General features: G+C 41.9%; 1 protein-coding gene across 1 annotated transcript; it reads right to left on the minus strand.

Moving 5' to 3' along the window:
- Window positions 1-3,494: 3,494 nt before the first annotated feature.
- Window positions 3,495-57,661, minus strand: AGPAT5 (1-acylglycerol-3-phosphate O-acyltransferase 5). The gene is made up of 8 exons (XM_045086168.1): window positions 57,335-57,661; window positions 43,416-43,485; window positions 37,872-37,987; window positions 35,600-35,689; window positions 24,371-24,461; window positions 15,136-15,297; window positions 8,280-8,403; window positions 3,495-6,066 (listed from the first exon to the last, which is right to left on the minus strand). Exons 1-8 carry the CDS (start codon window positions 57,551-57,553, stop codon window positions 5,841-5,843), a joined length of 1,098 nt encoding a protein of 365 aa, XP_044942103.1. The 5' UTR covers window positions 57,554-57,661; the 3' UTR covers window positions 3,495-5,840.
- Window positions 57,662-72,089: the final 14,428 nt, after the last annotated feature.

Consider the following 72,089-nt stretch of genomic DNA (forward strand, 5'->3'; position numbering starts at 1 on the left):
ACAGCACGGGAGCAGCCGCGGACAGGGACGGCATCGCAGCCCGACGTTCTCAGAAGGGACCAGAGCGGTGCTGCCCGCGACTCTGCCTGGCCTCCTACGAAAGGGTCAGCCTTCAGCGGCCACCATTCCGAGTAAAACCCAGGCAGCCGGGGCAGCACCGCCCCACCGGGCGTCTCACAGACGGACTCACTGCCATGGCGCCCTCACAGCCGGGGACCAGATTCTCCTTCACCTACCGCGCTCTTCCTTCTACACTAGGTTTTCTTCATCCCCTTTGCCGTTAGACAAGAAATCATCTTCCAGGGCGGTCCCTGCCATGTCCCATTCGGCCAGTGACAAAACAGTGGCACGAGGGGTCGAGGGGAGGAACAAATCCCCTCTGCCATCTTTCCGTCTGTCCACAAGACGGGGCACAAGACAGGACAGACAGAAGGCGCCCAGGAACGAGCGAGACGTGGGGCACCGTCCAGGGATCACTCAGCGGACCTGGGACCCAGAGCCACAGTAACTCGGGACGCGAGGACAGGACGCGGCACGGCGGGGGACACGCTCAGTAATAACACTGCTAACCGTCGTGCGCCCGAACTCCAGAATGCGGCCGAGAATAACGGATGATTAATTATCCACACGTCATAGGCGGGAAGTAGAGCCGAGATGGTCTAGGAAGAACTATGATAATCTCTCACATTTCTGTCCAACTTTATTTAAACATGGATTTTACAACTATTATCTCCTTTGACTCTAGGCTCTAGGAGGCAAATAAGCGGTTCCCTTACGTTATTGCTAAAGGAGGGCTCCAACAGGGGACGTCGTGTGCTGAACGTTACACGTCTGTGGAGTGAGAAGGCACAGACCATCTGATAATGGGGCGTTTCCCACGGGAAGCGACCCTCAGAAGGACCATTTCGAATATTACTGTGCTCTGTGCCTCTGCAAGGAAAGACCTTCGACTCTGCCAGTCCACATCTCCCTTTGCCAACGTGAGGGCCCCGTGCTACCAACACAAGGGACAGGCACCCCTCAGCCCTCAAGCCCACCACGGAGTCCGTTTGGACACCACGACGTCTCCTCATCAAAGATGGAGAATCTTTCCTTTTGTAATTTCTGTGTTTGGCTTAGATTTTAAACGAAGCCTCTTTAAGTGACTATGATTAGTTAAGACCATCTACTTGTAAAGGCACCGAGGTAGTAGGAAATACTGCAGTACATCTTTGTTAAGCAGAAAAGCATGGGCACACGTTTTTCTGCTAGAAGTATTTGTGGGACTTCGGGGTATTTTATTCACACTCTCAGAGTCTCCGTTTCCTCATCTGTAAAACTGGGAGCAAGAGAAGTTGAAGGACAAGATTCACTGAGCAGCGGCTACCTTCCATGGGCTACGACCAGGGCTCGGATAACTCGGGATAACTCACTGAGTCACCAGCCACCCTTTGAGATAAATGCGACGATCATCAGTAATTTGCAGGGGAGAGCATTTAAACAGAAACATCAGGTAGAAACAGAAACTTTAAAGAACTCGTCCAAGGTGGAACACCAAGTGGGAGGACCAGGACTCACTAGCTGGCGGTTGGCCCACGGCTGTTCGCCTCCGGGGTGAGCGACCCTGCTGCCCAGGGTCACGTGTGAGATGAGACAACTCGCTAGGATGTGAGCACGCGGCCCGGCACGCAGTAAGCACTCAACAAACCTTGGCAAGTATCAGAAAAAAGCAAAATTATAACGTATCCTATAGCTGTTACCTGGCAATAAAACATACACGTACATAAAACATATACATTATTATAAATATGTGAAATAACCATCACCCAACAGATATTTTATCATCCTATATCACCAAGCAGATTTTGAGATATATATATATATATCTCAAAATATAATATATATATATATTATATTTTATATATATATATATTATTTTTTTCTGGATTAATGAAGCACCAATAAACTCAAGATAAATCAGAATTTATTCTGAACATACCATAAGGAGACAAGACTGTTAGGCAAATACCCTTTGCTCCTGAACATACAGAGAATATCGGTGGCATCTTTTTATTTTTTTCTTTAAGGCGCAATGATTTATAAAAATAAAATTAGCAGAATAGGTCTTTCTTACATATTCACACATAAAGTCATGAACCACTACTAATTTAGATGGCATAAGTGACCATGGATAAATAGGTATTGAGGGTTTGCTCTCCAGATCATATTTTAATACAGAAGTAACTGCGCTTCCTATTTGGAGTGGCTTTCCGAACAATCACTTTTCCCCCGGCTCGGGGTAGGGTATTTGTCCCTCTGACCTCATGCATGACTACTCTGAGAATAACTCCCCAGCTGGTAAAAGTAACAGATTTACTTTCTTGTCCACAAACTGGAAAAGGTGTCAAATGATGAAATCTTGGGGATAATGTTGAGTCATAACTACTCTAAACTAAGTCAGTAATTGTATATCTAGCAGTTCAAAATACCTGAGCAAAGTTGTATATTCAATTACAAGGAGCTTACCCATATAATATCAAATATCTGAATGTTTCCAAATTGTCAGTTTGACTAAGTACCAATTTTCATTCTAATGTTTGACTATTAGGTTAAATTAGTCTGTGTATAATGCCAAAATACTACATGGTAACACATTCCAAGTAAGCCAATCTTTAAAATTATGTGTAACCCATAATAAAAACCATTCTAACCCCACCCTCTCCCCCCAGAAATCCTACTTAACAAAGATACGTAACTCACTACAAGGTGGTATCTGGAATATCTGCCAGGACAGCCTTTTCTTCAATCTAATACATCAAGAACAATACTATTATGGTTAAAATCTATTAGTACATCTGCAATTGTACACATGAATTATCATTATGATTAACATTTCTCTTTCTAAAGGTGTGTCCAATAGGTATCTGGCAGTTACTTCGTGTCTCCACCTGTTGGGCAAATTTTATATATACCATATTTTTATAATGGTCCATCTATTTAAAAGATCACTTTCTTGACACGGATCTGCTCAGTGAATGTAATAATAAACCATGTAACATTGCAAAGGAAAAATAAAGCTTTATATGTAAATAACAGAAAATTGGGACCATGGTACAGGAAACAAAATCACATGGGAATGGAAGACATGAAAGAAACCATTAGTATGTACAGGGCAGGGATCAGTCAGATTGGTTCTTCACTTACCAACCTGGCTAAGTTGAGGCCCCGGACAAGCCTCAGTGAGGTACCCTAATGATTACGGAACTGTCAAACAACTAACACTTGCGATATACATTGTGTAAGAGGCATAGACGAGTTTGTATAATGAAACTAAAATATTGCTTCACAATTTTGAGTATTGTAATGTATTTTTTTAAAAGTTTGCTCAATATTTATGAAAAAATATTGTAATTTTATACGTTCAGAATGTAGGGCCAGTCACAAAGCTTAGGATGTAACTGAAGAGTGTTGGGGAATTTCTGGGTCGCAAAATGTTAAATAGCACAGACAGGAGAGACAGTGAAAGATTTTATTTTTTCTTTTACTTCCATCCAAACACACCCTTTTCTGGAAAACATAAAAGCATGCACATTGATGGCATTCTTATAAAGAAAACAAGTAATAACTAAGCTGCAAATCAATAATGAGAATAACATAAACATAGGCTTAAATGATATGTGAAGAGATTTACAGGTAGATCCAGGGCTCTTAATTTTAGAAAATAATAATTCAAGTCATATCAGCACATGTTAAAAAGAAGCTTCTAATTTTCCAAATATTTTGATACAAAATTTTTAAACTAACAAATATATTTTATAGAACTTCTATGAGAATCTAAGTATGTTCATAAGAAATAAGACGTTCAAAGTGATCTTATGCAGTTCACTGTGACTTCTTAAAATCAGTTATAATCAACATAATTCCAATGTACTACTACTTAAAATTGTAATTTAGAGCATATCCATGATATTCAAAGTAAGTTGCCCAACTTACATATACTTTGATCTAATTAGAAACAGGTTCTAACTTTAGGATTGTTAAAAAAAAAATATTAACAAAGACATGGGATGGATTTAAATTTCACTTTACAAGTAAGAGAAAATGACAATTTGGCATGAGAACAATTTTCAGAAGTGTGACCCACACTGCCGTGCATAATTAGGCCGCTGTGTCCTGTGGGGATGTGTGTACACACACTCACACTATTGTACACGGACAACTCACACTACCCAGCGGTGCAAGGTGCTGTCTGACATGGCCTGCTCTCTGGGTCTGGAGAAAAACTTGGACGAAATTTCCTTTCTTTATTATTTTCATTTTGTTCATCATGATTCAGCTGGTGTGTTTCATCTGGGGCACAGACACAATTTTGCAACAAAAATCCATGAAGCAGAAATGTTATCCTAACGGACTGGTAGGCAATCAAGCTGAAGTTGTAACATCAACACTGAGCAGATCCAAAAAAGGTCATCCTCTTGCACATCCATTATTTCGTGAATGAAAACTGAATCGGGTGATCTGTTTCCTGAAACAGCGCTCTTGTTCGGAGGTGATATGGATTAACTGTGTAGCCCCATTAAAAGTACTGAGAACTAAACAAATTCATTCAGGTGATGGATTCAATCTTCCTGGCCCGTGGAAGGTCAATCTCTTGACATGAGACCAGCGCCAACCGCCTGTGGCGCAGCCAGCAGGGCCGCTCATGAGAGCTCCCACGGGCCCGCCCTGTGGCGGGACAGACACTGGCTGGCTCAGAGCCCTCCTGCGCGTGTCCTGTGCCAGGCACGGGGCAGCACGCGGACAGTCGTCCAAAGGAAGAGAATCCAAACACAGTGGAAACTGACTGTGATGACGTGAAAAAAAAAAAAACGACTTCCGAACTAAATGTTGTGCTAAACTCAAGAGTAACAAGCAAAGGCACGTGCTAGTAAATCTAGTCAGACGTCTGGAGGCTCCCATCACCTCAAATATCTGTGGACTCAGGTCCAACAAAGGTTCACACTGATTATTTTGATATAAAAAATAATAGGAAACCTGAAGGTTTTCAAGTAGTTATGGCACAGATGTTGGGAAGTACTAAGAGCTTAGCTTAACTCTTCAAAAAGCCGGGCAATGTAAAGTTCTGCTACAGTGAATCAGGGTCACGATTCTAACTTAAACTTAATTCTCATATTTTATACATTATTCTTTTGTAGACAATACAGGGTGTGCAAATTTAGCTGTTTCAATAAATATTAGAAATGTTAATTACTCTGCAAATATAAAGTAAAATCAGCTAATAATGCAGTACAACAAAAGCATGCGCTAACCAGAGCTTCCTCCCCATGGACAATTTCTTGCCCTTTTCCTTGGTATCTCTCTTGATACTTACATACAATTTCTTTCACTCACTTGGAGAAATTAAGCAGAAAGCAAAATATTACATAGCTCCAAGATACTAAATACTTTAGTGATAAATGCTGGACTAGTCAAAGTTGTAAAAAACTAAAAGTAACAAATACAGTGAAATATACCCAAATTAATGTTCATGAATGCAGCTATCTGAATTACAAAACAATAACAAATTATACAATCCTAATAGTCTTCTGAAGATGACATTAGTTCATAGGAAATGCCAAGTATAGCATAAACTGTTTAGCTTTCCCCTTTCCAGCAGCTTCTGTTCTAAAGTTGTAAAACCATGTATGCTTGCCCAAGACCATCTGCATGCCGGCTTTAATCAGAAATTCTATTTTACCCAATGTTCAATCAACAAGGCTTTATTTACACTTCTTATTAAAATCAGGAAACAATTTGACGGAAGGTGTGGCTGCCAACACTGAACCACGGAGCACATCCCACTGCCTGCAGACAGCTACTGCTCAAGCTTTTATACTAACCCACAAGCAGCCAATTAAGGTTCCATAAATCCACGTTCTTACATAGAGTTTCCTTCCAGCCTCGGTCATAAGCATACCAGCAGTCAAACCACTTAAGATCAATAATGATGGTAAAGTCTTCTTGAGACTTAATTTAGAATTAACACTTTCTCCAGGAAATTTGTTTCTTCTTTCTGGATCCACTGAATCATAAAATTCTATAAGCAACCTATGGCCAGAATGGGAAAAAAAAAAAAAAATTAAAGTTTCAGGTTTGGTCATTTAATATTCTAATTTAACAAATAGCTCTGTTTGCCTATTACATGCTGGAGAAGCTAAAGGTCCTTGGGATAAGGAAATACCTAGAGACTTGATTTAATTGGGCTTTCTAGACTTTGAAAATAGCTTTATATGTTCATGATTAGTGATGAATTGTATTATATGCCATTTTTTAAAAAAGATAGTTTTAAGTAATTTTGTGGGGATGATTTTTTTAAACTTCAGATTTTTAATAATTTTGCAAGCACCAGACTCACTCACACATGGGTAATAACCAACCCCACTTCGTCTCCACCTTCCCCCCGTCTCCACTCCTCCCTCCTGTGGCTCCCAATCCATCAGAAGTCAAAGAGAAGATCAGCAGTTCTTATAACGTATAATGGAGTTTCCCTCAAAAAGCCCTTATTTGCATGGGATTATAAAAATAGGTATAAGAAGGAAAAAATGGCACAGTTAATTCATTTTCCTATCTTATTTAAAAAATGTAAAGTTATAACAGCAGGAGAGACTCAGCAAAAAACTCTCAAACACAAATACAAAGCAGAAAACCCTTCTACTACCTTAACACACTCCTCAGAGATAACCACTGTTTTAAAAGGTCCAGGCTCATTCTAAGTATGTATTAGCGCCTATAACATGAATACATTGGATGTTAAGCGTATTGTTCGGGGGGTTTTTTCTGAGAACTGATTTTCATGTCAAAACACACATATTTTACTTTTGAAATTTCTTCTGTAACCCATGTGGGTGACAGTGAATGGCTGGTGGTATAAATTCCGTCACGTACAACTGATGGGACACGAAATAAGGGAATGTAGCTACTTGTCCATAAACTTTATAAAGTTTCATTTTCAATGCAGCACACTTTTAATAATTTTCATTTTCTAAAGTTAACTCAAAAGGGTTAACTGAGGAAATAATTTTATTGTAATACAACAAAGAAAGGGGGACCAGAGCAGTCTGCTGAGAAGCGTATCAGGAGAATAAAACACAGGTCAAATTTCTGAGGAGGAATGCTGGCTGTGAGGGCGGTCCGGGAAGTGGGCGGCCAGGAAGGGTGGAGCCCGCCTCACGAAAACACAGGTCAAATTTCTGAACACAAGCCTAATTTTGGAAATCTTACTTCTGAGTCTGTAAAAAGGCCACAGTTGGGGTTTTAGTAAACCATACATACTATAACTAATGGATCTGTTTTTTTCAAAAAGAGGGTAAAAAGTAGAGATGTTTAAAACATATCTTTCAAAAAACAGGATATGCACCAAAGGATAAAACTCCCACTGACACCAAACAAACAACAAAGAATATATCCTAAAGTTTTCATCCAAGAGAATTCAGTTTCTAAGCATCATATCAAAACCTGACATCCACTTTTTATCTTCCTAAAAAGAGAAGAAAATTCTAAAATTTTTTCCTTTAGAAAACTGTATTAAATCCAAGGGGGTCTATCATCCCCTACAGAGGGCCCCTGGCCCTTCCAGATTTGCTCTTGGGTAAGCAGAACTTCACGCTCTCTCCCTCGGTTCGACCTCATTAAGCCGTGCCTCACCCAGGCGGTGTCTAAATACACCCGTAATTCACCGGCAGCCAACGCTCAACAAGGGTCCACACCACTGTCTTGCTCTGAAGTGATGTGAATAGCACAGATGAACACAAGCTCAACCCCAGAAACTGTTTAGGCCCCAAAACACTAACAGCAAAAGACATTCTGGTCAGAATGTCACCTGGTCCTTCTTCCAGCAAGTAAACCCATGTCATTTCTACACGTACCCCGGACACAATGCTCTATCCCACAGCCTCGCTCTCTGGGCACCGCGGGCCTGCCAGCTAGTTCTCAAACACAACACCACTTTGCCTGACCCGGGAATGCAGACGTGGGGCATCTCACAGTGAAAAGCTGTGTGTGTGTGTGTGTGTGTGTGTGTGTGTGTGTGTGTGTTTTCTAATTTTATATCTTACCACAGAGTACCTCTAGAAAATATTGAGAATGAAAACAGGAAGGCCTCCTAAAACAAGTTCTTTCACAGACAACAAAACAGTAAGATTTAAAACATGAACAGACTGGACTTGAGTTTACAAAAAACATACATTAGTTTAAAATTGTTTATTTACTACACTGAAATGTAGCCAAACTCAAGTTTTTGAAGTAGGAGAACTGTTACTCACTTATCTTTAATTTCAAAACGCTCATGAAGCCATCTCCTCATAAATGCTTGTTCTTCTGGGACATCTTTTTTGTCTATACGATCAATGTGAATATGAATTTTTGGACATTCTTTGCAAAGAAATTCTAACAAGAAACAAGAAAATTCATTTTTCGTTATTTTACAACTCATCGTTATATAAAACAACTGAAAATGAGGTAAAATATATTTTTAAAAGATGAAAAAGCAGATTCTTAAGCTTAAAAAAGAAAAAAGTTAATAGAAAAAAGAAATATATACTGATGGTTTTAGGTTTCAAGCTGAAGTAGAAGAGTGCTATAATGTCCTAGTCTACCACAATTACCTGAAGTCATTCAGTTAAATCAAAAGTACCAAATGTTACTCTGCATACACAAGCCTTCCAGTCCGTACGTGGCCCAGGAATAGAAACTTGTCCCCAAATGCCAACCACCCTCAGGCTCACTAATCACCTGCATGAGCACACCATGTTGCTGCGTCCAAGTGTATCACTCGTCACACACTGTCACTGCTGTTCCCACTAGACTGTGAGTCCCCGAAGGGCAGAGGTGAAGTCTGGCAGGTTCACTCTGCCAGAGCACTGGCAGCACGAGGCACTTAACCCCCTGAGTCCCTAGTGCCTTGGCCGGGTATGTCAGCCTGTCCCGGAGGGTCACACACCCAGCACAGACGTGGGAAAGAGAGCTCCACTCCTCCAGGACTTGATGTTGGTTTCTACTCACTGGTACCCCCAGCTCTCCTGCCTTTGCCATATTTTCACATTCATACTCGGTTTAGGAACCAAATTCTTTCTGTGGAATAGCTACGAGCTTTGAAGTGACTACAGTTCCTAAGACACGCTCATTTGAACAAAGCAGGCAGTTCTTTCGCAGCCTGCGCCGCACAAGCCATGAGGCCAGGCTTGATTCCAAGACAAGGACTCGGAGCTGGGAAATTCCTCTTCTCATGGATGCCTTTCGGTGAAGAGCTGAGATCACGAATAGATTAAATTCCCTGGACAATGAGGAGAAGGTCCGAAGAGCTTTCGAAGGAGACGACGATGCAAGGAGACTTAGACCTGTTTTCTCGAGTTGAAATGCGTTCGAAGACAGGGTTCCAAGAAGTGGCGACTCACATGGTCTGCAGCTGAAGGACGTTTCTGCTTCAATAGGAGTCTTGGGACCCCACAGGCATCTATCTCTTTTTCGCTCCGGATTCTCTATGATGGTTCTTAACCACCGGTGTCAAGCCTTAATAGCACGAGGCATCTCCAGCATCAAAACTGTCCTGTTATATACTTTCAGGAGTGAACTGGCTTTGAAGATAAAGGCACAAAAAGCACAGGGGGAAGACCCGACTCTGCAGAGGTGTTGTCCTTGCTTTCTCAGGTTCCGCTCTCATTTATGTAGTCGAAGGATCTCAGCGGCAGAGCCGCACAGAGGCTCAGAGCACGGATAGGGAGCCAGGCAGGCTGGGTCCCGCTCCCTGGTCAGCCCCGGGCAGAGCGGCTCGCAGTCGGTGCCTGTCTCCCAGTCCGCAAGACAGAGATGAGGGAGCAGCGCTGGTCTGATGGGGCCGCCGTGAGGAGTCTGGATGCCGAGCGCTGTGAGCAGCACCAGCACACCGTACGCCCTACAAGTCGGCGATTCCAACTTTCTGGCTGCACATTACTTCTCATCTTGCCCTCTCATTTGTATTTCTGATCCATAAAAATGCAGCGCCTGATACCAAGACCCCAACCTTCACCTAATCATCTACATCCCCCGCTCAGCATCGCCGTCATGCAACGGTAGGCCAACCCGTAGTTAGCCCTGATGCGGCAGGGATACGCATGGCCGCAGGCTGGAGATAAACGTGAGCAGCCTTGGGGGGAGGGGGTTGGGAGAAGAGGGGTGGGGTTATAGACATTGGGGAGGGTATGTGCTATGGTGAGTGCTGTGAAGTGTGTAAACCTGGCGATTCACAGACCTGTACCCCTGGGGATAAAAATATATGTTTATAAAAAATAAATTTAAAAAAAAAGTGAGCAGCCTTGAACTTGTAATTGTGGTGCCTGGGAAGTGTAGCAGTGTCTCTCGCGAGACATCAGCTGAGGATGGAAGATACAGGGATACTGAGAAGGACTCCCAAATTCATATGGGAGTAAAATCTACATGGTACCCTGGTGTTTACAATCCAGTGTCGTCTACACTATTTCATTCGACCTGCAGGAGTCTGTGTAGGCAAGTGCTACTACCCTTGGCGGGCTTGGAGAGGACCAAGACCCAGCACGGACGGCCATGGAACCCCAACAGCCCAGTTCCTGGGGTGGGGACCCAAATGGAAACTAGGAGAGAATCATCAGAAAAACACTGAAAGACTTTCAGGAGACAAGAAAGAAGTGACATAAATGTTTTCTTCCAAATTTAATAAAGCTCGTGTCTCTATACTTGTAAAAACTACATTAGTTGGTGCTTATTTTATTGTATAAGCAAAAATTTTCCCATACTATTCAGAAATATATGGAAAAAGTATTTTAATTAAGGTATAACGTTTTTTAAAGATTTTTTTAGGAGGGAGTGAGAACATGAGGCGGGGCTGGAAGGGGAGTGAGGGAGGGAGAAGCAGGACCCGCCAACCAGGTGCTCCAAGGTATCATTTTTTTCCAATTAGAACTTTCCCAGTGGAGCCCTCATAGAGCCCTAGAGGACATATATGCTAGGGTAATAGGAGTCTTTCAAGTATTCATACCTGTCACAAGGACTAGTCTCTGGAGAAACTAAGTTCCACTTGGTCTGTGCCTGGGGAGCCAGGCAAGGTGGAGACAGGAGAGAAAAGCAGAGCTCCAACAGCAGGAGCAGAGAATGTCCATGTGCCGCATGGGGACAACCTCCACACACCTGGGCCTCACCTGGCTCCCACACTGCTGGCTCGTAACCCGCCCTTTGCCTCTGGGGAAAAATGACATAAATCCAGGAGTAGAAAACTAGGTAGATAAGCCAGTATACCCTCACATCAATGGACATCATGTAGCATTTTTAAGACATTCTAGAAGTGTATCTACTGACAGATAAAGATGTTTATGACTAAAAGCAGGACATAAAGAAAACAATATATACAAATGACCTTATCTAAAAATATCCAAAGGCACATACTCCAATACAGTGACTTTATAAAAAGGAAGATTTTGAGGAAAATATTCAAATTGTTAACTGCATCTGGACAGGTCAGCCTGTGGAGTTTCTTCCTTCTTCTTTTGGACTACCTGTAATTTTCCCCTCCCAGTAAGTTTTATTTTCATATAAGAAAATGTTAATAGGAAGAAGCAGCCTAGCACCATACTAAGTGGTTAAACAGAACATCAAACGTTATCTTTAACTTCACAATTTATTGTGGTATACCTCCTACTATAGAAAAGGATTTTAAGTAAGTCTATAATGAGACTGGCCTGTCTCTCCTCTGCCTAGTGAACACTGTTCAGGGAAGACAAAGACCCTTATAACAAGCCCAGATGAATCACAAAGCACACAGCCAGGTGGGCTGCGATCAGTATTCACCTTATAACAAAGACACCACAAAACGGGAAGCACCAGGGACACTACCTGCTGACTAGCTCTCTAACATGAGGCCTCATTAAGGCCCAAACTGTAAGACTCGTGATCACAACAGTTCATTAACCCTGCAGGTTCTGCCGTCCCTTGCAGCCAATCCACACTAGCAGTCTAGGGTGAGCAGAGGCCTGCGCAGTCAGCAGTCGTCCTAGGTGACTCGGAGGGAACTGCAATACTTTTGGAGTATAATGCAACTCAGTACGCTTTGAGAAAGACTGGCCTGTGGCATATTAAAGCACAATCTAGCAACTATGGAAATAATGTTTTTTTAACTGGGCTATCAAATATGAATACTAAGTGATAGTATGTAGGGAGATACTATTTAATACTTATCACACGGAACCACCAAGTACTTATGATACTCTAACTTATGGAATTTTATACCTAACTCAACGTACATCATCAATTTAAAGTGCATCTTAATCTATTCTAATTAAAAGTTGAGCAGAATAGCAATCAATTTATATAATAATGAGAGTGGGGATTTTCAAGCCACAGGTCCCAAACTCACAATTAAAATCAACATGTGACACGGAAAACCAGATGTTGCCTCTCACGTGCACAGGCACACTGGCAGCAGTGGCGATGTCCATGCATTTGTGGAGCTGGCAGACCCTGCCAGGGCGGCTTCTGCGGAGGCTGCACAGCCCTGCACCCCAAAGAGCAAAGTACAGACGTGACTCTTGTACTTGAGTTTCATCCATGGGCCTGTTACCAAACCCGATACTGGGATTTTTGCCAATCTGATAGTAAAGATGATACCTCGCTAAAAATCTTAATTTGTATTTTTCTTACTATGAATGAGATGGAGCATTTTTTTCTGTAACCTACTACTGAGTTACTGATCACCTTCTTCTCAATTTGTAGAAGCACTTTCTACATCAAGAAAACCAACTTTTTTCCTGTGATCTAAGCTGCAAATATTTTCCCAGTTTGTCTTCAGTCTTTTGATTTTACTCTGGTATATTCTTCCTTGTGGAAATATTCACCCTTAACTGACTGAAATGACAGATTTACTTTTCACATGGCTTCGGGGTGTGATAGTTAGAAAGGCCAACCTTCTCAAAGAGACAATTTGTAAGGAAAACACAAAGCCACTGGCACTAATGTGTATGCAGTAGAGGAAGCAGAGCAGTAGGAGCGGTGCTGGGCTGCAATGTAGACAACGCAGCTCTAACGCGGTTTCCTCCTCAAGGCTGCGCACCCATGGGGGAAGGTAAGCGATTGCCATATGCTGAGCGCCAACCTTGTGGCTTAAGCACTTAGTGCCACAGGACCTCTAAAGCAAGAGAAAGCAAATGAGTGAGGGAAGAGGAATGTTGTGGTAACAGCCAAGTTGGGGGGGGCACCAGAGGAGAGGGGTTTCGTCCTGGCCCTCACACAGCCTTCCATTCCAGAAGGCAGTGGAGTGGAAGAGCGTGGACAGCTAGGATACAGACTCCTCGCAGGGCAGGCTACAGAGGGCGGGACTTGGCCTGTGAGCACTGCCAAAGCCAGGAGTTCCTTATGACGGGACGGCGGCATAATGAAAGCAGTCTGCGAAGGTTCTCGTAAACGGTTAGATCTGCTTCTCCTAAACAATAAAACAATGCTCAATCAATCTTTGTTTTTTTTTAAAGATAAACTAGTGATAATATTGTTGAACTAAATGAATGTGTTTTCAAATGTAAAAATAGGTCAATGACTCCTCTGATGGTAAAAAAAAGAAAAATATTGACTTTTTGACAAGAAGGGAAGAATTTCTAGAGTTAAGAATATAGATTTAATTTTGCACATGTGATACACAAACACTTATGAAAAGTGGTCACCTCTGGGCAGGGGAAGGGAAGGTGGACCCAGGCGAAGGGGGCTGTGCTGGAAAGCCAGCCATTTCACTGTGCATTTTATACAGTTGTGGTTTTTAAACTATCTGATGTAGGATATGTTCCAAAAATTTTCATTTAAAGTGAAACAAATTGGAGCGCCTGGGTGGCTCAGTGGGTTAAAGCCCCTGCCTTCAGCTCAGGTCATGATCCCGGGGTCATGGGATCGAGCCCCGCATCGGGCTCTCTGCTCAGCGGGGAGCCTGCTTCCCCCCGCTCTCTCTGACTGCCTCTGCCTACTTGTGATCTCTGTCAAATAAATAAATAAAATATTTAAAGAAAAAAAAAGTGAAAAAAATCTTCAGCTTCCTACATGACAACTGCTCTGTGTCAAAGGCAATGTGAGAGCGATCAGTCTACTACTTCAGATTTGTACTTCCAGTCACTGTGACCGATTTCACCCCATTCACCTCCAGTTAGTGCTTCATCCTTCGGTACCTCTCTCCCAACTTCCTGCTCTGGGAAGCTACTCTCTATGTCTTCTGGACGTATTTTGGACATCAGTCATCAGGAGGTCCCACTGACACACACACTTGACAGGCCTGCCTGGTATTTCACTCTTCAACACAAGTGTTTGTGTATCACATGTGACATACAAAGTTCGGGTTCGCTCTCTCGATCACAGCTCGAATGGACACTTCGGTAAGGCAACACTTCCCATTTCCTTGTTTGCCTAATCCTGTATTTAAATTTCTCTACCAGTCAAGAGTGTCTTTTTGGTTATATTTAATTAAAATATTCTGCCCACTTAAAATTCTATTTTTTCTTGTTACATCTGACATATATATAGGCAACAGCTAAAAAGTCTTTAAAACCCAACATAGGTTAGAATGTCTGCGTGGCTCTGTCAGTTAACTGTCAAACTCTTGATCTCAACTCAGGTCTCAGTCACAAGTCGTGGGTTCAGGCCCTTTGCTGGGCTCCACGCTGGGTATGGAGCCTACTTAAAAACCAAAACAAACAAAAAAACAAAAACCCCACAACAACCCCAGCACAGGTTTGAAAAAAGAGAGAGTCATATTTAACTGTTTCTTCTTGCCAAAGAGATACTAAATTTCACAAGTCCACACAAAGGTGGCGCTGGCCATCCGCAGACCTCCACACGGCTGGCTTAGCACTCTCCTCCCCATCCCGCTCTCTGATGTCTGCAGTCTCCCGTCCTCACGTGCCAACTCGGGGCAGAAGGAAACTGAGCTGATGATAATGGGGAAGTCCGAAGGACTACTGTGGCAACCAGGAAAGACTTGTAAAATTCAAACTGTTATGGATTAGTAAAAAAATACCTGGAAAACAGATCAAGCATACACTTGGGAAATACATCAAGTAAATATTATGAAGTACATGTACCCGCTGAAGAGACTAATGACACACTCGCCAATATAGGACGTCACTGAAAATATCAACTCACCGGCCATGGACGGGGCTTCTTTCCGCTGTCCTTTATCATCAATAGTCCCTTCAAAAGCCACTGTCACATCATAGACCGCATCTAAATAATTCTTCATAGAGTCAAAAGCAACGTGAGTTGCCTTTATTCTTGGTGTCAGCACATGCTTTAATACTGCAAAGCCTAAAAGAGAGGTTGTGGCCATGAGTTAATTACAAAACATCTCAGCAGAATATAATATCCAGACTGTCTTTAAATTTCTAGGAATAGACCACAATATATTAAATATATTAAAGCTATATCTCATATACATGGACAGGGCTTGAGGTTTAGAAAGCACTCTTAATTAAGACTTGATATATTTAAATCAACATTCATTTATTACATATTTATTAAACATCTCAGGTACGAGACGCTGGGGAAAGCTGTTAGAACACTGGCCCTCAGGAAGCTTATGACCTATCAGAAACCCTTCAATCTGCTAACCCCGGGCACAGGCAGGTACTACCATCCTTATCTCTGGCCACAGAATCAAGGCTGCGGGGCGCCTGGGTGGCTCAGTGGATTAAGCCGCTGCCTTCGGCTCAGGTCATGATCTCAGGGTCCTGGGATCGAGCCCCGCATCGGGCTCTTTGCTCAGCGGGAGCCTGCTTCTCTCTCTCTCTCTCTGCCTGACTCTCCGCCTACTTGTGATCTCTCTCTCTGTCAAATAAATAAATAAATAAAATCTTTAAATAAAAAAAAAAAAAAAAAAAAAAGAATCAAGGCTGCATCATCCTGCCCAGGGTCACTGCAGATTCAGGAGTACGATATGTAATTCGGACTCCTAGTCCACGATTTAATTTTATTTCTATTCAAATAGGGACGCAGGAGGGAGGCAGTACCTGAAAGACCCCAGCCACATCGAGTGCCCAAGGGAAGAGCTGCTGTGGTCTAGTTCATGTGGCACACTGGGCTTGATGCTTAGAACTCTGTTGTTGTTGTTTTAAAATTAAACTGAGATACCATTTACATGCCATAAAATTCATCATTCCAAACTGCGATTCAGTGGTTCTTAGTAGCTTCACAAAGCTGAGCCACCATCACCACCATCAAATTCCAGACCATGTCCGTCCCTCCAGACAGACGCCCCGGCCCTTCTGCAGATACGGAGGGCTCTCCTTGCCTGGGCCTGCCTGTTCTGGACAGTCCGCACAAATGCGGTCCCAGTACTGTGGCCCTTCGTGCCTGGCTTCTTTCACTGAGCACAGTGTTTCTGAGGCTCATCCCTGCTAGGGCAGGGATCAGTGCTTCCTTACTTTCCGTGGCTGAGTAATGCTCCGCTGTATGGCTCGGCTACACTCGGTTTATCTGCTGCTTGGATGATAACCCTGGAGTTGTTGTCAACCTTTGGCTACTATACATAACGCTGCTGTGAACATTCATAGGAACTGTAAGGGCTCAACGAATTTCTGCATGAACACAGGCTCTCTGTTCTCTTGGGTATATCTGAGACACAGACACAGACACACACACACACATTGTATATACTTCTCAAAGTTTCTGTAATTGAGAAAACACTGTACTTTATACAGGATAATCAATCACATCCATTGAGTGTCCCACTACTGTTCATACTCCCCACGGCCTCTCTTTCTCTTGATTAGAATATTTACTGACCGTGTAACAGAACAGAGTAGCTTTCTGAAGTAACATGAAAACAGACTAGACAAAAGTTAATTTGGATCTTCTCCTGCCTCTCTCCAGGGAAAATCAGCTGCACAAGGAAGAACAGCTATAGTATGTTGGGATCCTCCTGCAGAAGAATTTTTAAAATGCAAAGCGGTGTGGGAAAGAAGAAGATTCCCACAACCACATATCTGACTGAAGTCCCCAGGGCAGAAGCAGCTTAATTTATTCAAAAACTTATGACAAAAAGCTGAATAGTATACAAGGCTGGGAAACATTCATTTGTCGATTAAATTAGTTAATACATCCTTCTTTGCTTTTGGAGCTCACCCAATTTTATTAAGTCCAAAGCTCCACAGAATCACTCTGTGGTATTCAGTAAGAACACTTACTAGAATTCATTAAGTTAGTGAGAAGACAGAAAGACAAAGCAGTATTTTAAAAAATTATGCTGAAAGACAGAAAAATCAGTTTTGTGACAGATGAATAAGAAATGCCCATCATTAATATGTAAGAAAAGCTAAGGAAAAAACAACTCTTCTCACTGCAGAATGTGCCAGGAGCAGCTCGAGTGCCCCGACACATTTTCTCGATCCGACCCACATTCTGCAGCTCCCACCTTTTATCTTCCAGCTCTTGAAAGAGAACAGCCAAAGAGGAGGAGAAAAACAAGGAGAATGGGCTGGCACAGAGGCCCTGGGAAGAAAGCATCTCAAGAAGGAACTAGTCAACGAAAGACACGGAAAGATCCAGAACTGAGAAGTGGCCCCCTGGCCAAACAAAGGTCACCTGTTACCTGGAGGAGTACTTTCTGAGGAGGGGTGGGAATGGAAGCTTACAGAAGGGGTGAAGTGAGGTGAGAAAACACCAACAGCCCACTCCGTCCTGCATGTGTTTATTAACGCCCAGTCTGTTGCTCTTCCAAGCTTAGAAAACCACAGGACCCCCTTACCGTCCAACAAACGGATGCCGCTAAGCGAGAGGTCACTGGGAAACTGGAAGGGAACAGACCTCTTCAGAACAGGTGGAGTCAAATAGGAAAATGACAGGGGCCCAAACTTCTCCTTTAGCACAAAAGAGAGGGAGAAGAGTGACACCACACGTGTGCTACACGTGGGTGTGCGAACACGCACGCACACATAGATACACACATACGCGCGCACACACAGTTTGCTTATATGAGAATCAGACCACGGCAAACCGGGGCAAAGCGAGCAGACAAGAGCGTGCTGGTGAGGTGTGCAAAAGGCAGCTCTTAGAGCAGTGACATTAAAATCGTGAACTACAGAAGGATATGCATGACTCAATGATGCAATCTTGTCAGAGAAACAAAACTCCTTCAAGGCAAAGACACCCTGAGATGTGAGGTGAAAAAAGAACAGATAGTTCTGTTCAAAAGGGAAAAGGAAAACAGAACTGCTCGGGTAGGGAGGAGCCAAAGTGGATCAGGCAGGGCTGAGAACGGGCAGGCTCCAGTCACACCGGCAGGGCAGGCGAGAGCTAGGCAAGGCCCAAAGCCGAAGAAACCAAGGAAAGCGAGGTTAGAATCAGGCCGAAAACAGGCTCAAGGCAAGGAAGAGCGAGCAAGAGGAAGAAGGAGACAGAATTTGCAGGACCCACTACAATTTCAAGACTGTGAAACAGAGCACTGGACCGAGCCCAGGATCCTGTGCAAGCAGAGATCTTCCCTAAAAGGCTCCAAAAAGGACCGCAGCCCACCACCCCCACCCCTCCCCAACTCCAGCCCAGGGAGACCCACATCAGACTTCTGGCCTCCCGACCCATGAAAGAACACACGCGTAGCGCTGTAAGACACCAAGGTCTCCGAATGTGCTTCCACAAGGAGCAAACACGCCCCCTCAGCTCCCTGCTAAAGAAGTGTGCCCGCTCCACCAAATGTGGGTCAACCCTGGGCAGTAACTTTCTTTTTTAATGTTTGCCAGGTTGACATTTGTTCGTGTGTGGATCATTCATATCTCTTAATCTTCCCATTCATGAGCTTTTCCCATTTTTCCAGTTTATATTTTTTTCTTAGGTTAGCATGTGCTCTTTTAATATTGAGTTGATTAACACCATATACTGCAAATACTAGTTTAGCCTGCCATTTGCCACCTAAACTTATTAGCATGACATTGCAAGGCGTAATTTTCATTTAGTCTACAGAGGAAAAAAATTCCTTTTTTGTTTTAAAAGGACAATTAAACCTACACAACACTCTGTGCTATTCATAGGATAAAAGCAAATGCTATTAAGCCTAAGGAGTTTTAAAACTACAAGGATCTTTTTTACTTGTTCCAATAATTTGAAAATTCGAGGTATTCAGTTTGCCATTATAGATACGTCCCTAAGTTCATCTTTTTTATTATTACTAGGGTTACTAAGTCTAAATATGTCACCTTGCCAGCTGCTATAGTAAAAAACAAAACAAAACAACATGAAGCTCACTTTAACAGGTTCAGGAGGATTAAGATGCATTAAGATTCCAAATTTCTTAGTAACCTCTGAAAAGCAATATATCTATAATGACTACGGGAACTTAGTCAAAATCAAACATTTCACATAAGAGAAGGGTAGGAGCTATTACAGCAGCAGCAGTGTCTGGATGTTACCAGGACCCACGTGGAGAGCCTCCCTGTACCCACCTCCAAGTCTCCTACAGTGGGTACGTAACTGCCACCAAACTCCCCTGTCTCTTAGTTAGGCCTAAGTATAAAATAAAGGTTCGCTCACCAATAAATATTAGATCCACATGTCCTAGAAAACACAAAAATCTGACTCAAGTAACCTGCTGAGCACATGACTAATCTTATTTAAATGAGTGGTTCTAAAACTTTCGGAGGCACCAGAATCGTGGGGAAGGCAGAACGCTACCCCTGGAATGTCTGATGTAGCAGATGTGGGGTGGATCCCAAGAATCTGGATGTCAAGGCATTTCCAAGACAATGCTGATGTTGCTGGTTCAGACAACACTTCAATAACCACTGACTCAGAACGTGGGCCATGGCCTGAACAGCTGAATTCTTAATCACAAATGAGCCAGTGAAGGAGTGAAAAGGCTAGGGGAATAAGGGATAATATTTATTTTGGTAAAAATTTTAAGTAAATGGTATGGAAGTGGCCTCAAGCAAAACCAAACTTTAAAAAGTCCTGGACATTTGCTCTGTCCAAAGCCCTGCACGAGCATACAGTGGTGACTTGATCCTCTCTACACTACTCCCCTTGGTGCTCCCGGCTATCATCCCCAAGGCTGTGACTTGCCTAGGGGCCAGGCGGAAACATGCTACAGAACCGGGGAGGAAGAGTAGGCCAAAGGATGAGAATGAGATACAGCTGTAATTCAGACAGTGATGGAGAGGTTGATATGCAAAGTGAAACAACCAGTTTCTTGGGAAGCACTATAAATATAAATATAATTTAAAAGCTATCTTACTCCCTTTATTCATCCCTATTCTTTTCCAAAAATGCCTTGCATACAGGAATAAAAAATTCTAGAGGTGCTTGAGGGCCTCAGTTGGTTAGCTTAAGCGTCTGTCTCCGGCTCAGGTCCTGATCCCAGGATCCTGGGATCGAGCCCCACATGGGGCTCCCTGCTCGGTGGGGAACATCCTTCTCCCTCTCCCTCTGCTCCTCTCCTCACTTGTGCTCTCTCTCTCTCTTACTCTCTGTCTCAAACAAATAAATAAATACAAAGAATAAAGAATTCTAGACTGGGAATACAAGTTCTATGTGATTCTTTTCTATTTTTATATCCTGAACCATCTATGATCTTTCATTCAATAGTAACTGAGGCCCATGAGATTTATGTTGTAGCCTTCCTAGGAACAGGCAGAATCCTACACCTCACAAATCACTGCAAAGATTGACAGATACCTGACAACACAAAACTGCATTAATAGTTCAAAAACTGATAAAGAAATGAACTACCATGGGAAGTCAGAAGAGGAAGACGTCATTCCTTGACCAGTTTGTTGGATTTAAATTAAAATGATCTAATTGGGCATGTAACAAAACAAACATTTAATAAACACAATTTTAGAATGATCATTTTTATCTGATACTATTTTATTTATATTCATATAATACTATTATATTTACATACTCTGTTGCAGTTTTTCTTACTAAATGTTTCATCACTGATTTTATTTGTTTGTTTGAGACAGAGAGAGCACAAGCAGGGGGAGCAGCAGGCAGATGGAGAGGGAGAAGCCGACTCCTTGCAAGGTAGGGAGCCCAACATGGGCTCAATCCCAGGACCCCAAGATCATGACCTGAGCCGAAGGTGGCCACTTAACTGAGCCACCCAGGTGCTCCTCACCATTGATTTTTTTAAATGACAAGTTGCATGCTAGCCTTTCTAAAAATAAAATTCCCTTTTCCCTAATTTACTATTGCAAAGTGAAACAGTTTCAATATATACCTTGCTTACCTGACATTTAAGAGTTTCTTGAAGAGTCTACTTATATTTCAGACCTTTTAAAATCTTAATTTTTGTCTTGGAGAGACTGTAACTAAAAACAAAATCTTGACTAATTTGTTTAGAAATATGAGTAAGTCTTCTTTAAAGAAGTAACTAACATTCAGTTTGAAGTGAGAAGGAAATTTAGAAAGCATTACAATGACAACCTCTGAGGGGAACAATTAATATTGTTAAGAATATTAATATTCTTAATAGAATTCATGACATGGTAACACGGATATTCTCTTAAATAACAACCTTAATACCGAATGGCCATAGTCTGTGGCTAATACATTTTTGAAGTAAAACGCTTCTAAGAAATAGTAATAACCAGAACCTTAAAATATTTAGAGTTAAGACAGACACACCCATATCCATCACTCATACTTCTTAAGCCAGCCAGTACCAATGACCATGAAAAACTAAAGAGTAGAAGGTGTAATTATTTAAACACATTAACACATATCACATGTTAAAAATCTAAATTAAACAGGCTGGTTTGGGTTTTTCTATTTATTTTTTAAAGTTAGATTCAAAGGAAGGTATTTTAGGAGCAATATTAATAATGTGACTATCACGGACTAAAAGGTGCTACTAAGTTTCAACTTTCTTGAAGAAAAATTAGTTTAACAGATGGAGAAACAAGTTCTTTCATTTTTATTTTGAAGTAATCTTGATTATAGTTGTGACCTAAGAGGAAAGAAAACAGGAAACACTTTTTCTAGATATATGGTTCACAAATCAATTTCTTTTGTGTATGGTGGAAAACAGTTACCTTATAGTCATGAGAAAATACAGTTTTGATAGAGAGCAATAGTTTCTCCAATTGTAGAATTTAAAGAAAGAACAATCAGTAATTAAAAATTATATCTATAAGACAAATTATTCATTTCCCCCCTTCTGGTAACTTTAAAAAGATCTACAACTCAGAAAAAAAGAACAGATTAATAATGATTAATTATAGGTGAGTGGGTTATTATCCGATTAAAAAGCTAGGGTATATATCATGATTATGCCATTTTAAGAATTACTTAAAAATACTTGATCTAGCATTACAAAATTACTGTGGATTTTTAAATTTAAGTATCTTTTAGGAACTATCTTAAACAGACATCTTAGTGAGATTGGATAATACAAGGTAAATATTCATCTTAAATTATTTTAAAAAGTAATGAATTAAGAAATATTAGTATTAAATACAGTAACATATAGGAAGATAATAGAAGACCCTGTTATGGACTCATGTGTCCCCTCCATCCTCCAACCCCCCAAATTCATTTTGAAACCCTAACCCCTAAGTGACTGCATTTGGAGATGAGGTCCTCAGGAAATAAATAAGATTATGCAAAGTCTTTCTCTGACTTACTTCACCTAGCATTATAACTCTCAAGATCCACCCACATCTTACAAATAGCAAATGTCATTCCTTTTACGGCTGAGTAATATTCCATTGTATATAGAGACCACATCTTTATCTATTCATCAGTTGATGGACATTTGGTTCTTTCCACAATTTGGCTATTGTTGACAATGCTGCTGTAAACACTGGGGTGTATTTGTCCCTTTGAATTAGCATTTTTGTACTCGTTGGGTAAATACCCAGTAGTGCAACTGCTGGATGGCGGGGTAACTCTATTTTTAACTTTCTGAGGAAACTCCATACTGTTTTCCAGAGTGGCTGCACTACTCTGCATTCCCACAAACAGAGCATGCGGATTCCTCTTTCTCTACATCCTCACCAACACCTGTTGTTTCTTGTGTTTTGATTTTAGTCACTCTGACAGGTGTGAGGTAATATCTCATTGTAGTTTTGATTTGTTTATCCTTAATGGTGAGTGATGTCGAGCATCACTGGCCTTTGGGCCAATCAAGTGAAGCTCTCTTCTGGGCAGCTACACCTACAGGTCTAGAGTCAAACAGATGCGGGTGGAAGAAAGCTTTTTTGAGCCATCAGCAATCAAATAAACGGTGGTCAAAGCTATGGATCTGGATGAAGGCCATAAGAAAAAATATGAAAATGAAATGAATGAAGGAGCAAAGTCAGACAATAGAACAACATCTGAAACAGGAGAGAATGAAGCAGACGAGGAGACTAGAAAGGAGACTGCCGGGAATCACCAGAGAGGGAGGAGGAAATGGAGACAAGCCCTACAGAAGTCTAGGGAAAGAATTCCAATAATGGAATTATCAAGAATTTTGTATCAGATCCCAATGAATTAGTTAAAATTAACAAAAATAAAAATTCATTTCCCCTGATGCACTACCACATGTGGGTAGGAGCTGCCATGTTGGTCAGAGCAGATTGAGACACTGCTCTTGCTGCAACAAGTTCTCCTAGACAGCCCCATACACAGCTCAAGGCATGGGCTCAGGAAGTGCTTAGGGATCAATGTACGGAGATCGTACACTAATTCACAGCCCATCATTAAGGGCAACAGGGAGAAGACAGCTCAGCCACTGTTTTCTGTTTATATCCCAAACTGGCGAAACTGAACAGGTTATAGGTATATTAGTTTTCCAACTTTCTAAAACACAGATACTAAGAACATTCCTGTTATTGGGGACATTTGTAACTTCCAAGTACTGTAAACCAAACTTGCATCACATTCTCCAGTAGGAACTTGACATACTTCTAATGTAATTCGTATACATAGGCAATCATAAGTATACCTCTGAGGTACTATGTCCCAAGAGATGAGGAGACAAGCTGAGTCCATGAGGCAACTCGCACCCACATACCTGACGGACGTCAGAGTTGGGACTCTAGCCCAGGTCTGTCAGCCCACAGAACAGAGACTCTTTCCATCATACAACCCACAATGGAGAAAAAGCTCCATAATCTGGTACCCAGCCAGATTTTCACTAAATCCATGGCACTGGAATATGTATTTTAGCAAGGCCTCGAATTTAATCTCATATATATATATATATATATATATATATAAATAACATGCATAAGATTTAACGAAGAAACTTCATTTCCAAAGAGATGACACATATATTCTCTAAAGAAATAAACACATTAACTCATTTCCATTGCTTTAAGACATAAATATCCTCTCCAGGAACAAAAATGAAAAAGATATTTATTTTTAAAAATTATTTTTCAAGTACAGTCAAGTTTTTACTTACCTTCTTGAGCAGCAAATGTTTGACTAGCTGAAATGACTTTTGTTAGTTCTGGATTATACCTTGTTCCTTCTGGAAAAATCACTAGATACATCTGTGAAACATAAAGAAATTTGGTTTGTTTTGTGTGAGCTTTTTTTGTTGTTCTTGTGAACCTACCAGTGCCAACCCTATTAATGCTGAGAGAGTACATTCTATGGTAGGAAAAAAGTATATTCGTTTTACATGTGACCTTCATTTCAAGCAGAGCAAACAAAATGCAAAAATGCAATTAAATCTTAGCATGAATTATATTTAAAACGCAGTCATAACATTCACTGGTAGGTCAATCATTAAGACTCTAACAATGTTTCTAATTACACACCAATATTCATTAATTAAAAATTTGCCCATGAAATTCTGACTCATTTAAAGCCTCAATTAATTAAAGAGCTTTTTCCCCCTAAGATTCTGAAAAATGACATTTTTAAATGATGCAAATTTTAGACATTAGTGTCCCTAACTATTAATAATAAAAGCTTATCCCATCCAAAGCAATATCTAAATTTCCACAATATTAAATGTAGTAAGTATTCACATTTCAAAAGATTCCCACTATTATTTTACACAGCTTCCTTAATGCATTTTAAATAATTCAATTTTTAAGCAGCTTCATAAATTGAAATAAAGCACTTATAAAGGAGAAAGCTGGATGTTTACTAAGTAATCAATTACGTTTTTACTTTTATCTGCTTGGGAAAATAAAGATAGAAACAGTGAAACTATACAATGAGAAACTCCTAACGTTAGAAGTGAGTTACCCAAAGTACACCGACATTGCTACTTGATAGCCAGAACACACAACTGAGGCATTTGTAGCAAATCTTTTCAAATACAAACAGAATACAGGAAACACAGGGATAGGAGGATAGCAGGAAAGAAAATTATGTTCCTTTTATCCAACCTCATCTGATTCCAGGTGATGCTGTCTATCTATATACCTGGTACAGACTCGTTCCCTTATCTAAATGGTCTAGGATTATCAAACTCCTACATAATAAATTTATGAGAGAGTTCACATTTTTTCATTAGATTAACATGATTAATCTCTTCCAAACTTTCACCTGAAAAACTTGTATTAATGGCAGCTCTATAATTCTGCATTTTCAACTTCCCTGAAAATACATACATTTTTTATTCATCCATATAAATTGTCTTTAGAACCCACTATCATTGCCTAACTTAGAAGTTAACAGATTTCTATGTATCCTGATCTTTGATAAGAAAGGTTAACCATAGCTGCCACAAAAATGTAGAAAAATGAGTAAAATTAAAATTAGTTCCCAAACCCACAAATTCATTATCATGCGAACAGATTTTAAATCAGCTTATGGGGCAACTAGCTGGCTCACTCGGCAGAGCATAGGAATCCCCACTGTGAGGTCATAGGTTCCAGCCCCACACTGAATGCAGAGGTTACTTAAAAAAATAATAATAATTTAAAAAATAAAATCTTTAAATAAGTGAACTTTGTAATCAAAGCCATGAAAGCAATTACTGATGATTTTTAGCTTTTGGTTCAAGCACTCAAAAATAAAGTGATTCAAGATTTGAATGGTTAAAAAAAAAAGAAGATTTGAATGGTTATTAATAATTCATGTGGTATTATTTTCCCATTTCTTATACATTTCATTAAAAAGAACACTGATGGTCAACAGGAAAGCAAGAATGAACAGTTTTTTCAGGGCTCATTCAAAACGTATTTCTTATACACCTACTGCGGGCCAGGTCCTAGGGAGGATAATGATACAGATACAGTCTTTGGAGACAAGTGAGAAAAAAGTACATTAAGCAAATTTTATAATTACACTTCTGTGACTGTGAAGAAAAAGAGCAAGATGTTATGAAGGAGAATTACAAGAGGTTAACTGGAGTGAATGATGGGTCTGAGACCTCAAGAATGGGAACAGAATGAGTGCTTTCACCAACACATGGGGAGCAAGGCAAGGACCTACTCTCCCCAGTGCTAGTTAAGGCTGGACTAGAGGTTCTAGCCAGGGCGCAAGGCAGGACAAAGAAACAAAAGGCATCCAGATTAAAAGAAAGAAGTAAAACTGTATTTATACACAAATGGCATGACTGTTCATGTAAGAAGTCTAAGAAATATTACTATTTTTAATGTTGCTAAATAATAGGTCTAGCAAGGTTACAGAACAAAAAAGTCAATAAACTGAATGCTTAGATACTAACAATCATAAACTAAAATAAAAAACAATGTCATCTACAACAGCATCAAAAGACATGAAATTAAGAATTTATTTCAGCAAATGTGGATACCTTTGGCAAAAGATGAGTAAATCTGTAGAGTTAAAAGCCACAAAACACTGCGGAGAGACATTAAAGAGGACCTAAATAACCACTGCATTAAAGAGGACCTAAATAAACACTGTATTTTTGGATCCAAAGATCCAATATTATTATGATAGCAATTCTTCCCAGAATGATCTATAGATTCAATGCAATTCAAATTAAAAAATCCCAGCAAGCTTTTATGCAGAAACTGACAAGCTGATTTTAGAATTTATACAGGAAATGCCAAGGACCTAAAACAGCCACGCAGCTTTGAAAAAGAATAAATATAGTAGATTTAACCACACCAGATTTCAGAACTTATCATAATCAAGCAAGAATAATCACGATAGTGTGGTAGAGGCAGGGGGAGATCCAGATGGATCCGCGGAACAGAATAGATGGCTCAGAAACAGACACATGTGTCTGCAGTCACTTGATTTCAAACAACGGGGAAAAGAATGACCTTCTCAGTACGTGGAGATGGACATCCGTATTCGGACACACAAATCCTCACCTTACACCATATACAAAAGTTAACTTGAAATGGGCCACAGACCTAAATGCAAACTAAAACTAAAACTTCCAAAAGAAAAACAAAGAAGAAAATCTTAGTATCACTGAGTTTGGCAAACCCTTTTACAGTAGGACAGAAAAAGCAGAAATTTTAGGAAAGAACAATAAATCAGACTTCAGCAAAATTTTTTAAACTTTTGTTAAGACTCTGTTATCATATGAAAAGGCATGTCACTGATGCAAAGAAAGACCTGTACAGGGGCACCTGGGTGGCTCAGTGGGTTAAGTCTCTGCCTTTGGCTTAGATCGGGATCTCAGGGTCCTGGGATCAAATCCCAAGTCTGGCTCTCTGCTCAGCAGGGAGCCTGCTTCCCCCTTTCTCTCTGCCTGCCTCTCTGCTTACTTGTGATCTCTCTCTCTGTCAAAAAAAGAAAAAAAAAAATTTTAAGACTCGTACAGGAACATTCTGAGGGTCACATTTTAACAGCCGCAAACTGGCCGCCACTGCACAAAGCAGATGACCTTCTGCAGGGAATCAAACACACAAAGACTGCAACTAGAGAAAGAAGACAGAAGAGTCTGACTACTCGGCTTCAACCTCCAGACTCCACTTTCGGGCCCCGAGAGCCGGGATAAATTCCTTATCCTCTGTGTGCCTGAGGCTTCTTGTCTGCAGGAGGAAGGGATGCCCGTACCTCACCTCCAAGAGCTACGGTAATGACAGCAGGTGATGATTTACGTAGTCTAATTAGCGTGCGCTTGGCACAAACTATACTGCAACTTGCTGTTGTTAAAATGAGGACAGATGTGCTTTCCCAATGTGAGACGAAGCATCGGGACAAAGGGGAGCGACAGGAGCTGCGCAGCGGCCTCGAGCCTTCCCCGGAATCAGCTCCGCATGCTGTGTTCCCAAAAATGGCCTCTGAGGGCCACACGGCCGAAGCAGGACTCCTCAGCCTAAGGAGAGCTGAGCATGCCACAGAGCACACACGCAGAGTCACGATTCTAGAGTAAAACTTTTCTCCTCCTTCAGCTGTTCGCACCTGATAACTTCCTCACCGCCGCTTTCACACGCCGACCAGAAAGACCGAACTCTTCCGCAGTTCCCATGGAGATGCAGAAGGTGGCAACAGAGGAGGGGAAGGACGCAACACGAGGAATCGGGGCAAGAAAAGAACTCCGGGGTGGTGTGACATCTCCGGACTGACTTCTCAATCCAGGAAAACCCCTGCTCGAGGACAGGGAGGCCCCAAGGAAGACAGGAAAGAACTGGCACACAGTCACGACAAGCCGAAGGATGTACAAGGTTATTGCCACTGCTCACAGAATCTTTTATTCTGCTAAATTTTCATTTGGAAGGAACCAGAGATTCTCTTTTCTTTAATGAGGGCTGACTTTGCATCTAAGATCTCTAGTTAAGATGTGGGGCACCATTCTAAGTGTAGATACTTCCGCCTCTAGTGGAAATCAGCAAGCTATTTCATACTAAAATTTCATTCAGAAAGAAAAGAGCCATTTAAGAATTTGAAATATACTCATATTGCAACCAGTTATGGAACTGACGACTTTCTGTTAAAAACAGCCTTTCCTCCGTGCTTTGGATAAGTTAATTTACTTTTAATTGAGCCTCAGTTTCGTTGCCAAAGGAAGACTGAAGATAGCTGTGAGCAGGAAAGGAAGTATGTGAAAATGTCAAGCACTGTGTGGCAGTCTCGTTACATTGTTTCCTTCCCCTCCGGTTTTTAAAAATTCTGTCTAGTTCACTAAAGAGTTTCAAAGCAGGCACATTGATATGGAAATGATATCTCAGAACTTAATATACTTTGATTAGCTAGACATCTCTTAATTACTGCTTTGGCTTTAAATAAAAATCCATTTCATATTTAGACGTACAGAATATAAATAAGATAGTTCATCTCTGCTTTCTTCCCCCCAAATTAATCCAGTCTAGTAAATCACAACTGTTAAAAGAGTTTACAATTACAATCAGAAACATTCAACTCATTATACATTTACAGAGGGAAAAATGCAAAAGAAGTGATGGGATACAAAGTAACAATCTCCTTCCTCGAAGAGATTATTATTTAAGTATGGAAGTGCTACACATATGATCAGAAAACAAGTACAAAGTCACACAAATGCATACATGAACGTAGCAGGCAGAATAATGTCCCCTCCCCCAAATGTCCACATTTGGATCTTTAGAATCTGTGAAAACGTTACAGAACATGGCAAGGGGGTTGAAGACTGCTAGCACTGGACTGAGGGATAATGAGGTCAGCCTAGAATGTCTAGGTGGGGCCAATGTTATCGCAAGGGTTCTAAAGATGAAAGGGGGAGGCAGAAGAGTCAGAACCAGAATGACGGCTGCAAAAAAGACCAGAACAGCCATCGCTGGCTTTGAAGATAGAAAGAAGCCATGACCTAGGGAATGCAGGCAACCTCTAGAATCTAAAAGAGGCAAGAAAATGGATTCTCCCTTAGAGTTTCCAGAAGGGACCTCCACCCCAATGACACCACAATTCTAGTCGGTGGGATCCATTTTGCACTGCTTATCTCCAGAATGGTTAAAATAATAAATATATGTTGTTATTTTTCCTAGGTGTTTAAGGGTATGATTGACAATAAAAATTATACACATTTGAGGTATATAATGTAATGTCTTAATATACACAGACATTGTGAAACGATTACCACAAAGTAATTAACCTATCCATCACTTTGCACAGTTACCATATTTCTTTGTGTGTGTTAAGAACACTTAGAATCTACTCTTTTTAACAAATTCCAAGTATACAATATAGCATTATTACCTACAGGCACCACGCCTACCGTATGTCCTCGAACTTACTCCTCCTATAACGGAAAGGTGGAACCCTTTGACCTACATATCCCCATTCCCCCCAGTCCCTAAGGCCCTGGTAAACCACTGCTCTACTCCCCAGGTCTATGAATTCAACTTTTTAAAATTCCATATGTAAGTGAGACTATGCAGTACTTGTCGTGCTAGGATTTATTTCAGTTACTGTAATGCCCTCGAGGTTCACCCACACTGTCATAAATGACAGAACTTCCTTCTTTTTTAACACGGAAAAATATTCTGTTGTGTATACATGCTACATTTTTTTTATTCACTCATTTGTTGATGCACATTTAGGTTATGTCCACAGCCGGCTGTTGTGCACAGTGCTGCAGTGACTACAGCGCAGGACAGAATCCCATTTCCTTTGAATATATACCCGGAGCAGAATTGCCGGATGTGATATTTCTACTTTTAATCTTCTGGGAAAACTCCGCTCCATTTTTTGTAGTGGGTGTACCAATTTATAGTCCTGCCAACAATGTCTAAGGGTTCTCTAAGTCCTCAACCAACCCTTAACTTTTGAGAACTATTTAAGAACAGTCACTGTAACAGGTGTGTCTGGCATTTGCCTGACGATGACTGAGGTTGAGCACCTTTTCATACAACTGTCGGCCATTTATTTGTATGTCTTCTTTGGAGAAATGTCTACTCAAGTCCTTTCTTTTTTTGCTGCTGGGCTGCATGCTAATCTTAAAAATTAACATCAGGTATGTCACTTGCAAATGTTTTCTTCCTTTCTGCAGGTTGTTTTTCATTTTGTTATTATTTCCTTTGCTGTGCAGAAACATTTTAGTTTGGCGCGGTCCTACTTACTTATTTTTGCTTCTGCCACCTGTGCTTTTGTGTCAGTGAGTTGGTGGTAAACTGTTACAGCAGCAGCTGGAAACTGCTACAATATGCGTAACTTTCAATCATGTTATTTAATCCTAGCTGCCCAATGAATTATTAACAGCTGTAACATATAAAGAAAACAAGCTTACGAAGTTAAGTGACTTGTGCAAGGTAACAAAGTTTACATGGCAGACCTGAGATACGACCCCAAATCTGGTCTGGCCTCAAAGCGACAAGCACTCATGGCAGCGCCAGTCTGTAACTCAGCACTGTTGCACGAACATTGAAAAGCTAGACTTCTGCCCTGGAAAAACAGAAAGTTCTCTGGTAGCCCAAAGTAAAAGACTAGGTTATTTGAACAAGCCTTCCTAATGAAAATTTTAAAAGCTGGATATAACATCATTTAAAGAGTATCAAAGAGCTGAAAAAATCAAAATAAAGCCCGCAGACCTTCTAATAAGAGTGAAAAGAAGTTCGGACACCTGGGTGGCTCAGTCGGTTAAGTGTCTGCCTTCAGCTCAGGTCATGATCCCAGGGTTGTGGGATGGAGAGTCCCACATTGTGCTCCTTGCTTAGCAAGGAGCCTGCTTCTCCTCCTGTCTGCCACTCCCCCTGCTTCTGCTCGCTCTCTCTCTCAAAAAAAAAAAAAAAAAAGAGTGAAGCGAAGTAAAGGAACACCGAAGACCATATTCTTAGGGCAAAAGTAAACCAGAAGTCAATCAGTCTCACATGGATTTGCAACTTTAGTCCAGTTAACCTCAAGTTCAGAATTTGGTCTGGGTGCGCTCACAGTGAAGAAGCCTTAAGGGGCCCAACTAAAACAAATGCAAAGATTCTCTGGAGGAAGGCACTTTTTACTCTTTGGAGTTTATTTCTACAGATAATTTTCCAAATAGAATCGGGAGCAGATAAAGTTAACCAAGCACATAAGGAAAGAAAGTACCATGAGCAAGAACTGGTAGAAAATGACAGGGATTCACATACTGAGATTACTAAATACATATTTACTCAATACAACTTTTAAGTGATGCCTTCAAAATTTAAAGAAACAAAGTTTGAAGATTAAATCAAAAATAACACGGGCGCCTGGGTGGCTCAGTTGTTAGGCATCTGCCTTCAGCTCAGGTCATGGTCCCAAGGTCCTGGACTTGAGTCCAGCACTGGGCACCCTGCTCAGCAGGAAGCCTGCTTCTCCCTCTCCCGGTCCCCCTGCTTATATTCCCTGTCTCTCTCTCTCTCTGTCAAATAAATAAATAAAGCAAAAATAACAGATTTGATAATAGCCATACAGTATGGCATACCATGAAAAATACAAAATAAAGTTTAAAAACAGGCATTAAAAGGATTTATGGTATAGTGGATTGCATCTTGAAACAAACAAATAAAAAAGGACATTAGAAAAACTAGAGAAATTTGAATAGTCTGTAGCTCAATTAGTAGTACGACTTCAATGTTTCTTTCTAAGTTTTGACAAACGTACCATGGTTCGGAAAGATGTTAACATTAAATGTTAACATTAAGACTAGGTGAAGAATAAATGGGAAACTCTGTACTATCCATGCCACATTTTTGTAGATCTAAAATCATTCCAACTTTTACAACACATTAACAAAAGAACAGGACGAGGCTTCCATTTAGGACAAAGATATTACAAGAGTATCTCTCCAATGTAAAAACAAACAAACAAACAAACAGGACAGAAAACAACAAGCTGAACCCATCAGAGTTGAAGTTGCAAGGCAACAGCTCACCTGGACATCTAAAAGAAGAAAGGCAATTCAGAGAGAGGAGATGCACGCATTTATTTACCTGGGGCAAATGCCAACCGTTGGCAAAAACAAGATTTAGTTAAAATTTTAAGCTGCAAAGGCTAAGTAGGGCTAGTTCAAAAGAAGAAGCCCTGGGGGCTACAGACACAAGATAATTCACCACAACTCAGAAGATTTACTCTACAACCACACTTTACACACACACACACCCCACATATACACACAAACCGCACAAACAAAAAAAAAAAAAAAAAAGAAAAAGAAAAAAAAGGCCGGGCCAAGGCAATGTCCTGCACACTCATTCTGGTGATGACGATGACAGCGGTGATGGTGATGGAAGGCTTCCGGGAGGAGAGAGCCGGTGCTGGGAAGGCACGAAGCCTGGCTGAGAGCCTTCTTCTCTACCTTTCCTGCAGAACATTCTTAAACTCTCAAGTGATGAAAATCCAATGCGGCTGGGAGATGTGTACAGCAGGTTAAAACTCTCTGCCGAGAATGGGGCAGGAGCACATCCTGGGCACAGATGCAGGATCAGAGAAGGCTGTACCCACGACCTCCCTGAGACAGACAAGAAGCCACCCCTCCCCCCTCCGCCTCCCAAACCTCCTCTCCACCCTACTAGCGAGAATCCAGAGGACATTGTTGGGGGAGGTGCAAAAAGGAGACTCTAAGTGTAGTGCCAAAAACTGAGTGTGGAACAGGAATTGAGAAAAACTCTCCAGCAAAACATCTCCGGCCCTATACACATAGTAAAGAACGCTACAATAATTTGAAGTCTCTGAGAAAAATTATTTCAACAGTAAAACCCAAAGTCAATATAACTCCTGACTAAACTGGTTCAAGCCCTCTGGAAGCATTGAAAAGGGACCAGTGTAGCCATTCTCAGATATCAAGACTACTTCAGTCTCGACTATTCTACTCAAGAGGCCCAACGTTCAACAAAATCCCAAGAGTTATTAAAAAAGTGAGATAAGTCCAAAGAGACAGAGCAATGAAAAATTTGAGGATCAGATATAGCAGGGATGTTGTAATTATCACATGGGGAATTTCAAGTACATGCCAGCAACATAATAAAGGTTATAGCAGAAAAGGAGGTCAATCCTCATCATCAGACGGCTGCCGTTAGCACAGATGTGCAAACCATGAGACAGCATCCAAAGAAATTCCAGGAATGAAAAACAGGAACAGAGATGAACAACACTTCCAACTGGCGCCACCAGCAGGCTAGGCAAAGCCAAGAGAACCATCAGTGAACAGGAAAATAGGTCAGTGGGTATTATCAACACTAACACAACGGTGAAAGAAAGTGGAAAAAAAAAAAAAAAACCAACATAGAAAAAAGCTTCCAAAGACTGGGGAACAAACAGCCCCAAAGATGGGTAATTGGAGAAGAAAGAGAGAACAGGACAGGAATAACATTTACAGAAATAAGAGCCAGGGATGTTCCAAAATTAATGACAGACACGAAGCCAAAAGTCCAAGTTCAGAGAAGACCGAGAAGAACAAATAGGGAGGGAAAAAGAAAAAGAGCGCACTAAGATGTACAGTACTTAAAGTGTTGCAAACCAAAACCAAAGAGAAACTTGTGAAGGTAGCCAGAGAGAAAAAACACATAACACAGAGGAGGCAGTGGGGTGGGGGAGCCAGAGAGAAAAACACCTAACAGAGAAGCTGGGGAAACTGCATATAGAACGCTGAAAAGAGGGGACTGTAAAGAGGGGACTGTCCCCATCTGTCTGGCACAGACGAATGTCTATAGAATAGCCAAGAAACCAGCTGGCAGCTCCCCTGCCCGAGATGGCACACAGCCAGAAGGCAGCAGAGGGACGGACTCTGTAATGTGTAAGTCACTGCTGAAATTTAAAATTATTTTTTGAAAAGACAGTAAATATACATATTGCCAATCTATTTTGTCTTGTGGTGATCTATAAACAACAGCCCCCATTCTGCCCAAATATACCAAATTGTTCAGAGTAAACATATCTTTCAAAAGGCTACACTGCGTTCTCAAGGGTAAGTAGTAACTGGCTCAAGGGGCAGTGTTTATCTCACCACATTCTACACCAGCTCTTCCCCAAATGATGCAACGTCATAAGGTTGACACAGCCAGACGAGGTTCCTCAGCAAAACTCTTGGCCATTAGGGCACCTCATCAGCCGACTGTAGTAGACTCGTCTTTAAATATGAGCTCTGTGCTACCTCTGGGCGCCAGCAAGGAGAGGAGAAGAGAAGGACCGCTCGAGAGAAGACAAAAGGGGGGAGGAGCTGAGAGAGGACAGGGGGGCGGGGGGGGGCGGGGGGGGGGTGATAACAAAACAGTAGCCGCAAGCCAAGGCCCTGAGCGCTGCTGACCAAGGCCCTGAGCGCGGGTGACCAAGGCCCTGAGCGCGGGTGACCAAAGTGGCTGCAAGCAGGTGCTCTGCCCTCAGTGGGGCCAGGGGGCAAAGCCACTGGGCAGCAGTTAGCATTCTTCGAAGAGAATACCAAGATGCCTTTTCCAGGGAGCAAGTTTTTATAACCAATATTTACACTGAATGATTCTTCATTTGTAGATATTCATACCTTTTTTAAAATAACTGAATATACACAAGCAGTCCAAATTTACACTGACACACAGAAAAGTTGTTCCTTCTCAAACTACATGTGATGCCGGAGAGCAGCGGAAGTGCAGGGTCGCGGGTGTGGTCTGGACGTCCAGCCTCAGGCCGCAGACACCCACCGTTCTCGCCGGTCCCCAGCGAAGGACAGAACCCTCAGCAGCCGCTCACCTACACGGAGACGGCGTGCACTGCCTCAGCAAAGCTCCCAATCACTTACCACCCACAGGACAACACATTTCCAAAACAATTCTTAAGTTCTAATTTAGTTCTTAAACGAAAAACTGGGAATTGATAAGGAAAACAGTAAGAAGGAGCATGATCTTACTGGAGTTCCCGCGTTCATGTACCTCTGCAGCTTGTTTCTCATGTCCTTTTCGTTAAATTTGGCACTTCGCTTTACATAGATCCCTCCGTGCTGCCGCATTTAAAGAAAAAAAAAAAAAAAAAGGTGGAGGAAAGAATTTACTATTAAAACATCCAATGGCTGGTCATCAAAAAGGTAACTTTACTCCCCAAAAGAATAAAATTACATTTTAGGAATTAAACTGTATTTAATATATTCAAATATGAGCATCTCACAAACGTTTAACTGAAAGCTGTCCTAGGTGTCAACATAACGGACATAAAAACCACATGCTACATGACACTCGAAAAACACATGAACATTCTGTTTTGTGGACAGTTAAAAACGCTTTCATTTTTTAAAATAAAAAGCTTGATCAGTAACATAGTTCTTAGCTCTCAATTTTTCCAGTGACATAATCACTAAAAGTGTCCTTAGAATGTCAATACTCACGGTCTTTAGGGATTTTTAAAACTGTCCCAGCTACAGGTGCTTATGTAGCACGGTTATGAACTCAACTGTGTTCCCCCAAAATTTATATCTTGAGGCCCTAATCCCCCCAGTGTGACGGTATTCAGAGACAGGGTATTTAAGAAGGTAATCAGGTTAAAAAAAAAAAAAAAAAAAAAAGAAGGTAATCAGGTTAAACAAAGTCTTTAAGGGTGGGCTTGAATCCAGAGGACGAGGAGGTTAGGCATCAACAGGCATATGCACAGAGGAGAGACACAGGCAGAAAGCAGCTGACTGTGGGCCAAGAAGAGAGGCCTCGGCAAAAACCAATGCCAGTAACACATTGATCTGGTGCTTCCAGCCTCCAGAGCTGTGGGGAAACAAGTATCTGTTATCTAAGATCCAATCTGTGGTATTTGGTTAGGGCAGTCCTAGCCAACTAACACAGGCACGGTCCTACCAATTAAGAGATCCTTCATGAAACTTCCTACGTGTATGTCACCAAAACTTTGCATCAAGTTCCCATGCTAATTGTCTATGCTAATTTGAACTCATCTGTAAAATAAACCAACTGGCTGAATTTGATTTCGTCTTAACCAAGAATATGAATAAAAGGAAATGCACAGATAGGGACAAGGAGGGCACTGTACAGAGACCCTAAAGAGGAGAGGAAGCAAGGGAGCCCTCCGTCTTGGTGGTGGTTCCTTCCAGATCGAAACTGGCGTGTCTGACTGCAGAGGAAAAACTCCAAGTGCTCTACAGAAGGCATGCCACTGCTAGCCCAAGTAAGAATAGATTCATTCTTTACGCAACCTTTAGAATCAAAAACCACAGCATGCGTATACCACAACGTAAAATTTCCCCAAGCTGTAGCGGACGTGATGCCTACTCTTTACATACTAGTTAGTTCTCGCCATCATTGAATTTGCTTCTTAAAGCCTATTTTAATTCAAAAGCACCTGGGTTCCTGCCAGGTATATGGAAGCCACGGAAGTGAAGGCCAGATGTCTTTCCTTACAGAACTTAAAAACTAGTGGGGAAGTGAAATATGTATACAAGTGCGATACCAAGAGAATCTGGTAAGTGTAATAATAAAGAGAGCCCAAGACAAAAGCAGGGTGGAGGGAACCGCCAGGCTCAGGAAGGGCTCCTAATCGCAATTAAACTGAGCCTTGGAGACAGGAAGGCCTACTGCCTTGAACTAAGCAACAGCCTGAAGGAGGACAGGGAGGGAGAAACCGGTTCAGGCTGGAAAAAGAAAGGCGGGCTGTAGCGAGGCAGGGCACGGTGGAGCGTGACTGCCGCACACGGGAACGGGCACGTGATACGGCGGATAAACACACACTTGGAGCAGGTCAGTGGCCTGACCACATGTATGCTGCAGAAGCAAATTGAGGGTATTTTGGAAAATATCATTCACTAAATGTTTATTATGCACCTGATACTCATGCTCAACACGCTGTATTACAGCACACTATTTTTTAATATCCTACATATCATAATTCAGTTTTACTATTAATTTCTTAAGGGAATCATCTATCAGATTGTATGCCTTTAAATTTTCCTAGTTGTCTGATTTTTGTATGCTTGTATTTTTCCTATTTAACTACCTGGGTGATCAGACATGCACAAAAATGCACACCATTAAAAATGTCCCAGTAAAATTACTTCTGTTTGGAATAAGTAATTAAACCCATAAAAATAAACAAAACAACCTACACATTTATATTAAGTGCATATTAAATTTCCAATCTAAAATTCTTATAAGCTACATATATAATGAAGAAAGCATGGAAAAAGTTACCTGAGAAAAATAACACCCATACAATGGAAGCCACTTTAACCCGTCTTTCAGCACGTAGCGGACATGTCCAAGAGCATTCTGCCTGATGGCCAAAATATCCGCAATAATCCAGTCCACTGCAAAGATACAACCCGAATAGTGCGTAAGTCTGGCACTCCTTTCCCAGAAACAGAAAAGGCCTCTTCAGAAGATTATACTAGAAATATACTTTTGGAAATATGAGTAGAATTTTAAAACTATATCAACTGCAGATATTTAAAAATTACAAATTTCATTTTAAAATTTTTTTGTTGGTTTTTCTTTTTGCATTTCTTTCTTTTCTTTTTTTTTTTTTTTTTTAAAAGATTTTATCTATTTATTTGACAGAGATCACAAGTAGACAGAGAGGGAGGAAGCAGGCTCAGGCTCCCTGCTGAGCAGAGAGCCCAACAGCGATGCTGGGCTCCACCCCAGGACCCTGAAATTATGACCTGAGCTGAAGGCAAAGGCTTTAACCCACTGAGCCACCCAGGCAAACTTCTTTTTGCATTTCCGAAGGGCTTTTGATTTCAGAGGCAAAATGCAAAAAGTCACAAACTGCCAAATGAAAGTAGCACGAACAAAAGTAGCATGAACAAAGAATAAAGCGTCTCTAATTCTTAGTCTAAAAAAATAACAAAATTATAAGCAAAAAATGGCTAAGTGAGACTGTCATATATATTGTATATATACTAATACGTTCCACACAAGTCAAGGACACTTCATCTTTACTGGTGAATTCCAGGACACAATCCTAGCTTACAACGTCAGAGCAAAGCCTCACAGCTGCACTCGGCAGATACGTCCCTTACAGACCCATGGCACACGTACCCAGGGGGCGAGTAACAGTCATACATGGGTATGTCATCACTAAAGGGTTGCAAAAGCAAAAATAAGAAGCCATGAGCGTGTTAACAACAACGTTTATAGGCAGAGAAGAAAATCCAAACAGAAGGACTAGTCCGTGCCGAAGCAAAGATCCAGAAACCAGGCAACTGTGCATAGAAGGTGGCAAATAGGAGAGAAGGTCCAAAGAGTCTGAGGAAATGAAGCAAATGAAGCAGGAAAATAGTAAAGAGTCTTGAGGACCAGAGACTTGGGTCTGAAAGCAAATGGCTACAAACTATCTCTTTGATAACAATGAAAACTGAACTGGAGTTTGGGATACCAGAGGGAAAATAATAGTAAGAATCTCTGAAAAAAATATAGTCTTACCATCACGTATGTATCCAGGGCCATAAAAGCCAGAACAAAAGGACTGAATTAGAGGGGAAAATGTTAAAATAAGATCTGTGGCAAATAAAAGCCTGTAAATTTAAGCAGTTAACAATAGTTTAAACAAAAACGGACAGTTTTCCACAGGATTACAGCTGTTTGCAATCCTCTAGACGATACATCATATTAGAGAGAATATTCTAAAGAAGAGTTAAACACTAAAAATTATTCTTATGAAAAATCATTTTATCAATTATTGCAAATCTTTTTAAAAAAGATTTATTTATTTATTTATTTATTTATTTATTTATTTGACACAGAGAGAGAGATCACAAGTAGGCAGAGAGGCAGGCAGAGGGAAAGGGGGGAAGCAGGCTCCCTGCTGAGTAGCGAGCCCAATGTGGGGCTCAATCCCAGGACCTGAGCGGAAGGCAGAGGCTTAACCCACTGAGCCACTGCAAATCTCTTTTTAATCTCTATCATTCACAAATTCTTTCTTGATGACTCAAGTTATAATTATACACTTTAATGTATTACAACTCCTTTTAAGTAGAGTGTCACGGAAATATCCTCCTACACCGGGGAACCCTCAAAGCTGTCAGCGGGAGACACCTATATACAGAACAATCAACCATCACTCTACTCTATAGTCTGTGCTGCCTGTGGAGGCCATCTCCCTAAGCCCCTTCCTTCTCATTCAAATCACTTCCACAATACTGATAAGCACAGCTCTTTCTGATTATATCTTGGAAACCAAATGATCTACCTTGTAGCAACCATACCTAACGTAAATAAACAGTGAGAACTAAATCATCCTGGAACATATTTGGGGTACAAGTCTAAAAACAAGATATGGTATTTTTTCTTGGAACAATTATCTTTTTAAAGTTTGAAGGAATTTTTAATAACACATTTTTATATTGAAACAAGCAGGGCTACACATGGCCTAGAATGCACCTTCCAAAACTTTCAAGATTCAGTGTACAATGTGTCATGTTGGTATTAAGTCCCCTGGGCTTATGACCTTAAGCTTGTGTAAATTTTAGTGGAACAGCTTAAGAACAAATTAAGTAATTAAAACACCCAGACTTTGTGCCATCAATTTTTGCTACTCAATTACCTTTACTTTTCCTGTTTATTCTCACCCAGATTTCTGATAGGAGACACGAGACTACAGCTAGGTTGCCGACAGCTGACATGAGAATACGCACCTTTGCAATAACTACTCACACAGCCACAGCAGTGTCATTGTTCCCATGAACAAGGGAGAGACAGCAAGAAAAGTGAGGCTTTTCTCATCTACGTTCTTATGTAACAAGAGGCCCTAAGTCCTAAGGTACTGTGTATGTAACCGAGATGCCAGGCAGGAAGCACTTGCCCAGCAGGGACACAGCCGCCGTCATCGGAGTCACCACCACCACCTCTGCTGCTGAAAGCCTCCCATAAACCAGGCACACTGAGAGACGAGGAGCTAGCCCATGTAAACTGCCTAAAAACCCTGAGCAGTAGACCTTCTCACAGCCTACAAATAATGTTAAGAGAAGCTAAGTAATTTGCCCCTGGTCACAGAGCCCACTGCAGAACAGCACATGAACCAGGGTGTGACGGCAAAGCTCACACCTTTTTATGATGATCTACTCACCACTCGTTTTGTTAGTTAAGGCGAGTAACCTTAATGAACCAAGAAAAGGGTTCATTTCATGAGATCAAGGTAGCCGTGGCAAAAGCAGGGATTTAAAAAGGTCAAGAGGAAGGAATAAGAGCCACTATACCCTCGCAGCAGAGAAGTAAGAGACCAAGAAGAGAAAGACAGCAAAGACGATCACGTGAAAACGCCAGAGAAGAGATATTAATTAAAACATCAATGGTTTGGAACATGAGGCCCAGAATAGACTTACATTCTGGCAGGCCTACTAGAGGACAAACAAGAAAATCCAGGTTGAACAGCAGTCCTTGAAATATGCTTCCTGCTACTTACATTTTTAGATACTCATTTGTGGTTCTTAATATATCTCAGAAAGTCTGGATAAAAGGGTACCCAGACCCCACCGGCCAATGACCTATGACCATGGGTAAGCTTCAGGAACCTAAAACTATACACAAATTCATATGTGCCCATTTTTCTGGGCAACATCTATCATATTCTGACTAAAACCTGCAATTCTAAGGTGAGTTAAAAATCACTATCTAGTTTTGTTCCAAAGTTACGGGTTTTTTAAAAGGCATTCAAAAAAGCAGCTTTCTCAAATCCCAAAGGCTACCTGGTATAGGACCTGGTCCCAGAGTCTGAAGCCCTGAGGGGTCAGATAAAGGGACGAGGAAATGGCTCTCCTCGCTGAGAAGTGAGGCTTTTCCAGGCTGGTTGTGGGCTGACTGTGGAGCTCTTGCTTCCCGTATTATCTTCCAGTTCTAAATACGTAAGTCAGAAAGAAAACAAAACTGCTTTCTTCCAAATGTTTTTCCCCGGAGGCCTCACTCTGAAGTAATGTGTATAAATGTCGCACGTAGCGAGCACACCAGTGACAGCAGTGGTTCTCCTTTTATTGCTAGTGTTACTGCCACCACCTCCAACGTGGAGAGTACTTACTCCGCACGGTCAGCCTAGGTCTGCAGCTCTCTTAATACGGCTACTTCCACACTGAAACCCAGCAAAAAAAGTTGGCAGAGAGCCTGAACAAGGAATTTTAAGAGAGATCCTCTTTAAACACATACCAAAACTCCAATAAAATGAACCAATGGGTCAATATAAAGCAAATCTGGGTTGTCCTGAGTCACTCCCTGCCCTGGCCTTATAAATCCTTCATATCTGGATCTCGGAAGCCTGGTAGAAACGTGCCATTGGCAACAAGACTGCAGCAGCAGGACTCGTTAGTAGTAAAGACCCAGCGTGTCTGCAGAAACGGAGTACAGGAAGAGTAAGGCCGCTCTGTAGGCCAGCCCTGCAAGCGGGCCCTGACCCAATCAGGCTGCGTGCTCTGCCAAAGTCAAGTGTCATTATACTGTCCAAGCCAGTCACATTCATAAAGTCAGGGAGAAACACAGATACTCAAAATTCCTATCAACCCTTCATAGAATCAACTCTTGCCCCATAAAACTGAATGTAATCATTAATAAGCTTAACTGAGAAAAATACATTTCAACTTTTTACTTTCTTTACCTTATCCATAGTATAGGCAGTAATAAAAGCAACAAAACCATAAAGAGACACAAGTGACAGGAGGAAGATAAAGAACAGCCATAGGCTTAAGTGACATTTCCATTATCCTATAATCCATTCAGGTTGTTGTTTTTTTTTTTTTTCTTTTTTTTTTTTTAAAGGAGAGAGAGAAGCAATCTCCCTGCCAAGCAGAGAGCCCAATGTGGGGCTCGATCCCAGGACCCTGGAATCATGACCTGAGCCGAAGGCGGAAACTTAACCGACTGAGCCACCAGGTGCCCCATTCAGGTTGTTTTTAGCTTTGAACTTCTGGGTACTATATTTCTTAAAGTAATAAAAATGGAATTTAGGAAGTGTGCATCAAAAGCAGTTATAGGCTTAAAAAAAAAAGTGAGATGGGATTTTCTTTGGACTGAATTTTTCGTATGACTAAAAAGTACCTTAACCAATGTCAATTTCTTGGGCTTTGATACTGTATGTACAACAGCTATATAACATGTCATCATGGGGAAAAAACTGACTAACAGGTCATGGGACTCCATATACTGCTTTTGCAAATTCCTAAGAATCTACAACTATTTCAAAACAAAAAGTTTTTTGAAAAGGTACTTTAAAGTATATACTGCACTATAATTGAAGACCAGACTCTTCTGAGTCTTCTGACAAAACAGCAACCTGTAATTAAACCAAAACATTTGATGAGGCAAAAGGAACTGCAGACATTAGAAATTAGTACTGTCTTTAGGGAAGTGGTAGTCACTTACTAGCAGAACCTTTCTGCTTACCAATCAAAAATGTAAAATGTGTATACACTTAGACCCAATTTTACTTCCAGAAACAGAACTTACAAAAGGAAGAATGCATAATTTTTTCAAAGAACTATTCAAAGAAACAAAATAAATGAAAGAAAATGGCTCATTTATACCCATCAGAGGGAAGAAGGCAAATTTGGGAAAATTCATAGTTTTCCTATGACCAACTTTCCAAAAAAGTAAAATCACAAGAATACAAGGTCACAATATAATATCTGCATTGAAAATTGATGCTTTAACAATAACCAAAAAATTTTTTCATGTAAATAAATAAATATATTACTTTGAATACCCATCTACTTTTTGTAGAAGACCTAAATTTCATGGAAATGAAATACAAACCTGTGCTTTGATGATTTGCTAAATATATTATATTTTCTTTATTTTTTGGCAAATCTCCATATAGCAATATCTAAAAGATAAAACAAAAAGAAACATTAATATTTCAAAACATGCACCAAATATGTAACAAACAAAATAGGACTGGCAAAAAATTGAAAATGTCATGACTATTTCCATCCATGATTAACAAAAATTAGACTTCTCTTAGAAGCAGCAGAGACCATAAATGACACATTGATAAAGTAGTTAAGTGCAGGGCAGGTAAATGATTATAAAGTGAAACACAGTAATCAACAGCCCCATGAGAAAAAGACAACAAGCATTTATTTACTGACTGCTCACAATATCTGAAGCTTTTTCTGGAAGATACATCTTCCTTCAAAAAGCCTATAGTGGGAGAGACAGCCATGTAATACAGTAACTGCAGTAAGACATAACACTTACATTATGAAAATAGGACACATTTTATATTCAAGAACTGTCGACCATAGAACCGAAGCAGCATCCATTAGGTGTGGTTTCAGCAGATGAGATGAAGGAAGTTCATGAAAACGTGGACAAAGAAATGGAGTGGTAGCGTCCTCGGCCTGTGGACTCCGCGCCCCGCCCCCCACTGCAATTTCACAGTGAAACCACGGCTGCATGCAGACTTGGTCAGGAGGAGCAAGGAGACCCCTGGGAAATCTGGACCAGAATGGGAAAAGTCTTTTGAATATCAAATTGAAGATGATTTTGTAAGTAACAGGGAAACATGGCTCATGATTAGGACTCTCTGTATCTCTGTAAAGAACAGAGAAACGTCACTGGGGTGCCTGGCTGGCTCAGCAGGTGGTGTGTGACTTGATCTCAGGGTCATGGGTTCCAGCCCCATGCTGGGCGTAGAGCTTAAAAAATAAATAAAATCAGAAAGAAAGAAAGACAGACGGACAAAGTTCAGGATACAGGTGACTTCCAGGACTGGGCCGGGGGAGGGAGGTGACATGGTAGTGGCACATGGCGGTTTCAGCTCTAACAGTCACGTTTTATTCCTTAAACTACATGGTGGGTACACAGGTGTTCATTATGAGTCTGTATGTAGTTCGGTATGTCTTAAATACTTCACACAAATTATATAAAGAAATTAAAAGTATATTTTTATAGACTTTAAAGGAAAGGACTGCTAATAGTGGTATTTTATTTTTTTTAAGTCAGGGCATTTTTACTTATCTTGTCATCATGGCTTATGCAAGATTATAAATTAACTAAGGGTTTTTAGGTCTATGTCGTTAGATGTCCACACAGATCTCTTGGCCACAACACTCTTCGTTAACATCTTCACACAAGAAGAAAGAAAATGACATTAACTCAGCATCTCTGTAGAAAAGTGGAACTAGAGGACTTAACACTGCGGAGGTCAGGGACTCAGACTCAAGTTTCTATTCTTTCCCAGAAAACTATACCTTGCTACACACGTGCAGTAGGTGTTTAGATATTTGCTCGATTTTTTTTTTTATTAATAAAGCCTATCAGTGCCCAAAGACCAAACAAAATCTTAAACCAGCGGTTTTGATCTCTGCAGGGTTAAAAGGGGAGCTCTTGCTCGTGAACGATCCCCATTCTCTTGCCAATACGTCCTGCTTCGAGAGAGCACTGGGTATGACGCACTGCGCTGACAATACTGCAGCCACGCGACCTTCTATTTTTTGGCTTAAGGTCCCTGGATGGGAGATTGACATTTAAGGGTTTCAGTTTAGTTGATTCAACCTGATTGCCACTCCTTGGAGACCTGCTGCCCCCAAGCTGAAGCCAGCACCTGAACCATCCAACAAAAGGGTCTCCCTTTCCTTTCTTACTCTGAGCTTGAATAACAGACTGTCAGACTGAAGTCTTTGAAGGTAGATTAAAAGGCTTTTTTTAAGTTTGATTGTGGTATTTCTGGCATGTTCTGACTCTGTTTGGGGCCGGCAGCACGGGTTGTGAAAAAAAATCACCCAAGGCAAAGCATAGGAGACAGAAGTTGATTGAATACACTGCGAGAACAGGAGCAGGCAGGCTGGCCAAGGAGAGACTGTCTATCCAGGCAGAGGTGAGGGGCTGTAGTAATAGGTGCAGGAACATATGGAATTCTTCCTTTTTTGGTAACTGTGCCTGGTTGTAAGCAGCCCTTTGGTAGGTGAGGGCCTATAGCCATTTCCAGGTGGGCCGCTTAATGAGCCTGTTTGCATCCAGCTCAGTGGTCCCTGTGGGCTCTTTTCCCTTGCTCACATTTCCACTGTTGAAGCCTGCTGCCTCAAAGTGGCCTCAACGGTATCTACAGAAAATCAGTAGTGAATTTAATTGGGCAACACAGATGGCAAAAACATAGTTCTACTGCTAGATCACTCTGAAGGAAAAAAAAACCCAATTCATAGCTACTGAAGGGAAAATATATACATGCATCCTTCCAAACTTTTTAAAAACTATTCTTCAATATGCACAGTATCTCACTGAAATAAAAGACATTTCCAAATAAAATGCACGAAGATAGGGAAAAAAAGAGGGTAAGGCCCCTCACAAAACATAATTTAGTTATCTTAAAGTAAATATGTGGACTGATTGCCTATTTAAATTTTTTTCATTTGCCACTATAAATTGGTTGGGATTCATCAGAAGTGAGAAAAGAGGAGCCCTTCGTAATTAAAACCTGAAAAAATCTAAAAGCAAAGTAAATGAAATTATGAACTATAAATCTTATTGTAATAGTTGAAAATCTTTATTAAGTATTCTGAATAATGTTGACAAATGAAAAAGGTTTCAAAGAAAAAGCACTTCATTCTAATTTAAAATTGTCAAATTTCTTTCATTCATTTAAGTGGAAGGTTTGTTTTTAAATTTACTAACAAGGAGGAAAACAAAAAATTTTTACTCTTTAAGAATGCAGATTCTCAAAATACTTAACAGCTATCACTACGTTATTCACAAATACATGGTTAATTAGATAGCCGTAGTTTCTAAATTAGAGTTCTAAGAACTTACAAAATCCCTATACATATTAACATATTAATTATTAAATGATTATACAGGGACCAAGGGCAGGCTGCCCCTAGACAGTCCACTCTGGCATAAAGATTAAGTAAAAAGTAATCAAAACCCAGCAGATGCAGGAAAAGCTATCTGCCTGGCTCTCAAAGGCCTACATTTGTGTTGAAAAGGAGAGCCTGTTCCAGGAATGGAGCTCTAACCAGACTCCCCTTTACCTAAGAAACTTAACTACATCATCCGGCACCTCCTTCCACCTTCCTGCTAACAGCCTTCTCCTTGTATCCTAACCCCCTCCCCTTAGCTCAGGTACGCTTCCCATTGACTATCTTTGGAATCTCATGTGGGTGTGGAGTCCCCATACACACACCATTAAATTTGGTTATCTCCCATTAATCTGTCTCATGGCAATCGGATTCTAGTCCTGCTAGAAGGACCACTGGGCAGGAGACGGTCTTCTTCCCTGACCTTTATATGATGACCTATAAGCCTACCAGCGCTGTCTCAGTGTAATCATCTGAAATCCACTCCTCAGCACGCACTCACCTCTTCTCTGAAGCGTTCCCGCCTTCTAACCCAGAGCCCGGGATTAATCACACACACACACACACACACACACACACACACACACACTCCCATTTTGCCCTGGAACAAACCCATTCACACTCCTATGGGAGCATCAACCACATGTTGTGCGGATTTATCTGCAAGTCACGTGTGGGGGGCTCATAAGCTCTTCCGTGGCACGGTCTTCATTTTTCTACCCCCGGAGCCTGGCACTCAGATGGCTTTCAGCACAAGTTTACTAAATTATTAACTTGCACTTTTACTTTTCACAAGTAAATAAGGCTAGATCTCATTTTCAGCACTAAAAGGTTTTGGAATAAATGTAAGTAAAACACTTTAAATGCACCAATGACTTTTTAAGGCGTTCTGTGAATCTTCTAGTACATATATTTTTAATCACATTAGTCAGGTCTTCTGCAGATAATTTGTTCCTTCAAAACAAGGCACATGAAAAACATGGCTTTTTTTCTTCTTCCTAATTCTTTAATTTTAGGTTCATCATAATTGTTTAATTTTAGGTTATCCATTTTTTAAAAGCTCATCTAAAGTCTCTACAGAGGGCTGCCTGGGTGGCTCAGTCAGTTTAGGTGTCTGCCTTCGGCTCAGGTCTTGATCCCAGGGTCCTGAGATCAAGCCCCACGGCGTAGAGAGCCTGCTCCCCCTGCTTATGTGCGTGCGCTCTCTCTCTCTCAGTCAAATAAATAAATAAAATCTTGTGGGAAAAAAAAGAAAGTCCCTATAGAAAAAAGAACAATTTTTCCTTTTCATTTTATTAATTCAGAAGGGGACAATAAAAATGCTCTTTGAATAAATTATCTTCATTGCAACTGATCCTCTAGTTACTATTATTAGTCAAACAAACTTGTTTAACCTGCACAAACCGGCTCTAAGAAGGTGGCCTGGATGTAGAGGCAGACTTCTTTCACCTCATGTTGACTGTATCTTTATATTATTTTTAATTTTCTCCCATGATATGTAAACAACCTAAAAACTCTTTATATCCTGAAAAAAGGGAGTAAAATGGAATCTATAGTGACCATGTGTTTAAAACAGCAGAGTATCTAATAATCCCACCAGGACATAAGTGGACAGCAATTTTTTTTGGGGGGGGGGGACAGATTCTTTATCTCAATGATATCCACTTTCTTTCAGTATGCAAAATGAAATATTTTTTAAAAAAACTTTTCACTGCCCTTAGATCTAGACTCTGTTCAGGGTGACCAGAATATGCTACCCCAAAATATGTCACATGACATAAGCATATTTGAGGTGAAGACAAGTGAGAAGCAGCAAACACAGGAAGACCTCTCTGCACCCCCCCTTCTGCCTGAGTCCTATGCTTCCCTTTGTAAGGGTGATGTTAATACCCATTCCTAAAGGTGTTCCCTTCTAGAATGCCAGAAAAAAACAGAGATAGCACATGATAAGTCTGCATGGCAAACGTTACTAAACCGCTCTTATCTCTCACCCATTCCCTAGTGACCTGCCCACAATTTACCAGCCCTAATGGCCAAAAGCCCTTTCTCTGTCATGTTGAGTTACTGCCCTTGTTAAAATGACATATAAACCCCTCAAGCTGAGTCTATTCACTTCTTTTCATTTTCACTTATTTTCTGTGAGGCACCAACATGTAAAAATATTAACATCAGTAAAATAATGTGTCTTTTCTGCTGTTAATCTGACTTTTGCCAGTTCAATTTGCAGATCTCAGCTAAGAAACTAATATTAACATCAGTAAAATATGTGTCTTTTCTGCTGTTAATTTGACTTTTGCCAGTTCAATTTGCAGATCTCAGCTACCAACCTAAGAGTAGAGGAAAAGTTTTTCTTCCTCCCCTGCAACATAATAGTTCACCTAGAACACAGGTTAAAGTATTTAAGACTTGGATTTGAATCCTAGTCCATCACCTTACTAACTGTGTGAAATTGAGCAAGTCCCTTACCTCTACACATCTATTTCTTTACATGTAAAATGAATGTCCTAATGGCAACTACTCCTAATTAATGAGACCAGGTAAGCTACTTCATACAATGCCTTGAACATAGTAACCATCTCCCCAAAACTTAGCTGTTGTTATTATTATTGTCCAATAAATTGAAATTTTTTACTCACAACTATGCTATGTGATTAATGGATAAGAGGGGAAAAAAAGTCTGTAATACATAAAAATGCAACTATAAATTGTTTTAATATGATTACATATATAATTTATACTCTATGATATTTATAATCATTTGAAATGAATTTTTAAATGCATTTTTATGCCAATGAAATATATCACAAGTTAACCAGCATAAGGTATCTACTGTAACACATACAAACATGATGGTCTTTTTCTGCCCAATCTCAAACACTTCACTGAATAGGAAAATTACAATGCCCTCTGATTAAAGTAGAAACGTAGTCATTTGTCGAATAAGCAGTATGCTATAAGGACCATGCAACATTTAAAAGGAACCTTACAAAACACAAGGCTTTCTTACACATTCTTCATGTGTGTCCCTTGGCACAGTCCTTACCCTACAGGGTGTTTCGCTAAGCACCTATGACGTGCAAGTCACTGAGGGCAGCTCCGCACGCTGCCTCATTCAGTCTTCCAGACGGCATGACTAAGTATTCACTGAAGGAGCAGAATATGGAGCTGGGAAGCTGATGAACTCAAGCTGACACATACTCTGTCAGAGAGCTAGGAATTACGCCCAGGTTTCTCCCACCAAGATCCAAAACTCCTTCGAACGTTACAAAAGTATTCTTTGCCCAAATTCCAAATACGAACTTTGAATGAGGAAACTTCCCATTTATTAGAAGCTTATGTGATTTTTTTTCAGTCTGAACACTAAGGAGATAAGAAACTCACAAAAAAATTAAATTATTTTTTAAATTATTTTAAATCATTTAATTATTTAATTAATAATGATAATTATTAAATATTAATATTAAATATTAAATATATTTAATAAATATTATAAATTTTAATATATTAAATTATTAAATATTGAATATTATTAAATATTATTATTTAATTAATAATAATAATAATAATATTTAATTATTTTGATTTTTAATTATTCCAAAATTATTTTGGACACAAAAAATATTTCTCCAGAAAGGCAAACGAAGACAGGGAACAAAGCAATACACGGGACACGAAGAGCAGTGGCCTTTCGCTGGCTCGCTCCACGGGCCCTGCAGTCCCCGGGTCCTCCACTGAGCCGCACAAGCTCCCTGCAGTGTGACAAGTGCTGGGATTCAGCTGCAGAGCTCTTGTTTTCCCATGACTCTTGATTCCTTTCTTTTGTAACTTACCTCATACATGCTTTTATAAAACTGACTTCTTCCTACACTGCTAAACTGTGTGTTGAGAGTACAGATTATTTTCTCATTCTAAACCACGAGTGCCCAGGTAGAGAGCCTGGATGGCTCAGTCGGTTAAGCATCTGCCTTGGGCTTGGTTCATGATCTTGGGGTCCTGGGATCAAGCCCCAAGTCGGGCTCCCTGCTCAGCCCAGAGTCTGCTTCTCCTCCTGCTGCTATCTGCCCCCTGCTCATGCTCTTTTTCAAATAAAATTGTTTTAAAAAATTAAATTAAGGGGCGCCTGGGTGGCTCAGTGGGTTAAGCCACTGCCTTCGGCTCAGGTCATGATCTCAGGGTCCTGGGATCGAGTCCCGCATTGGGCTCTCTGCTCAGCGGGGAGCCTGCTTCCCTCTCTCTCTCTCTCTGCCTGCCTCTCCATCTACTTGTGATTTCTCTCTGTCAAATAAATAAATAAAATCTTTAAAAAAAAAAAAAATAAATAAAAAAAAATAAAAAATTAAATTAAGTTTAAAAATAAAAGAAAACATGAATGCCTAGAATATGATTAGCATTTTAGGTAATGCTCCAGGTATCACTCCTGATTTCTTCTTCCTCCTGAATTCCACCTGAAGACCGGGCAGAATCAAGCTGTCTTCCAAATACCACTTTCACTTCCAGAAGCATACAGTCCTCTAAAATACTTGGTTATTTGGGATCTCCAGTGCTAGTTCCCATACAGAAAGAGGAAACAAAATAAGCCTTAAAGAACTGCATAGGTTCAAAAGTAGCAAAAATTACAGGTTTTTATGGACAAGCAAACAAAGGTTTCTCTATTTTGCTGGCTGTTGCAGAACTGCCTCCTTTATAAGGTCTCTGACCTTATTCTTTCACAGTCTTACTTCTAAGTGTGCGGTTCACGTTTCTTTCCCTTTTATCTATTTAAGTAAAAAATACAATTAGACTCACTAGACCTGTAGTCCCTATCAAATCAAAACCTGTCAACTAGTAAGCTCATTCAAGAACCCACTCCCGTTAAAAGTGAGATTCATCTACATTTCCACAAAAACTCAGACCAGTATTCCCTGTACTCTGCCCTTTTGTTAAAAGGGAAAAATTAAGATATTGTCCCCTTTAATGCCATCTCCACAAGTTTACAAACTTGTAGAAGGGATAATACAAACATTAGAAGACGCTAATGTTATGTTACTATTTCATATGTTAATTCATGTGTGATGCTGACACCGAGAGTGGGTGAGGGAAAGCTGAGGCTTCAGCTAGAAGAAAGTATACACAGGAGTCCACAGGCACATGCTTGAAAAGACACTGGTGATTTGGAGAGGCTGGGGAAGAAGCAGCAGTTGGGCTACAGTGAAACCAATAAACAGAAAAACTGGCCAGGGCAAAATTTAGACAGCTTTGAAGGCCACACTTAGTTGTCTTCATTTTCATTCAGGTGTCCGGTGATGGCCTCTTTCCTAAACACACCATGATACTTTCTCCCATTTGAAGTAAAGATTCAAAGCAACTCAGAATAATTGATAGAGCTTTCTTGAAGAATCCAGGTGAAGTTATGTTATCTTTCTATCACAAAGCTAACAAACACTCCGATTTCAGTATTATCCTCTACTGGAATTGTTCGTCCGTATTTTTCCTAGCACGAATACACTGAGAGCAGGAATCTCATTTCAACCAATATAATCACACCATCAAGCAAAGCATCTTCGGAAAATGGATCCTGAAGCCAGAGAGCCTTGTACTGAATCCTGCCTTAACTCCTACAGAGGTGAACTACGGGTGCCTCCGTTCTCATCGGTAAAATGGGAAGTTCGGTGCCTATCTTGTGACAGGGACACGACTGACATGCTAGACACGACTGACACAGTCAGCCCCAAGTTTGTTACAGACCCCTCCCTCTCCTTTCTCTTCCACAGCCAGTCACAAAGCCCTATCAGCTACTTCGAAAATAGATCCGGGAGGGAGGGGAGTCTTTACATTCTCTCCATGTCCATTCTGTCCACAACTCTGACCACCATCCCTCGCCTGGCTTACTACTAATGCTCCGATTGGCCCTTTTTCAGAGCTCAATACAAATGTCGTTGGTTTGGGCACACTTCCTCAACCACTAGCCTAACAATCTCACAGAGCACAGTATATTTTAGTTTTCTTGTCATCATTTGTCTCTCACTAGAAGGTGAGCTCCAGAAGGGCAGGGATCTTGCCCCCAGTTCTCCTCACTGTGTCCCGCAGCATCCAGCTAAGGATCTGGAACAAGGTACCCACTCCGACACTGCACGAATGAAGGAATGAAGAGTAGTTTTGGGGGCTTCCTTAGAACTTACTACTTAGTTTTGGGTTACCTTATCAACCTGTGGTTGAGAAACCATAATAAAACAAGAAAATATTAAAGGAAAAATCTATTTCTTTTTCTCTTTTTTTTCAGATTTTATTTATTTGACAGAGAGAAGCACAGCGAGAGAGGGGACACAAGCACGGAGAGTGTGAGAGGGAGAAGCAAGCTTCCTGCTGAGCAGGGAGCCTGATACGATGCAGATGCCGGGCTCAATCCCAGGACCCTGGGATCATGCCCCGAGCCGCAGGCAGCAGCAGGCAGACGCTTAACGACTGAGCCATCCAGGCGTCCCAGGAAAAATCAATTTCTAGTCCATTTAGGAAGAGTCAGCTGTCAGTTCATTCGGCTCGACAAATTCAGACAAATTCACGAAGAGGGAAAGTAAATTATGCCTATAGATTCATATTTTCCTATCCTCATCATAAGAGTATAGAGGTGTCCCCACAGGTTACAGACATATTGGGTGCGACTATAAAACCCTCCTGAGAAGTTAATTAATTGGAGAAGTCTTCCCACAATTTACGTTTATTTAAAAACTCTTAGAAGGAATCTAAAGTTACACACCAAACGGTTGCATACCTGGGAAAGGTATGTGTAGGCAGAGGGAACTTTAACTTTCTCAAAATATTTTGGCAGTGCATGAATGTTTTATTGCATCTGTGATTTAAAATAGAAAAATAAGACATTAAAAGGAATCTTAGACCAATGCAACCAAAACAAAAAGCTTGCTTGCTCAATCAGGGATTTTTATTTATAACAAAGTACAACAATTTTTATTTATAGGAAAGTTCTAATTACAGTTCTCTAAGATTTTTTTTTAAAGATTTTATTTATTTGACAGATAGAAATCACAAGTAGGCAGAGAGAGAGGAGGAAGCAGGCTCCCCGCTGAGCAGAGAGCTCGATGCGGGGCTCGATCCCAGGACCCTGAGATCATGACCTGAGCTGAAGGCAGAGGCTTTAACCCACTGAGCCACCCAGGCGCCCCTCTAAGATTTTCTTATAAGTCTATTCCCTATCCAGACTCAAAATGTGTTAGACTGGAATCCTATTTGATTTGGGAAATATTTAATTTCCCCTATGAAAGGCTGGAGTCATTCTTAAACACACAGAGGCAGAAGCACAACAGAATCTGCCAGGCTCTGTCAGGCCCCAGCTAAACTGAAGGAAGTCCTCTCATGTCTTTTAAGGCCTTCACATGGATGATAAATAAGCAGAGGAAAATGAAATTGAGGATACAAAGTATTCATATTCTCTTTAGGACTACTGATACTCAAGATGACTCTGGGCAACGTTTCAGCAGACATGCAGACAGAATCCAGATGTGGTAAAAAGGAGGTGGCTTGCAAGGTCCCTTTTCCCATTTTTAAATAAACATGTTTCATTCAAATAGTTTAGCTGCCTTTAGCTATAAGACACAAATTTAACTAAAAGTCTAGAACTGTGTTTGATGAGACAGTGCTACAAAAAGAACCAGTTATAAATGGTCTCCAGATACGAATGCCTTGGTTGTTCCGGAAGAACTTGAAACAATGTTTCAATTAAAAATATGAATTAGAGAAGTTAAGAGTATTCTAACTGAATACATTTTTAAAAAATCGAAATTTTAGGCTTAAATTCTGTCATCTTGTTTCCAGTGTTTTCTGGACTACTTTATATTTGAAGTAGGTCAGTTGAAAAATTAAATTCATCTTATCTCAAAGTCCGCATTTTGTTGTTCTATCATGTTAGCATTTGAGGAACAGCAAATCAGAAGATAGGGCCTGTAATGTAAAATACATTTTAAAGTAAATTCCAAATGTTAGAAAAGGATTTAAGCAGAAAAAAAATCTGACTAAAATACTTATTAGATGTTAATGAGGAGGCATGTATTATATCACTAGATATTTTTGTTCTGCAAATATCATGATCAGTTTTTAGTTCATCCCATCGGAAGGAGGGAAAAAAGCAGAACTTTTTTTATTTTTTTTTTTAATAATGAGAAAGGAATTCTGACATTTAGGAAAAAAATACATTAACTTTTAACAGCTTCCAAAGCAATTACTTCCATCCAGTTCTTTTTTAAAACTTACAATTAAAAAGCATTAAAAATTCCATTTAAAATTATTCTAATTTATGCTCAACATCACTCATCAACAGGCAAATGCAAATCAAAATCATCAGTTATCACCTTACACCTGACAGAATGGTTAGTATCAGAAAGACATTTAGCAAGGATGTGGAGAAAAGGGAACCCTCGTGCACTGCTGGTGGAAACGTTAATTGGTGAAGCAACGGTGGAGGTTCCTCAAAAAATTAAAAATAGAAATACTACCTGACCCAGTAACTCCACTATTGGGTATTTACTCAAAGAAAACAAAAACACTCATCAAAAAGATATACATATACCCCTATGTTTATTGCAGCATTGTTCCCAATAGCTGAGATACAGAAGAAACCTATGTGTCCACTGATAAATGAAGATGTGCTACACACACACACACACATATACACACAGAGGAATATCACTGAGACAGAAAAAGGAATGATCTTGGCATTGGGGACAACATGGCTGGACCCAGAGGATATTATGCTAAGCGAAATAAGTCAGACAAATACCATTCGGTTTCACTTCATGTGTTATCTAAAAAACGAAACAAACAAAAAAGAAACAAACCCATAAACACAGAGATCAGACTGGTGGTTGCCTGATGAGAGGGGGTGGAAAAAATTCCAATTTAAATATACTTCTACAATTTATATAATTTAATAGCGAACTTCCTTTCATCCCAAAACTCAAAATTACTAACACTTCTTCAGAAATGAATCAACATTCTTATATTCAGAACAGAGATGAGAATCATCTCTGTTCTTTGCAAACTAGAGGTGAAAAACAATTCAAGGGGGGGAAAAAAAGTCCCCTAGCAAAAGAAGAAAAACTAAAATGTTAATCAAATCTTTACAATGACACTCACTGATGAAAACTAGTAAGTAATACTATAAATTAGATGATAGAATGTCCTTATAAATACATTTCCTTTCCTTTATTATCCTGGATATTGTCATTCATGCATCTATAAAAGGATATCTAATGGCCCTTGAGTACAATTCAAAGTTTTATTTAATGTGTGTTCCTTAAAGTTTGTTAGGAATTCTAGAACTGACTGCCCATTGAGGATCAGTGGATTCAATTTTTTAAAAAAACCAAGTGCTGAGAACTCAAAAATTAAACTGGAGGTCTACACTGAACAGGGTATAAGACATACAATTTAGAAACACTGGAATTTTATAATTTTTAAAATAAGAAACTTGCTAAACACACTGGTATATTATCCATTATATTGCATGGAACATGCTATATTCTTTGAACAAAAATGAAATAACCCACTACAGGCAGTATTCTTTTTCTAAAAGGTAACTGACTTTGTCCTATGTTCTGGCTGTCCCCTAGCCCAGGTCAGCTATCATCTGATTAAAATTAACTATTTAATTATGACAAAACCATACATTTAGTCAAATACGGTGAAGAGCAAAGGGAGGCAAATGATTGGTCTGAATTTGTGAAAATTGTAAATGAAGACCATTTTTTTAAAAGCCAATTAACAGGAAACCATGATCTGAAAGAGCGTTCTTTCTTTTCTAGGAAGCACTTACAGATACTGGTTTAAATGTAGGCCCTGGCTTCTCCTACTTCCCTTCCCCCAAACAACCTCCAACTGGGGCAAACTCAGAGTCATCAGGGATCCACAGCAGTGCAACTGCAAACTGAAAATAGTAGCTGGTTGACAACAGGGTGAAAACAGCTGCTTGAGGGAAAAAAAAAGACAAAAAGACAAAACCAATGCCATCCTATTCCCTTCAACCCAACCCCGACTAAGAAAAGGGGAGGAAAAAAAGCACTAATTGGATATAAGGAATATCCAAGAATCAAGCTCTTTTATTCAAATTGGGAAATACAGGGAAAATCTGCAAACGTTATTTCTGTACAAGAGAATTCAAATAACTAAAATTAAGGGAACCTTCTACATTTTTTTATACAAATTTAATCCACAGATCCAGTCTCCACAGAAAAAGTAACAGAAAGTCATCAGACAAAACATCAGTCACACATTTGAGCCCAGTTTAAGTTGGCAGGAATTTTTATCTACCGTCAGGCGTCTACGGTAACAAACGTATTAATTTCCTCGTCCAGCTTTCACTTCTACTGGGGAAGAATGCAAAACAAGAGTTGTAATTATTGCCCAAAAAGCAGCATTCATCGGTTTCAAGAGAAGGTCTCCGATTTTCAACAGCGCCCTTTTGACTTGAAACCTTACCAATCTTCTTAGACCAAACGCCGAAAAACTTGACAACTGCTTGCCCTACGTAAGTGCTCCTCTGCACCCACTTAGCTAAGCACCGAGACAGACAGTCAAAGATGGGGAGAAGGGGGCGGCTGATCGCACTTGTGGCCCCCGAACCACAGAGCCACAGCTCCCTGGAGACCTGGGGGTACCTGCAAGGAAGCACCAGACCAAACCCTACCTAAGAACGTGAGCCCTCCCGCGGCGGTGGGAGGGTGGGGCGAGGGCACGTGCTCTCGGGGCCGGATCTGCCAGGCAGAGCCGCACGATCCCGAAGTACCCCGGGTGGGGGGCGGGGCGCGGGCTGGAAGGTTCCCGGCGCGGACGCGGGTGGAGCGCGGGGCGCCGGGCGCGGCGGACGCGCGGAGGGCGGGCCGCGCCCCTCACCTGCACGCCGGTGTAGTTCTCGAAGAAGAAGAGCACCATGCTCTGATAGAGGCAGTAGAGCCGGTCGTCCACCGCCTGGTAGCAGCGGGCGGGCAGGAAGGCGGACAGCAGCCGCCAGGCCCCCCAGGCCAGCACGTAGGTGGGGGCCGTGCCCAGGAGCACGGCGGCCGGCAGCACGCAGCGCATCGAGTACATGTGGAGCACCAGGGACAGCAGCATCTTGCCGGCGCCGCTCGCGGAATGCTCCGGGGCCGCCCCGCGCCCGGGACGCCTCCCGGCCGCCCCGCTGCCCTCGGCCGGCGGCCAATCACCGGGCCGGGCCGCGCCGCGCCGCCGCCCCCTCACCTCTCCGGGCCGCCGGCCGCACCTGAGACGCCCAGCCCGCGCCCGCTCCGGCCGCCGCCCCCAGCCGCATGGGCCGCGCCGCCGCCTGACGCTGGGCGGGCCGACGGGTGCGGGGCCGGGCGCGCTGCTCGCGGCCGCGGGGCAAGGGGACGCCGCGGGCCTCCGAGGCTCCGGAGCTCAAAAGCGTTTACACCCCATGACCCTCGCCCGTCACCCAGCGCCCCTGTCGGGGGCGGGGCTCCGCGGCAACAACGCGCCGTCTGATTGGCCTCCGGTTGCCATAGTCCCCCGTAGGGGGCGGGATCCCGTGAAATTAACACATCCTCTGATTGGTCGAATGCGGGGAGAGCCTGGGCCTGTCCGCTACGCATGCTCCGAAGTTTGGTCTCGCTGCAGACGCGGGAAGCAAGGTGGCGACTGCCAGCCCGGTGGGTGCAGGTGGGTGCGGGCGGGAGGAGGGGGCCCGGCCTGGCGGGAGGGCAGCCCCACGTTCCGCCCGCACGCTCTGTGGGCCCCGGTCCCGGAATGCGCCCTCATGCCGAGGTGTCCGCCAGCACGGCGGGTCTGCGGAGCGCGGTCTTCAGTCGGGAGCACCGGTGCGAGCGGCGGATACGTCCCGGCTCGGTCCGGGCGGACCCACGGCGGCCCGGGGAGGGACGGGGCTGCGATAAGCGCTATCAGGGCTCCGCCCGGCTTATCTGCCCAGCGCGAGGCTGGGCGAGATGCTCCTCCCTCTCTCGGTGGCTCCCGCTCGGCCCCTTTCTCCCCCGCGGGCGCGCAGGACTCCCCGCGCCCGGCCGCTGGCGAGGCTCGGGGTCGCCCGCTCGTCCCCACCGCAGTAACGGTGGCGGCTGCCTGTTGGCGCTCGGCTGCACCGCCTTCTCGCCAGGTGCTTCAGACCTTTGGGATTCACTCCTGCTTCACTTCCCCGGCGCCTGGGGCTCTCTTCCCATTGTGTTTGAATACGGAGCCTCTTGTGGGGGTCGTAATAAAAGCCCCTGGACTGCACAAACAGGATATATAAAGTGCGGACACACTTTTGTGACCGAAACAAAATTCTGGGAAGGCGGGGCCGTTGTTCTGTGGGTGTGAAGACGGATCCAGTGACCTCTGGATCCTTCTCCTGCCCTTTGGCTTCAGTAAAAGTGGTTTAATGTGTAACTTTTTCTGGGGACAGTTGCACTTCCAAAGGATGCCAAAAGCTTTAAGTGATAAGATTTCTTTTCATTTTTCTTTTTTTTTTTTTTGTCCCCTTAACGGAAGCCTGTGGGGTAGCTTTATGCTGGGAGCCTTTTTTTTTTTTTTTTTAAGATTTTATTTATTTATTTGACAGAGAGATCACAAGTAGGCGGAGAAGCAGGCAGAGAGAGGCGGAAGCAGGCTCCTGCTGAGCAGAGAGCCCCATGTGGGGCTCGATCTTGACCTGAGCCAAGGCAGAGGCTTACCCCACTGAGCCACATGATGGGAACCATTTTAATGGAAAATTCTAATCAGGGCCAGAACGGTGGCTACTTTCTGTGACTGTAGGGGATCCACATCGTGTAACAGGATTGGTAGATGCTTATCTTAGGAGACAAGGCCCGGTGAATAGACTTCTCAAGGACCCAGTACTTGGACAAGTGTATTGCCAACAGGAAGCATTACAGAAAAGAAGGATTTTCAACAAGGTTTCCCCTCTCTTTCTGTGGGAAGTAATGGCCTGGACTGTGAGAAGAGCTAGATTTCTTTTTGGAAGGAAAAAGTCCTGGGTGTGGATAGTGGGCTTCTCCAGTGCCATTCCTGCTTCCTTTGAGACCAGACATGCCTACAATTAGGAAAAAATGTTTGAAGAGATAAACTAGGCTCAGTGTTCACATCACGATCTGTATGTATGAAGTCAGTAGATATGTGTGCTGGATATAAATACATTGCTTTCTGTGAGTTATGCTCCAGTTACTGTTGGTCACCCAGAAGTAAAGTTCTGTGCAGTGTTTTGGCGTGGAGACACAAAGCTTAAGTTCCTCTTGTCTCCATTTATATCCAGTCCCAGCCCTGCCTCCCTGGTTAGACCCCCGCTCATCTCCCTTCCTAGTAGGAGTGGCAGATTCACTCTCCCCTCTGGTCACTTACTCCTTCCTTAAGCGATAGCCCACATTCTCTGTTTCTACCTCTTTACCTCTACATTTTTTTTTAATCTCTTGCAGTCTAACTTCCTTTTCTACCGCTCTAGAAAAATGGTTCTTTTAGGGAAGTCCAGCTACCCTAGCCTGCATGCAGGGGCACTGGGATAGAGCAGTGGAAAGACCGGTTCTGTTTGTGACTTTCTGATGCTTAGTTAGGTGCAGTGAAGGGTTTCACGCGGGATAAGTTTTATATAAAGAGAAAATGCATAGTACTATGGGAACATTATTAAGGAGATTTCATTTAGTCTGGGTACAAAGAATACTTCTCCAGCAGAATGACACTTAAAGTGAAACTTAGCAGTGGAGTTAGCTAGGCGACAGCAAGAGATCAGAGGAAGAGGAAGAACCTCCCAGTGAGACCTTCATATCTGGAGGACAGAAGCTGAGAGTGCAGTGTACCCAAGCCCTGAAAAGCCTTGTGTGGAGTGTTGGAATGGGGGACACTTTTTTTTTTTTTTTTGAGAGAGAGGCAGCATGCACAACTGAGCGGGGACATTGGGATGCGAGATGTGGGAAGCCGAAGAAGACTGCCTACTGAGCAGCTCCATCCTAGGACCCTGAGATCATGTCCTGAGCCAAAGGCAGATGCTTAACTCACCAAGCCACCCAGGTGCCCCATAGAATGGGCCACACTTTAAAAAAAAAAAAATTGGATGCCACATAAAAGAATTGTGTATATTTCCCTCACACATTTTTAAGTTAATAGCTAAAACTCTTTTTATTGTAAGTTTAGTTAGAAAAGTAAGTTCTAATGAATTATGGCATTTTAAAATAAAGTGGTTACAGAAATCTTTTAAATGGTCTGAATAGATTATGAATACCATGGTGATTTATTACCCATCATCATCTGTTTAAATACATCTGTTTAAATACAGTTTTTTAACCAATTAGAATTTTACATTGATCATTTCTTTTTCTCCTTGAAAACATATTTCATTCCATTTGTACCACAGAATTTAACTTAATGAACTGTCCTTTTATGATTCAAAGTCTTTTATTGCTCAAACTACATCATCAAGTATCTAAAAGCAAAAATTTTTCCTGTATTCAGCTATTATTGTTGTTAGCAATATACCATGAATCCGTGTGTATCACAAAATCTGATAATTACTGTAAATAAAGTTTTATTGACAATGCCTGTCTTAATGATGCCTTAATTAAAATAAATTTTAAGTTATCTTTTGGTGTCCTCAAGTTTATTACACCTTTCCACCTCTGCAGTGCTGTGCAGTGAAGATTTGAGGTGGACCCAGTGGTGGGGACCGTTGTGGGTCTGGTGGGTCTGGACTCCCGGGAGTCTTCATAGGCAGATCAGTTTCAGGAAAGTTAAGATTCTGAAACTCAGGTCCTTTAGAACTACTCATGACCACATCATCTTTACATATTCTCAGGGATACCCCGTGAAATAGTTTGAAAACTGTTGGTGGAGAAAGTAAGTGGGGCAAGGGAAGGTGACAGAGATGGTAGCGGTTGAATCAGGAAAGGGAAGATGGGGGAGGAACCACGTGATGGTGGGACTTAGGAGACATGTCAAGGATCTTAGACCTTCTCCCAAAAGATCTGGAAAGCTACTGAAAGGTTTAAAAAGTTGTTCTGGGCAGCCTGGCAGGTAGATCTGGAGCAGGTTGGAGATGTTGCTAACTCTCCAACATCTCAACTAGAGAGAATGTTGGCTTGGACTTCGTTGGTGACCCCGTATGGAGAACAAGACATTAATTCCTCCTGTACAGCCTTTTCAGAGGGAAATTTTACAGTGTCTGCCGAATGTGGACAGATAGCCTTTGAATTCAATCTAATTAAATAAGCGTCTGTAGTAAAATGATTACATGAATTCACAAAGATGACAAGTGAAATGCTATATTTATTGTAGGTGGCAAGAAACAAACAGATTGAAATGTATTCCCCTAGATCTCCAGCACATTAGGTGAAAGGAAAAAAAAAAGGTTGCTGAGTAATCTAAAGTAAATATTTCTACATGCAAATGTCTAGAAACTACTGATGACAGTGAGTATCTCATGGCAGGGGGAGGGGAGTAAGCTCAGATCAAGTACAGCAGGACTTTCTGCATTGTTTCAGGTTTTTACCAAGAAATACTGATTCAACAAATGTATATCCACTGCTAGTCGTATATCCCACCCACTCTGTTGGGTTTCAAAGATAAAGAGCAGATGGAGGTCATGACCTTTGTGAGGTGTGTGTGGAGGAAGTATGAGATTTACTTACCACCTGGGCAAATAAAAATAAGCAGAGAGGTGAGTAAGAGAGAGCTGAAAGGTGTGATCCACGGGAGTTAATTGACTGGTGGTGATAAATGAGAAAGGGAGGAGAGAGGAATGCCTTCCAAGTTTCAAGCTGGAGTCACCAGGTGGAATTTCATCTGATGGGAGTAGAAACAGGCTCTGTGGGGTATGGAAATTAGCTGGGAGAGTGGGAACCTTTGAAGAAAAAACACAAGTTTACAAATACTAAAGTAGATGTGAACGTGGATATTTATTTAGAATGGGAAAAGAAATCACAGAAAAAAATAGCTGGCAGATCACAAAAATAAAATATCCAGAAAAATAACATTATTTAAGTATATCGTGTATCTGTAGAGCAAACTTTTTTTTTTTTTTTAAGTTTTTATTTATTTGACAGAGACACAGTGAGAGAGGGAATACAACCAGGGGGAGTGGGAGAGAGAGAAGCAGGCTTCCCACTGAGCAGGGAGCCCGATACTGGGCTGGATCCCAGGACCCCAGGATCATGACCTGAGCTGAAGGCAGACACTTAACGACTGAGCCACCCAGGTGCCCCTACGTTTCTTTTGATTATGAAAAACATTTTATGTTTGCTACATATAGCAAGAAAAATCGTCTTTCCTCTAGGGCGATAAATAGAAATTTAGTTTTTGTCACTGTTAGGATGTATGACATACTCAACATCACATTCTGGCTTTAATGCATATTCAATAGAAATATAACTAGATTTTTTTTGTTTTTGTTGGGGGAGGTATGAAGGAGCAAGAGAACAGTGTAGTGGGATGTTGACAAATTTGTTCTAAAACTCATGAAGGCAAACAAGTAATTTTTCTAAAGGAGAAATACTGATTAATAAAATGACGTTCATCCGAAGATACCAATATAATTTCTGCAACTTGTGCATAAGTTAGTTTCCATGGCAGAAGAGAATGTGGAGACTCAGATGGAATTGAGGATTACTAATCAGCACACGTTGAGAGAATCTTGGGCTATCCAGGTTGGCCCATGTGATCAGCAGGGCCCTTTCAAATAGAAAAGGGAGGCAGAGAAGGTGTTCAGAGAGAGGCAGCTGGAGAGGGCTCCATTCGTTCGCTCGCTTTGAAGGAGAAAAGCAGCTGGGAGCCAAGGATGGGGGGCAGGCTGCCGAGCAGATCGCCTCCCTAAGCCCCCAAAGGAACCAGCCCCGCCAACACCTTGACTAATCCAGTGAGGCTCATCTTGGACTTCTGATCTCCAAAACTGTGAGATAACAAATTTACATTACTTAAGCTACTACAGGGTAATTTGTTACAGCAGTAGTAGAAACACACTGATGGGGGGGGGGCTTTCTCCCGTACATATCAAACCTACTCTAACGCTACAGTAGTAGTATTTTCACCAGTGAACAGACAGGTGACTCAGCAGAGCAAAATGAAGAGCCCCCAAATCCATGCACTGTGAATTTTGTATTTTTTGAAAGTGGCATTTAAAATCAGAGTAAAAAGAATGAGTTAGTCAAAAAATAATGTTAGTACAACTGTCTGTGTTTTTGGAAAATGTTGTAAAGGAACATAACACCAAAATAAAAGTCAGATGGTATTGAAACATAAAAATATTAACAAAAAATTTGGGGGAGGAGTCAAGATGGCGGAGAAGTAGCCGGCTGAGACGACTTCAGCTGGCCGGAGATCAGCTAGATAGCTTATCTAAAGATTGCAAACACCTGCAAATCCATCGGCAGATCGAAGAGAAGAAGAACAGCAATTCTGGAAACAGAAAAACAACCACTTTCTGAAAGGTAGGACCGGCGGAGAAGTGAATCCAAAGCACGGGAAGATAGACCCCGGGGGGGGGAGGGGCCGGCTCCCGGCCAGCGGCGGAGCAACGGTGCACAAAATCGGGACTTTTTTTTTTTTTTTTAGATTTTATTTATTTGACAGAGAGAAATTACAAGTACACTGAGAGGCAGGCAGAGAGAGAGAGAAGGAAGCAGGCTCCCCGCTGAGCAGAGAGCCCGATGCGGGACTCGATCCCAGGACCCTGAGATCATGACCTGAGCCGAAGGCAGCGGCTTAACCCACTGAGCCACCCAGGCGCCCCAATCAGGACTTTTAAAAGTCTGTTCCGCTGAGGGACATCGCTCCAGAGGCTAAACCGGGGCAAAGCCCACGCGGGGTCAGCGTGGCCTCAGGTCCCGCAGGGTCACAGAAGGATCGGGGGTGTCTGAGTGTCGCAGAGCTTGCGGGTATTGGAACGGGAAAGCCGGCTGCAGAGACAGAGCCGACAGTGAGCTCGCAGCTCGGGGTGACCTTGAACCGGTCGCAGGCTCGGAGCTCAGAGCGGCCGGAGGTCAGGCAGACGGGAGTAACTGGCGCTGTTCTCTGAGGGCGCACTGAGGAGTGGGGCCCTGGGCTCTCGGCTCCTCCGGGCCGGAGACCAGGAGGCCGCCATTTGTATTCCCGTCCTCCGGAACTCGACGGAAAGCGCTCAGGGAACAAAAGCTCCTGAAAGCAAACCCGAGCGGATTACTCACCCCGGACCCCAGGTAAGGGCGGTATAAGGGGCAGACACTTGAGAATCACTACACCAGGCCCCTCCCCCAGAAGATCAAGAAATCCAGTCAAGAAATGGGCAGAGGACATGAACAGACATTTCTGCAAAGAAGACATCCAGATGGCCAACAGACACATGAAAAAGTGCCCCATATCACTCGGCATCAGGGAAATACAAATCAAAACCACAATGAGATATCACCTCACACCAGTCAGAATGGCTAAAATCAACAAGTCAGGAAATGACAGATGCTGGCGAGGATGCGGAGAAAGGGGAACCCTCCTACACTGTTGGTGGGAATGCAAGCTGGTGCAGCCACTCTGGAAAACAGCATGGAGGTTCCTCAAAATGTTGAAAATAGAACTGCCCTATGACCCAGCAATTGCACTATTGGGTATTTACCCTAAAGATACAAACGTAGTGATCCAAAGGGGCACGTGCACCCAAATGTTTATAGCAGCAATGTCCACAATAGCCAAACTATGGAAAGAACCTAGATGTCCATCAACAGATGAATGGATCAAGAAGATGTGGTATATATACACAATGGAATACTATGCAGCCATCAAAAGAAATGAAATCTTGCCATTTGCAACAACATGGATGGAACTAGAGCGTATCATGCTTAGTGAAATAAGTCAAGCAGAGAAAGACAACTATCATATGATCTCCCTGATATGAGGAAGTGGTGATGCAACATGGGGGCTTAAGTGGGTAGGAGAAGAATCAATGAAACAAGATGGGATTGGGAGGGAGACAAACCATAAGTGACTCTTAATCTCACTAAACAAACTGAGGGTTGTTGGGGGGAGGGGGTTTGGGAGAAGGGGGTGGGATTATGGACATTGGGGAGGGTATGTGCTTTGGTGAGTGCTGTGAAGTGTGTAAACCTGGTGATTCACAGACCTGTACCCCTGGGGATAAAAATATATGTTTATAAAAAATAAAAAATTTTATTAAAAGTCTTAAAAAATATTAACAAAAAATTTAAAAACATGGACATAGTAGAAAAAACAGACGATAATACTTCTACAATATTCAGATGGAGGAGGTCTTATTTGGATGATCCTAGAACAGTCCTCCTAAAGTATATATTCTCAAGAGATCTTGGAATCTCCACAGAATAATCTGACAGCAGAGTTGGGTAAATAGTCATGTTCTGTACAAACTACAGAATATTCATCCTGAATACTATGAGATTTCACGGTGTCCCTGAGGCCCTTGAGGAACGTACATGAACTCAGGTGTGGCGTGTCATTAAAGCTATAACCTGATCAAGTGTGTAAGTTGACGGTCCAGGTGCTAACAGGGTGCTGATTTGGTTGTGATGCCATTAGAAACAAACAGAAGCACTTGTCTCAGTGTGAGTGCTGGAAAGATCCCAAACAAGAACGCCTTCAATTCAACAACAACCTAAAATTATATAGCCCAGTACTCTGCCTCTGTTGGTCAGCTACCATGCAAGCCTTTATTTTTTACTTGTAAAACTAAAACAGGCATCCTTGTTCCAAAAGACCTAAATAATACTTCAAATATATATATGTACGTAGAATGAAATCTGGATGTCTCTTTCAGTGCTGTTCAAATCCCACTGTCTTGCCTAGAGGTTAGAGTTGTAAAAGTGTTCTAGCTCTTCTCCTGTGCTTGTTAGTGGATGTTTGTGCATCTATGGTCCTTTTCGCCTCTTGACCGGATTGAAGGTTTTCATTTGAGTCAGATGTCCATCCCTCCCCCAACCAAGGTCCTGTTTGGGGGAAGTTGGCTTTAATCCGGGCTCTGGGGTGGGCCATCAGGCAATGGTGTCTGAAGTGTGGACCTTGAGCCCCTGAAGGTTGCCCCAGGGTGAAATGTTTCTTAATGGCAGTGAACTGTGACTTGCCTTTGTTACTGTGTCGAATTTTCAGTGATGACCTTGGGTAACTCCACTAGCACCCTAGCATGCATCGAGCCAAAATACCACGCGCCCACATGTTCATCTCCACATACTTGCGGCAAAAACACCCTCATTTCAGGTAATATCCTTGATGAAGCAACAAAAAAACCCCAGGCTTATTAAATCCTTACCCATTAACATTGTGTGTGAGTAAAAAGGGAGTATCTGTGAAGCATGCATGATTTCACTGAGTACAGTAGTTCCCTGGAGGAAAACTTTGATTTTTCAGACTGAAATAGCTACCTTTTTTGTTTTTCTTTTTCTTTTTTTAAGGAACATCCTTTTTACTTGAAAGAATAACAAATTATGGTTATTCTGGCATATTTTCTCAAAAATGAACAAAATGTCACTTCAAGGAAAACAATGGGTAGTATTGCTGGTAATAAAACTTGAGCTTTCAAATGAAAATGATAATTTTGGAAAGCTTAAATTTGCTCCTAGGAATCTGACCCGTTCTCAATACTTCAGACTCTTATAAAACTTTGCGGTAATAACCATCGTGACTTTCCATATTGTATGTCAATATTTTAGAAGATATGCAAAAATAAGTGAACCAATAATCTGTAAGCCACTGCTTTATGTCCAAATCCTTGCATGGGTAAGAGGTTCTTCCAAAGTATAAGGGAAACCTGTGGATACAAAACTTTCCTATATTAAGTTCCATGATGCTAATAACCTCTCAGAAATTACCAGTTGCAGTTTTACTCTAATGTGTGTATTCTTTCTTCTCTATAAAGGCTAATACACTCCTTTCTTCCCATTACATATCTGATGGAGGCTGCAGTCTCTCCGTTTGCCTCCACCAAGAAAACATGGCAACAGAGTGAACGCAGGGAATCCAGCTGTATTCAATTAAGCTAACAGTAGAGAGACTTGCAAGACCACCTGTAACTGGCCACTCTTATTAAATTTACATTTGGAGGTTTTTTTTTTTTTTTTTCCGCGAAAATACTGTTAAAATGCAATAGGTTTTAAAGTGTTTTTAAAGGGATAAAATATTTTTAAATTTCTTGTTTTAATTTCCAAAAGAGTAAATATCAATAGATAGAACTTTTTTTTTTTTTAAAGCTTTGTCTAATGGTTTCTTACACCATCAGTCTATTATAAGTAGCCTACTTGTGTTCCTACAAAAATTGGCTTAGGGATGAACCTCTAAGGGTTTCTGAGACCCAAAGACCATTGGGGTATCCTGGAAAACAATCCTGTCCACTGTGCTAAAGAAGTTACCAGAAGAGCTGCTCCTCTCTCTCTCCACTGAGTTACTCGACTGGGCTGACACTTGCAGCTCCATAGCCACTTTGCTGTCTCATGGAAAGTCAGTTTTAGGATGGTGCTGACCCCCAGCAGAGAAATAGATAAGGACTTAATTTGGATTTTACTCCGAGATGGGAGGTTCTTGGACAAAGGAGTAACAAAAGGATCACGTTGGCCGCTGCCTTTGTTTGCTGGGGCTGCCATAACAAAGCATCACAGGCTGGGTAGCTGTTGAATCCAACCAGCTCTGAAACCCACCCTCAACCCTGGGGTTCTAGCAGCAAACAAGTCTCCCTGAAAGGCAGGTTGATGTGGGTTTCTGTCTCCTCTGTTATCTACCCAGTCCTCCACACTAGAAACAAAGTTACTCCGCATGTCTCTGTTGCTCACTGTTGGCTCTAGGGCTCCCTTCCTTCACTCCACCAGCGACCGAATGCTTGTGTCCAAGGCTCTGTTGTGGGACCTGGTAATACAGCCATGACCAAGGCAAATAAGATCCCTGTCTTGGTGTTACCTTCCATGTCTGTGGTAAGAGATGGATAATCGCATGTCAAGGAGTTATAAGGGCAAGCAGTGAGCTAAGATAACGTGATGCGATTAGTGGTGACGTGACACCTTTACATGGCACAGGCCATGGAATGCCTCCCCAAGGAGGAGGACTTTAAGTTACAACTGGAATTAAAAGATCTAAGAGGATGGGATTTCAGGCTGAGGGAAAAATAAGTGCAAAGGTCCTGAGGCAGGAAGGAGCACAGTAAGTACCAGTTTTAATTTCTCACTGGCTAAATCCTTACAGTCCTGCTTGATTCTTCTTCCCCATCCTGCATGCAATCTATCAGTAATCTCTACTGACCTCACCATCAAAACACACCCAGAGCCCATGCCCTCTCTACCTCTTTGACCATCCTTATCTAAGATGCCCCCCTCTTACCTATGCCACTGTGAGAGCCTTCATGTAGTCTCCCTGTTAATATTCTTGCCTCTCACATTTCTATTCACTATATTTGAATTGTCTTCAAAATTCATACAGTAAAACCCTAACCCTCAGAATCTCAGAATAGGACCTTATTTGGAGGTAGGGTCTTAACAGAGATAGGCAAGCTTAAATGAGGCCCTTCAGGGGGCTTTAATTCATTATGACCAGTGTCCATAGAAGAAGGGGATATTGAGGTTCTTTCACAGAGGGAACATGAAGAGACCGGTGGGTAAAGACGGGCCTCTCGGCCAGCGAGAGTGGCCTGGGTCCTGTTCTCCTCCTCCCTGGCCTTCTGAAAGAGCCGGCCCTGCCAACACCTTGATCGCAGACTTCAGCCCCAGATCTGTGCCACAACAAATTTCTGTGTAAGCTATCCAGCGTGTGCTGCTTCGTTACGACAGCCCCAGCAAATGAATGCAGCAGCGAAGGTGATCATTTACTTACTACTCTGTCCACGATCCTCCATCTTGAAGGAAATCCAAATTAAGTCCTGCCTGTGGCCCACCAGCCCCCAGGAGCCATCTCCTGTCCACATGGAGAATGGCTGTGCCTGTCTCTGCGTTTCAGCTGTGAGTGACCTAACAAAACCCTTCTCAACATGACCTTATTCTTTGCACCAGGAAATTCTTGCCAGGAAGATAAGGCTGTAAACCAGTAAGTAACTTTTTTGTTTGTTTCACGAATCTCTGTGTTCGTCTGACACCGACAATGGGCTGCTCAGCCAGACCCTTCTCAGGACAGCCGAGGGCTCATCTGTGTAAATGGCCCTCTCTGGAAAAACTACTCCACAGGGTGCTTATCAAAGAACCGTTGGTGTGTCAGACTTGCTCAGAAGTCCTTGCCTAGCTGTGTCTACCACTCATGAACTGTTACATCACTAATGTTGTCCAAACCCAATTAAGTCCCCACATTGAAACCTTCATAAAACTATTCAAGCCCAGACCCTAAAGCCCTGTAAATGCACTCTCTTCTCTCTTCTGGGACTCTAGGACTATCTAGATGATATTTCTTACTGTGGTAAGTAAGCAGTGGTCTTGCTTGATCAGTAAGTTACTCTGGTCTTTTTGGAGAGCCAACCAGCCTCCTCTTCGGCTATCCTTTCCATGCATTGAGCAGGAGGGTCTGCCCAGAATTCGACCTGTTCTTCCCTCATCTAGGAACATGTTTGCCCTCTTTCCCAGGCTCTGTCAAATGTTACCAGAGAGACTGTCCCATAACCATCGTACATGACCTCTTTGTCCCCTTTGTGTTCTTACTGACCTTATAACAGACACTAGTTTCCACCAATATTCACACTTCCCTTCTTTTATAATAATTACATCACTCATTTTCCTAGGCACATGGCTGCATAAGATAAAACCCACTTCCCAGCTTTTCTTGGACCTAGGTAATCGATTAACCAGTGAAATATAAAAGGAAGTAGCATATGGGTAGTATGAAATGGGTTAGGTGGTCTTCTCTTTTTAGATGAAATTGTAGGTCATGGTTGGAGTTCCAGCAGCCAACCAGGTAGGCATACATGGCAGACCCATCCCCAAAGGAATGTGAGTTCCTGACACCATGAGGTATCCTTCCGGTGTTGGACTTACCACCTCCAGATATTATGAAAGCAAAAATGAAACTTTAACTTGTTTCAGCTTGTCTTTTTTTTTTTTCACTCCCCCTTATCCTGCTTTACATTATATTTTTTTTGAAAGATTTTATTTGTTTATTTGACAGAGAGAGATCACAGTAGACAGAGAGGCAGGCAGAGAGAGAGGAGGAGGAAGCAGGCTCCCTGCTGAGCAGAGAGCCCAATGCGGGACTCGATCCCAGGATCCTGAGATCATGACCTGAGCTGAAGGCAGCGGCTTAACCCACTGAGCCACCCAGGCGCCCCATTTTTAAAGATTTTATTTGAGAGAACAAGTGGAGGGGAGAGGCAGAGTGAAGGAGAAACAGATTCCCCACTGAGAAGGGAGTGCAATGTGGGGCTCCATTCCAGGACCCTGCAATCATGACCTGAGCCAAAGGCAGACACTGAACTGACTGAGCCACCCAGGTGCCCCCAATAATACACTTATTTTTATGTGATGTGGATTTTTGTCTTCCTAATTAGAATGTATTTTCCTTGAGATGTGAGACTGTTTTGTCTTTGCTGTATTTCTACAGCCTGGACCAATGCCTAGCAAACAATAATTCAGTAAATCTTTGTTGAATTAAAGAGGAAATTTGCATTCCAAGAAGATGTGCCATTTTTTTTCCCTCCCCTAGGGCATATTGAATACCCCTGGCACATTGTCATTATGTAGATACATATGGGGTGCATTCCTCATTCATGCCCCCTTTAGGGGTGCTCCCCAGGGTCCCTAAGTGAGATCTGTGAATCAGGATTGTACAAGTATTAGACCCACTAAAATTATGTCCCAGACGATCAGAGACTGAGATTCTGAGCCCAAAAGAACTGAGAAGTAGGGCATAGAAATCATGTAGAATTACAGTCCTAATTGGCATCACGGAAACTCCAAATGGCACACACGTTGATGCCGTGGGAGAACTAGAGCGAATGAACCTGCAGGGATAAAAGTGCAGCATGCACACAGCCCACGTACCCCACAAGAAAGGGGGAGAAGGAAAGAATCCTTGGTTCTTCCTCATAGACTCCGTTTTACCTAATCTGCTTTGGGTTGGTTTGTATGTGCTGTATTGGAACAATCCAGGCTAAGACCTCCTTAGATGTCTTTGGGGCATGTGTTCGGCAGGACAAGGCAGCAGGCCTTCCCAGTCTAGTCCCCACCTGCCTTTCTGACATCCGGCTTCATTGTTTGCCTCTTCCCAACCCGAGTTCCCTCCACAGAAGCTCCTTTCTGTTCTCTACGACCGCTGTGCTCTCTGGTACTTTAGTTATTTTGTAAGTGTTCTCACTTCTGCAGGAATGTTCTTCCTCCCTGACTCCTGCATCGGGACCTAGCTCAAGCTTTCCCCCTGCCCAAAGTATCCCCAGACCTCGTCCCCTCTTCCTTCTCAGACAGTGGGACACTCCCTTGTCCCTCAGCAGTCCCTTGAAGATAACTGTTACAGGACTTACCACGCGGTACCATAATTTGTTGAAATGCTCGTTGGTGACTGCACTTAGAGGCCATCTCTTCTCCTCTTTGTAACCTCAACCCAGACCATTGTCCTGTATATGTCTGATGCATAATCCCTCACCCAACATTTTTCCAGCTGCCTGTGATCTGCCTTTGCCTACCCAAAGTGCTTAGGCCACACAGCTGCTCCAGTTCCCCATATGTTCCCGAAGGAGCCCATTTCCCTCTTCCTGTCTGGCTAATCA

Source organism: Mustela putorius, unplaced genomic scaffold (assembly GCF_011764305.1).
Source record: "Mustela putorius furo isolate JIRA1106 unplaced genomic scaffold, ASM1176430v1.1 tig00000905_pilon_pilon_pilon, whole genome shotgun sequence".
NCBI lineage: Eukaryota > Metazoa > Chordata > Mammalia > Carnivora > Mustelidae > Mustela > Mustela putorius.

Excerpts from the sequence above, each read along its gene's own strand:
- AGPAT5 (XM_045086168.1), bottom strand. The coding sequence starts at position 57,553 with ATGCTGCTGTCCCTGGTGCTCCACATGTACTCGATGCGCTGCGTGCTG. Across the intron at positions 37,988-43,415 it reads AGCAAATCATCAAAGCACAG|TGGACTGGATTATTGCGGAT; the intron begins GTTTGTATTTCA and ends GTATCTTTGCAG. Across the intron at positions 24,462-35,599 it reads ACATGAACGCGGGAACTCCA|ATGTATCTAGTGATTTTTCC; the intron begins GTAAGATCATGC and ends TATGTTTCACAG.